The sequence below is a fragment of the Malus domestica genome, chromosome 17, assembly GCF_042453785.1.
Source record: "Malus domestica chromosome 17, GDT2T_hap1".
In the NCBI taxonomy this organism is placed as follows: Eukaryota; Viridiplantae; Streptophyta; class Magnoliopsida; order Rosales; family Rosaceae; genus Malus; species Malus domestica.
Genome location: NC_091677.1, coordinates 31,247,454 through 31,319,542, shown reverse-complemented (window position 1 = coordinate 31,319,542; position 72,089 = coordinate 31,247,454). Strand labels below are relative to the sequence as shown.

The 72,089-nt window shown below is 37.5% G+C and overlaps 2 protein-coding genes, 1 long non-coding RNA gene and 1 pseudogene across 3 annotated transcripts; 1 reads left to right on the top strand and 3 right to left on the bottom strand.

Moving 5' to 3' along the window:
* The first annotated feature begins 6,488 nt into the window (after positions 1 to 6,488).
* Positions 6,489 to 7,460, top strand: LOC139193479 (uncharacterized mitochondrial protein AtMg00810-like). Its single transcript, XM_070816505.1, has one exon. The coding sequence runs from the start codon at positions 6,489 to 6,491 to the stop codon at positions 7,458 to 7,460; it is 972 nt and encodes a 323-aa protein (XP_070672606.1).
* A 36,451-nt stretch (positions 7,461 to 43,911) lies between these two features.
* LOC103417411 (F-box/kelch-repeat protein At3g06240) lies at positions 43,912 to 45,435 on the bottom strand. The gene has a single exon (XM_008355598.4). It carries the CDS (start codon positions 45,307 to 45,309, stop codon positions 44,107 to 44,109), a length of 1,203 nt encoding a protein of 400 aa, XP_008353820.1. The 5' UTR covers positions 45,310 to 45,435; the 3' UTR covers positions 43,912 to 44,106.
* Positions 45,436 to 46,163: 728 nt separating this feature from the next.
* Positions 46,164 to 48,485, bottom strand: LOC139193715 (uncharacterized). The gene is made up of 5 exons (XR_011578161.1): positions 48,322 to 48,485; positions 48,079 to 48,238; positions 47,905 to 47,973; positions 47,127 to 47,185; positions 46,164 to 46,229 (listed from the first exon to the last, which is right to left on the bottom strand). It is a non-coding gene; the product is annotated as an uncharacterized lncRNA (long non-coding RNA).
* Positions 48,486 to 54,716: 6,231 nt separating this feature from the next.
* On the bottom strand, positions 54,717 to 56,149 carry LOC114822493 (F-box/kelch-repeat protein At3g06240-like; annotated as a pseudogene).
* Positions 56,150 to 72,089: the final 15,940 nt, after the last annotated feature.

Here is a 72,089-nt window from a genome sequence, read left to right as displayed (position 1 = left end):
GTTCCTTTTAGCGAGGCAGTGGGCGATTAAAACCATTTTACATCGATTGTGAATTGAAACTTACTTTCAATTCTCCCTTTAGTGATTACACACGTTTAGGGCTTCCACAAACCATGAGTGACACCTAGCAGCATATCATGGTTACCCAAGCTAATCAGAAGAGGTGGAGAACCTATTCAGTTTAGGATTACAAATGCAATACGGTCTTTCTCTAATACAATACTCTTGACCACATTGTTTGGTTTGATAGTTTATTTATTCATGTCTACTATCCAATGTGATTCGTGTGCTTATATGATTACCTTGAATGTGATTTGGAACGCTTTCCTAAATCTCATTCATACTCTGGCCAAAGGTTCTAAATCATATCATAGAGTATTCTCCCTCAAACGGTTTGAAGGTTAGAGATCCCTTGTTGCGCATTCACTTGTCTCCATGACTAAGTGGCTTAACCCCAATGATGCCGTGGACACCCCGATGGGGTGACTTTGACATAATCAAAGATCAAGGACTTAACCACAAGACAATTGTGATGCCTCAGGTCAAAGGACTACTTTGCATTATCCCAACCATGAGTTCTCATGTGACATGAATATGAGAACTCTTCGTTCATCGTGTTCAGTGAACTCATTCTCTATTGAGCACCTACGCACTTGACTTGATGTCACACACACCAATGACTCGAGACTAGTCACTCTCCCTGAGAGAAGACACAGTACGTATTGATCTTAACGGACTGTCAATGCCCAATTGGCAATCCTATGATCAGTAACATTTAGGATGTGTCTACGAAAGAATGGTCTTATGAATCTAACTTCTTTAGATCGTATTCTCCCAATCACATATTCCTTGGACTTTATCGTTTAAGCATATAACATTTATATGAGACGGCTCAAACAATAATCTTTGCCCTTTATAGTTAAACTAGATTAGTTTAACATGTGAAATGTCCGTAAAGTATCATCATATGATTGGTTTTAGGGCACATTTCCAACATAGCATGGGTGTATGCATGGGGGTGTTGTCTAACACCTTGAGTATGGTTATCATTCTCACTAAAGTAGGTTGTCATTCTCATTAAAGTATGGTTGTCATTCCACTAATTCAAGGGACTGCTGATCTTGCTTAAGTTGTTAGGTGATTAGGCGTAAATCAAGGAAGAAAGATTGTTTTGTGTTCCTTGTTTTTCTCTTCTCCCCACGCTCATTTATATGAGCTATCTTTGTATTTTATTTCTTCATAATAAAAAGTACACCTTCAAATTCTAATATGGTATTAAAGCAGTGATCTTAATCGATTTGCTTCTGAGTAGTTTCTTGAGAGATCTGTGAGCTTTTTCCTGATTCTCTATCATGGCTGAAGAGAATTCAGTGCATGGCGAAGAAGTTAGCTCGCATGCTGCGCCATCTTCATTTGATTTAGATATTGATGTCAACCCAAATCAACGACTTAGTTTCGTCTTACTAAATGAATTCAATTATCTTCCCTGGGAGAGAGAAATCACTCTTACCTTGGGAGGACAATCGAAACTTGGTTATGTTAATGGTGTTATTTCAGCGCATGATGTGTCCTCATCAGATTACAATGATTGGTTATGCAAGGACCAGTTGGTCATGTCATGGCTACTCAATTCTATAGATCGAAACATTGCAGAAATTTTTAGCTATCCTGAATCCTCCTGCATTCTTTAGAAAAATCTCAAAGAAATGTATGGGAATCAGAATAATGCAGCTCGAGTGTTCCAGTTAAAAAAAGATATTGCTGGTCTACAATAGGAACGAAACTTATTTGTGCAACACCTTCGGAAGTTAACCACCATGTGGAATGAGTTGAATGTTTTTCGGCCACACACTATTAACGCTGCCTTGCTGACCAAGAGAGCTGATGAAGACAAAATATTTCAACTTCTTGCGAGTTTAAATTCTGAATACGAAGATATTAGGAGTCATGTTCTCATTAATCCTAAACTTCCCTCCTTCTCAAGTGTGTGCCACGATTCAAAGGGAAGAAACTCGCAGAAAGATCATGACTGTGGAATTAAAGGCAAATATACCAGAAGCTAGGGTATATCTCTCTAACCACAAAACTAGTGAAAAAAGGGGCTACAAATGAAAGAAACCTACTGTGAAATGTAGCTACTGTGATACTGGTGGACATACACGAGATCATTGTTGGATTCTCCATCCTGAACTAAGGCCCAAGTTTTCTAGGGACAACCACAAGGGTTTTAAAGGAAATTTTGTAAAAACATGTTCATTTGAGCAACATCTATAGCATGCAATTAACAAATTAAAGGCGGAATCATGCTTGCATCCACTCAAAACAGAACATTACCCATGAAATTCAAAGCCTAGTAGTTAGGTGAACCAAGACTCAACTCACAACAAAGTGAATTGAGAAATTTATACCTTTGTTGATTCCTCTTTGCATAAGCAAAGGATAATCACCCAAGAGATAGGGCATTCATTCCTTCCTTCTTAGCTCCATGGATTTGGATGGAACAATTGGTTTCTCCAAGTTCTCAAAGTTGAGAACCTCTAAGTTTCCACACCACGGAAGGATTGATGAAGAAATGAGTGACCTAGAGGAAGTAAGATTGCTAGCTATGTTCCTCTAGGGTGGCCGGCCTCTTAGAGAGCAAAGAGAGATTTTGTTCTCATCTTTTCTCCCAACAGAAACCCTAATGAAGAAAATGCTATAAAGTCATATTTATACCTACCTTCATTGGAGTGGCAAACTTGTAATAAGTCCATAACCCACTCCATTATCAATATGGCCGGCCATAGGGTGTTATTGGGTTGTTTGGGCCTTTGTGAATATTTAGTCATTAAGTTGTCATACAACTTAAGTCAATGGGCTTGACGTTCGAAGCCCATTGGGCCTTAAGGCCCAAAACTAACCCTAGGTCTTTTAACAAACTTTATTCGTTTGATTAATTAACATATTAATTAATCCTTGCCATAAATAATTAAACCATTTAATTATTCTTACTCATCTCCATTGTTTCTTCAATCTTTACCTTACACGGTGTACGATCCATTAGGTTCCTTTTAGCGAGGCAAGTGGGCGATTAGAACTCTTTCAAATCAATTGTGAATTGAAACTTACTTTCAATTTTTACCTTACACGGTGTACGATCCATTAGGTTCCTTTTAGCGAGGCAAGTGGGCGATTAGAACTCTTTCAAATCAATTGTGAATTGAAACTTACTTTCAATTCTCCCTTTAGTGATTATACACGTTTAGGGCTTCCACAAACCATGAGTGACACCTAGTAGTATGTCATGGTTACCCAAGCTAATCAGAAGAGGTGGAGAACCTATTCAGTTTAGGATTACAATACAATACGGTCTTTCTCTAATACAATACTCTTGACCACATTGTTTGGATTGGTAGTTTATTCATGTCTACTATCCAATGTCATTCATTTACTTATATGATTACCTTGAATGTGATTTGGAATGACTTCCTAAATCTCATTCATACTCTGGCCAGAGATTCTTAATCATATCATAGAGTATTCTCCCTCAACGGTTTGAAGGTTAGAGATCCCTTGTTGCGCATTCACTTGCCTCCATGGCTAAATGGCTTAACCCTAACCATGCCGTGGACACCCTCTGATGGAGTGACTTTGACATAGTCAAAGATCAAGGACTTAACCACAAGACAACTATGATGCCTCAGGTCAAATGACTACTCTGCATTATCCCAACCATGAGTTCTCATATGACATGAGTATGAGAACTCCTCGTTGATCGTGTTCAGTGGACTCATTCGCTATTGAGCACCTACATGCTTGTCTTGGTGTCAATCACACCAATGACTCGAGACCAATCACTCTCCATGAGAGAAGACACAGCACGTACTGATCTTAACGGACTGTCAATGCCCAATTGGCAATCCTATGCTCAGGAACGTTTAGGATATGTATACGAAAGAGAATGGTCTCATAAATCTAACTTGTTTAAATTACATTCTCTTAATTACATATTCTTTGGACTTATCGTTTAAGCATATAACATTTATATGAGACGGCTTAAAACAATAATCTTTGCCCTTGATATTAAACTAGATTAGTTTAACATGTGAAATGTCCGTAAAGTATCATCATATGATTGGTTTTAGGGCACATTTCCAACAGTTTTCCCTAAGGGTTCACACAATTCATCCTACAAAGCAAATCATACCGTCATCACTCATTCCAAGGGAACACAGAAGTTCATTTCCAATCCAGCCACCCTGATCAATGAATTTGCTGCCTTCCTCCTCAAGAAACAAGGTCATGGAGAAAATAAAGGATCAACTAGTCAAGGTGACAACAAATAAGCTGCTCTACTCAGGTAATTTGCTGGTTTTTTGGCTGAAAATAAAGATGTGACACAACAAGATATTCCAGGTATATGAAAATCCTTCTCAACTGCTCTCAAAATAGGTAATGTGCATGATTATTGGATTATAGATTCAGGAGCTACTGATCATATGACTAACAAGTCTACAAAGCTGCATAATTTTGAAAAACTCTCATGTCCATCTCAAGTGTCAATTGCTAATGGTAAGGGTGCTATGGTTGTTGGGAGAGGAAAAACACATTTGATTTCTAGTGATGTCGAGTCTAAGGCTCTTTATGTTCCCTCATTCCCTTTCAGCAATTATCTGTTGGAAAAATCACAAACTCATTGAACTGTCTTGCTATTTTCTCCCAAAAAACTGTGGTTTTTCAGGATATCATCACCAAGAAGACGATTGGTGAAGGTTTTTTCTTAAATGGCCTCTACTACCTTTCCAAGCATGTCAAAATTTCCAAGGTTTTCCAAGTCACTTCAAGCTTGGTTCAAGAACAACAACTATGGCACCAACGACTTGCACATCCTTCTAATAAAGTTTTGTCTTTTTTGTTTCCAAACCTGTGCAAAGTTACAAGTTCCTGTGATGTTTGTCACTTTTCTAAGTCCACTATATTACCTTTCACTTCCTCCTTATCTAGGGCTAGTAATCCTTTTGTCCATTCCGACGTTTAAGGACAAGTCCTAGAGTTTTTTTACGGATACAAATATTTTGTAACTTTTGTGGATGATTTCACAAGGATCACTTGGTTGTATCTTTTGAAATTAAAAAGTGAAGTGCTAGAAGTTTTTCAAGATTTTCATAGACTTGTAAACACACAATTTTCTTCAAACATTCATGTCTTACTATCAGATAATGGCTCCAAATATATGTCCCATAACATGTCTCACTATCTAAGCACACATGGTATATTACGTCAAACTAGTTGTGTTGGGACACCTCAACAAAACGGGGTAGCAGAAAGGAAGAATAGAGATCTACTTGAAAAAACTAGAGCTTTTATGTTTCACTCAAATGTGCCTAAAATATTTTGGTCACAAGGTGTTCTTACTGCTGCATATCTTATCAATAGATTGCCTAGTAAGATATTGAAATTTAAATCACCTTATGAGGTCTTGAAAGATAGACAGATCAATCTATCCCATTTGGGAGTTTTTGGATGTACATACTTCGTTCACATACAAGCCCCAAATCATGACAAACTAGATCCAAGGGTTGCCAAATGTGTTTACCTAGGCTATTCATCCACTCAAAAGGGTTACAAATGCTATAATCCAACAACTAGGAAAATAGTTGTTTCAAGAGATATGAAATTTGAAGAAACCATGCCTTACTTCACTCAACCTTTGAACTATTCTAGAGAGGGGGAGAATTTGTTTAATTTATTCCCAATACCATATCCAAGTGAAGAGGATACAACAGATATTTCAAGGGACCAGGTATTGAATGAGGTTGATTCTTGCAACCTGCTGAATTCTCCACTGGTGGTCCCTGAAGAACCTATCTCATCAAAACCCTTAAGCAGTCCGTCCAGCCAAGAAACTGCTCAATTCCCAGCAACTTGATCTCCCACAGTTCATCGAAATCCTCCCCGTGAGAGGAAACTTCCATCCAAGTTACATGATTATGTAACTTACAATGCCAAGTATCCTTTGACTTCTGCTATTAATTACAGCAAAGTTTCATCATCCTTTGCTGTATTCCTCAGTGCAATTACTAAAACATATGAACCACAAAGCTTTCAAGAAGTTAATCTACACAGTGAGTGGAAAGCTGCTATGGCAGAAGAGCTTCAAGCTCTTCATGAAAACAATACCTAGACTATAGTAAAACTTCCCAAAGGAAAGAAGGCTGCGGGAAGTCGTTGGGTATACAAGACCAAATTCCATTCAGATGGCACGATTGAAAGGAACAGGGCTCGTTTGGTTGCTCGAGGATTTACTCAAACCTATGGAGTGGATTACAAGTAGTCATTTGCCCCCGTGGCAAAGATGAACATTGTGCGGGTTCTGTTATCTGTTGCCATTAACAATGCATAGCCGTTTTTTTGAAATGGATGTTAAAAATGCTTTCCTGCATGGTGAGCTTGAAGAAGAAGTTTTTATGAAACTGCCTTCAGGTCATCCTTAAACAAACAATCCAGAAATGGTATGCAAGCTTCATAAATCCATTTATAGTCTCAAGCAAAGTCCACGTGCATGGTATGCCAAGCTCAGTCATGTTCTAGAAAGAGTTGGTTTCTGTCGGAGCAATGCTGATTCTTCCTTATTTATGCGTTCAAGCACATCGGGTGAACTTGTGGTGCTTATTTACGTTGATGATCTCATTGTAACATGTGATAATATGCCAGAGATTAGTGCTCTTAAACTATATCTCAATCACAAGTTTGCTATCAAAGATCTCGGCATTCTTAAATATTTTCTAGAGATCGAGATGGCACACTCTCACGAGGGTTGTTTTTTAAATCAATGCAAGTATGTTATTGATCTTCTTCATGAAGCCAACATGACAGATTGTAAACCTGCTCGCACACCTTTGAATAGTAACTTGAAGCTGCAATCTCACGGTGATCTTATTCCCAATATAAAGTACTATCAGAGATTGGTCGACAAACTCATTTATCTAACTATCACTCGTCCTAATATAGCATATGCCGTGAGTCTTGTTAGCCAGTTTATGCATGCTCCAAGCATGGATCACATGAAGATTGTTCATCGTGTACTTCGCTATCTGAAGGGCTCCATTGGTAGAGGGATTATCATGCGCAACAATAATCACACTCGTATCTTAGGATATACAGATGCAGATTGGGCGGGGAACGCTCTCGATCGTAAGTCTATCACTGGTTTCTGCACCTTCGTAAGAGGTAACCTAGTCATCTGGAAGAGCAAGAAACAAAGCGTGGTTGCGCGCTCTAGTGCAGAAGCAGAATACCGTGCTATGGTTTCAACTGCTTGTGAACTTATTTGGCTTAAAAATCTGTTATTGGACTTAGGGTTTCCTCATCAGCAACCTATGTCTCTCTACTGTGATAATCAAGCTACGATGCACATAGCATCAAACCCTATCTTCCATGAGCGAACTAAACACATTGAAGTTGACTGCCACTATGTTTGAAATCAAGTACAGTCCAAGGTGATTGATACACACTTCCTTCGTAGTCATGATCAACTTGCAGATATCTTCACAAAAGGATTACCGTTTGCTACTTTTCATCATCTCTTGTCCAAGCTTGGCTCAATCGACCCGTTTGATCCAGCTTGAGGGGGAGTATTGGAAGAAGATCTAGTCTAGTTATTTGTCACTTACCCTAGCTGGTAGGTAGCATGGGTGTATGCATGGAGGTGTTGTTTAATACCTTGAGTATGGCTGTCATTCTCACTAAAGTATGGTTGTCATTCCTCTAATTCAAGGGACTGCTGATCATGCTTTAGTTGTTAGGTGATTAGGCGTAAATCAAGGAAGAAAGATTGTTTTGTGTTCCTTGTTTTTCTCTTCTCCCCATGCTCATTTATATGAGCTATCTTTGTACTTTATTTCTTCATAATAAAAAGTACACCTTTAAATTCCAATACCTTGAAACCTTTCTGCCTTTGGTTTGACCGTTCTTTTCTTATATGGCTTTAGTTCGATGGTTCTTTTCTTATCCTGTGAAAGGAGTTAAAAGGCTATTTCTTTTAAGTATTTTGTTTGAGAATGATGATTCCTTTCTCCCATCTGCGCTCTGAATTGCACAAGAATTCTTATTTGTTTGTTTAGAAAAGTAAAATTAATTATAGTAAATCCCAACGTAATTGGGACTAACTCCTAGAATCTAGTTTTGGACTTCTAATCTATGGTGTTTAAAATTTTAAGCAACTATCATTCGTAGGTTTTGTGAAATAATAAATTAATGAGTGCTTTGCCCATGTGGGAAAATACATATAAGAAAGTTTGGGTTTCATGCTCATTAACTTTTTCTACAGATATTGAGCTCTAAAAGATTGTGAGAGTTGTTCTTGTATTGTCACAATCAAGTTGAAAGAGTGAACTAAAGCTAAATTTTCCTTCTTTGATGAAATGTTTAATATTTTGAAACCGGTTGCTGAAGATTTGGAGTTAAAACACGATCTTTTAAGATACAACATGATTAAATTGCTTGAATATATATAATGTATATATGATGTATATGTGCATTGTCTATCTTCCTTGTCTCATGCATACGGTTTCATTGGATGGTTACAAGTTGGTCTTTATAAAGAGTTTGAGGGCATTAAGAACTAATGTTAAATATCGGTTTGACTATGGTCTAATTGATTTGTACCGTTTGATTTTCTTTGTTCTGGTTTTGTGTATCCATCATGCATGTTTAAATGAACGTTAGAGGAATATTATGCATGAAAGATTAATTGTGATACTGTTGTGATTTTTTTTCATTCATATTTATTCATGACTTTTTGATTCTTGAAACAATTTTGTGTGACTAAAGCTTTTATTTAGTTGCATTTTGAGAGTGCTCATGTATGTATATTTATTAGCAGTACTTGCAGCTAGGGCCAGCTTCATTTGAAGCATTGAAGAATTTCATTGGAAACTGATTAAGAGGATCATAAAATGAAGATGTTTGCAGACACATAAAGTACATGTTTATTTTCTACTTCATGACATGTGATTCATTGAATAATTAGTTTATCTGCAAGATGAAATTGATGCTTCATTGGAAGCATTTAAGCAAATTCCAATGAGTTTGATAAAGGACCAAAGATGATTGTTTCATTAGACACATATTACAAAATACATTAATCATCTTGTTTATCATGTTTTGATGGTGTTTTCATGTGGGCAAAGAAGTATCGATAGATGACATTGACGCGAGACTGATGCTAGCTGACCCATTGACAAACCCACTGGCCATGGGAGTTTTTAAATACCTGTTTTGTTGTATCTTCTATTACAAGACTTTGGTTAATTATCCTTCATGCTTAAGAATTGACAATCTCATATTGGTTTAATTTTGTTACATGCAATTAAATAACTAATCATTGGTCCAAAGTGCATATTGATTTAGTTTGTTACTTGTAAATTGGCACGCGCGATGCTGCATGACTTGAATGCACCAGCCTTAACTAAATGAATAAGACACATTTAACCTGGAAAAAGTTCAACATAATCATGATGAACAAAGGGATAGATGAGTGAACGGTGTTGGTAAGATAAGCAGCTTGGCTTTTATATACATTCAACCGAGTTGATTACAAAAGATGTGGTTGAAAAAAATACTCTGTTTCCCTAAGGAATAGAGGTGTCACAGCCCATCCCGAAATATATTTTTTCGATGCTGTGAATTCACTAGAATACCCTTGGACGTTGAGTGTATGGTGTAGTGTTGTGGTTTGAGTTTTGGTGTTAAACTAATCTAATTAGTTCCTAAGTTTTTAGAACTTAAAAATTATGGTTTTGTGGTTGTTAGTAGCCCAAAACTGGACCACACACTCACACTCACACACACCACTCCCGTTGACTTCTCTCTCTCCTCCCTTCCTCGGATTTCTTGCCATTTCCGTACAACCTGTACGGACAAACCTCAAAACCCTTTCAAACTTCACAAATCGAGGTGGTGATCAATGTTTTTAGACTCCTTGCAAGCTTAGGAGTCGAATGGTAGTGATGGTTGGACATGAAAATCCCGAAAACCCAAGAAGTCAGAATCTCAGATTTTGAGTACTGTTCATGCACTCGTGATTTCGAAGTTTTTAAGGGATGTTAAGATGCTCATGAGCTTTAGGACATATTCACGAAGCTCAGAGAAGAAAACCGAAATGAATTGGACGTCGGGAAGTCGAGTTTGGCATGTTTCAAGTTTGGCCGAATTATCGAGGTTCCTCCGGCGAAATCCAGTGGATTTCAAGGCTTGAAAGTGGTAAGGTTTTGTTCCGCTCATCCTAAGCTTCAAATTGATATAAATTTTGAGAATTTTGGTTGAGAATCGAAGAAGATATGACAATTTGAAGTTTTCCAGTTTTCTGGCGAAGGCGTCAGTCACTAGAGTTCGAAGGTTGAAGACGACGGAATATTCCATCAAGTTCGACAGAATATTCTGATGGCATCAGGTTAGTTTTAACAGAATTTGCTGCTTTTTGACGAAATATTCCCTAACGCCGTTAAAGATTTTGTTAGGCGTGCCAGGAACGTGGCCCCGTGTGGGGCCACGTCTGGCTGTGCTATTGCCGGCACATGGCGGCGCGTGGGGCATCAAAAAAATTTTCTAAAAATATGAGGAAGTTCCTAAGGTTGAGTAGATCATGGTGGTATATTTAACTACCCCATTTAAGCATTGTATGAGAAGTTATGTCCTAGTTTTGTGTATGTGATTTAAATAATGTTTATTCAATTATTTCGCATATAGGTGAGACCTATCCTGAGGACGAGCACCATCAATCGAGGCTCGGGGACTACGACCCTTCGACATACCAATGAGTGGGCTTTTGGTTTTCCATATATACCTATATACTTGAGATTTTTCCTAGAAAATATGTTTAAATGAATAAATGTTTTGGAAATGCCATGCAAGTTTCTATCTATTTTATTTATGCATTAGTAGTTGCATACATTCATGATTGGTGTTGCGGACGCACAGGTAAGTGCCAGGTAAGTTCAAAAATCAAAGGTATGAGATTGTTTCGGTTATGTGATGTATGATGTGATGTATTGAGAGCTCATAAACCTGCACCCCAGTGTTCATGCTCCCGCCTAGAGTTAGGGCGCAGTCCTTCACGTGATGTTCATCTCCCGTACCATATCTTACCTTGGATCCAAGTTAGGTGCACAGGCTTGTCGTACAGATCACTTTAGGTCGTTCCGACTCATAGGTAACCCGTAATTATTTGCACAGCCTTCACGTGATCGTAGCACTAGAGTATATTTATTTTACACCTAGTCTTGTCGTACATACCACTTTAGGTGGTTCCGACTCATGCACAGGATTTGATTTGATTGGATATGATTAAGATTGATTATGAGCTATAGACTCAGCCGTGCAGTTGAGTTAGGGAGATCTGGTTGTTGTGATACCTGTCATTGTTATATTTTACCTGGGTTTTTTATGGCACTTCATTGATATACTTTGGCATGGCATACTTATGAATATCGTTTTTTAAGCATGGTTTTGAGATATGTATATATTCTATTTTTCTAGGAAAATTATACAGGTTTTACGGCGAGGAGTTAGAACTTTGAGAAATGAAATGATTTTGAAAAGCTTTGTTTTTGCCCACTCACACTTTCTGTTTTGCGCCCCTCTAGGTTTTAGGTAGGAGTGCTTTGGTGGATCACGAGGATCTCAACGATGGTTCTGACAGAGCATCATAAATGTAGGATCACCCATAAGTGTTGTATAATTAGTACTTATCCTGGTTGACTGCACTTAGACTATTTATGCTCTGGTTGTGTATTTCACACTTAATCTCGTTCTAGCAATTTATCTTAGCTAGTACTCTAGTTGATTTGTTTTTTTTATTATCCGTAATTCCTTATATCTCTTTTTGCTTTCGTATTGTGCACTTGGCTATGTCACCCTCACGTGACGGCCCGCACGCCCTGATTTAGGTCGGGGTGTGTCAGTTTGGTATCAAAGAATTATGTTTGCAGTCCTGCATATCTTGAGAATTTCTAATTATTTTGATGTCTTCTGTCAGAACTATGTTGCCTCGTAGAGATCCACGTCCTTCTGTTGAGCCTAGTTCCCCCAATATTGCTCAGTTAAGGGAAGCTATAGCTAATGCCATTCAATCTTCGCTTCGTTCTCCCCAAAGGACACCTCTTAAGACTGTGTATAATTTGAAGCTGAATCATTTTATGGGGAATAAAGGACATAAAGGAGCGGAGAAATGGATCAATCATATTGAGAAGACTTTTCGTGTAATGCAGAGTCAAGGGAATCTTCCTCCTGATTGGTGGGTCGAGACGAGTACCTGGTTTTTAGGTCCGGAGCCTACATCTTGGTGGAGACAAAAATCCTATCAGTTGACTTAGAGGAAATTGTAGACTGGGAAGTGTTTAAACAGTTGTTTCAGAAAAGGTTTATTCCCCCTAAGTACATTGATTGCAAAAAGCAAGAGTTTACTCAGTTGAAGTAGGGGAAGATGATAGCAAATGAGTATTATAGGAGATTGACTGACTTATCTCGTTATCATCCAGAGGTTGCTGCTAATCTGGTTGAGATGCTCCGTCGCTTCAGACTGGGTACTAAGAAGAAATGGCATTCTATAGCGACCTTGATTCCTTGTGCCACTTACCAGGAGTTTAATGAGATTTTGTTAAGGATTGAGGACTCAGAAAATATGCCCAGTGAGAGTGAAGAAGAGGAAGAAAAGGATGGGAATCAGAGGCGAGATGATAAAGGTAAAGGTTAGTCTTCTCAATGACCTCGCAAGACTAAGAGCTTTAAGAGGAGTGGAACTAGTTCTAACTTTTCTAGTGGAGGTTTTAGTGCCACTGGTCAAATAAAAGGTGGTAGATTTTCAAAAGGCCATAGGCAAGGAGATGTTGGAAGAGGAAGTGCCCCCTTGTGCCGTAGATGTAATAATCGGCATTTTGGAGAGTGTAGGAGAGGCAGCAGTGGACGTTTTACTTATGGGCAAATGGGACATAAAACCATAATTTGTCCTTAGAGTTAGCAGAGGCCTCAGCAGCCTTCTATGCCACCACCAAAGCCGATCCAGCAAGTTCCAAGGTCTGCTAGTAATGGTCAGATGGGTCGAGGTGGTGCTTACCATTATTAGGGCGATGCCACTCCTTATGCTTCAAGGTAGTATCAGTATTCGCAGGATCCCTATTACCAGAATGGGTATTCTCAGTATCCTGGAGGGTATATGCAATATCCTTCCGTACCACCTGGTGGATCTCAATGGTATCAGGAAAGAAAGCCTCAGCAAGTAAAGATTACTTCCAGTAGTGCGGGATCTTCAAGGCAATCTGGTAAGCCAAGTCAGGGGCGAGGTGTGCAGAGGTGAGGTAATCAAACTAGTAGACGTCGTGGAGGACGACATCAAGCCCAGGGACGTATTAATAATATCTCTTTGCAGGGTGTTCAGAATCATCCGGACTTGATCATAGGTACGTTAAACATTATTGGTCACTTTGCTAGAGTTTTAATTGATTGTGGAGCTACGCATTCTGTCATTTCTCATACATTTGCTCAAGTGACACAACCTCATCCTACACCTCTAGGGTATGATTTAGACTTTGATATGCCTAGAGGGGAGAGATGTCATGTTGATTGTGTATATTTAGGGTGTCTAGTGATGGTGGAGGAGGTAGTTATGCTAGCTAATCCTATCCCGTTAGATATTGTTGATTTTGATGTGATTTTAGGCACAGATTGGTTGCATTATAATCATGCCAAAATAGATTGCTACGGGAAAACAGTCGCTTTTTGTGATCGTCGCTAGATTGCTCCGGTCATTAGTGTGGATAAGTATATAAATGGATAGAGATAGGAAAGCAAACACCAGATGTACATGGTTCACCCATATTGGCTACGTCCATGAAATAGAGGAGTTCTCATTAATTGTGAAGGGTTTACACAAGTACATAGGTTCAAGCTCTCTTTTAGTGAGTACAAGTGAATGATTTAGTACAAATGACATTAGGAAATATTGTGGGAGAATGATCTCGTAATCACGAAACTTCTAAGTTTCGGAGTGTGGTATCGTCTTGACTTGCCTTATCTGTCTCGTAGGTAGATGTGGCATCTTCTCTGGAAGTACTCTTCCTCCATCCAGGGGTGGTATCTTTAACTGGTGGAGATACACAAGGTAATGTATCAATTTCACTTGAAGCTTACTTGTAGTTTCAGGCTTGGTCAAGTGCGATACAAACCATGTAGTAGGAGTCCTCCAAGTCGCCGACCTAGGGGATCTGCTGAAAGAGGTGACAGACAAGGTAAGCAATCAAAGCTCCAAGCAATCAGTCCCAGATCAGAACTTTGATTTCGAGTTCCGGCTGATTGTTCACATTCTCCCTATCTTGCAGGCAGCATGAAGGATAAAGAGAAGAAAAATGAGAAGAGATGATATGAGATACTTTTGCTTTTGAAGAAGTAACTTTCCACAGGCTTATTCTTGAACTGGGCTGGAAGGTTTTCTGGTTTCCTCCAGAGTATAAGGCCGACTGAAGAATTTGAGGGTCAAAACAAGTCCATCAAATCTATAGTACGTTTGACCCTGCTGATATGGGATACTTTTGCTTTTGACAGAGTAGTGGATGTATCGGCACGTGTGCTGTTACGCTTGTCTCCACATGCTTCCTTGTATCCTTCTCACTTGCCCTATATGTTCCTCAGGCAGATGCGGTATCTTCCCTGGAAGCATAAGATGTTGAAGATGAGTACTCAAGAGCAATGCCAGGTAAGTAATCAAGTAAGGGGTTCCAGACAGTCAGTTTCTGACTGGAAGCTTGATTCCAAGTGCTGACTGATTGCTCTCTTTCTCTTTGTCTTGTAGGTAAGAACAAGGCCAAAGGAAAAGACAGGGAAAAAACATGATATGGGATACTCTTGCTTTTAACCCTGATGATATGAGATATTCTTGCTCTAGTATAGCTTGTTTGCAGAGGTATTATCGGGGGGAAAGAAAGCTGAATCTTTCGAAAGGCTTCTTTGGGAGTGCCCTCTCAGATATGAGGAAGGGTTGAGCATTTTTGCAGGTCTGCCGTCTGTTGGGGATGGAGGTCAACATATATAGGAGTCTCCCTAACAAGTAGTAATGCTATTCCCTTACCCTGCTTGTCATAACACGGTAGTGGGAGCTGCCAGCTTCACATGTTTTAACTTTGTCAGAGCACTTTGAAAAAGTGGTCTGTGGTATCTGGAAAGCTGATGTTGCGTGTAAAGATTACAAACAAGCTTTATCCAAGGAGATCCGGCTCTTGAAGTTGGGAAAGTGGTGCCTCTTCGGTTTTCGAACAATCAATCCTGTCGGAGATCTGGCTCTCGAGATTCGGAGAACGATGCCTTTTCGATTTTTGAGAAAGCCATCCTGCTAGGGGTCTGGCTCTCGAGATTCGGAGAGCGGTATCTCTTCGATTTTTGAGAAAGTAATCATGTTGGGAGTCTGGCTCTCGAGATTCGGAGGGCGGTGCCTCTTCGATTTTGGAGCAAGCAGTCTTGTTGGGAGTGTTTTCTCGAATGTGAGAAAAGGTTGGGCATATTGGCTAGTCTATCTTGCCACGAAGCACAGAGGTTGACACACAGGGATTTTCCAGTTATCCAGCAGTGGTACTGTTCCTTTACCCTTGTGGGTAATAATATGGTAGCTAGACCTTCAAAATTTATGTGTCTAAACTTTGTTAGTGCTGTTTCTTTGCTATTCTTTTACCCTTCTTGGTCAGAGCGGTGTAGTGGGAGCTGCAAGCTTCACGTGTCTCAACTTTGTCAGAGAACTTTAGCAAAGTTATCTGTGGTACCCATGAGCTAATGTTGCGTGTGGAAAGTGGGTGATTGAACAGTAAGATTCATGTGCTTTCTACTTCACCAGAAATCTTCGACATAATGCCCATAATTTCCGCAAAGCTAACAGGTGCTGACAAGGCTGGAAAAATAGGTGCCTCTTCGATTTCTGAGATCGGCCCTCGTGGTCTCTGAGCAGCCCAGCTTTTGAGAAAGCAAGCGCCTCTTCGATTTCTGAGATCGGCCTTCGTGGTCTTTGAGCAGCCCAACTTTTGAGAAAGCAAACGTCTCGTGGTCTCTGAGCAGCCCAGCTTTTGAGAAAGCAAACGCCTCTTCGCTTTCTGAAGCTCCGTCGAGTGCAGATTTTTATAGAGGTTGGCATTAAGTTCCAAAGCACACTTGAATCTCCACCAATAGAAGCTCCATTCTTGCACTTCTAAGATCTTGATTTGTCCGACCTCTTCTCTCTTCAGCACCTTTGAAAATGTCTGGCCCCTCCGACCGTCGTTTTGACTTGAACCTTGTTGAAGAGGCAGCCACGCCTTCTCCAGACAACATATGGCGCCCATCCTTCGTCTCCCCTACTGGTCCTCTTACTGTTGGGGATTCCGTGATGAAGAATGATATGACCGCTGCGGTAGTGGCCAAGAACCTTCTCACTCTTAAAGATAACTGACTACTTTCCAAACGGTCTGATGAGTTGGCTGTTAAGGATTCTCTGGCTCTCAGTGTTCAGTGTGCAGGTTCTGTGTCAAACATGGCCCAACGCCTATTTGCTCGAACCCGCCAAGTTGAATCATTGGCGGCTGAAGTGATGAGTCTCAAACAGGAGATTAGAGGGCTCAAGCATGAGAATAAACAGTTGCACCGGCTCGCACATGACTATGCTACAAACATGAAGAGGAAGCTTGACCAAATGAAGGAATCTGATGGTCATGTTTTACTTGATCATCAGAGATTTGTGGGTTTGTTCCAAAGGCATTTATTGCCTTCGTCTTCTGGGGCTGTACCGCGTAATGAAGCTCCAAATGATCAACCTCTGCTGCCTCCTCCTTCTAGGGTTCTGTCCAGTACTGAGGCTCCAAATGATCCCCCTCCAGTGCCTGCTCTTTCTGGGGCTCTACCGACTACTGAGACTTCTCCTAAGCAACCTTTGTGAAGGCTCCCTCTTGTTTGTTTATTTTGACTCATGTATATGTACATATTTGTGACTTATCAGGGATATCAATAAATAGCTCTCCTTCATTTCAACGTATTGTGTTGAATGCACCAAAGCCTTCTTCGCTAAGTTCTCTGAATTTTATTTTGTTGAAGCTTGTATGTTGAAGCTTTGTGAGTGGAGCATGTAGGTTGAGGTAGTATTCCCTTAATTTCCCGAGTGAGGAAAACTTCTCGGTTGGAGACTTGGAAAATCCAAGTCACTGAGTGGGATCGGCTATATGAATCTTTGAACGCCATTGTGCTCGGTCCTGTGTCATGTCCTCCATTAGATCCAAGTACTCTAAGTCTTTCCTTAGAGTCTCTTCCAAAGTTTTCCTAGGTCTTCCTCTACATGATACAATAAATAGTGATTAACAATAAGCTTTGCCCTCCATTAAACATATAAAAGTTTAATACATTAAGTATTCCAAAAGCTATTACATCAAATGAGTGGCTTTGTGGGCATACTTCCAACAATCTCCCACTTGCACTCAAAGCCATCCTCCCATGTATCTAATACCCATCTTATCCATATGACGGTCAAGCTGGATTTGAGACATTGGCTTTGTCAGTGGATCTGCTACGTTATCGGCTGAAGCAACTTTGAGAATGTTGACTTTCCCCTCGGCAGCATATCTTCTAATGATATTAAAGCATCTGTCAAAATGCTTGTTCTTTTGATGTGCCCTGGGTTCCTTGGCTTGAGCTATCGCCCCACTATTATCACAGTACAAAGTTACTGGTGATGTAATGGTTGGAACCACCCCAAGTTCAGTGATGAACTTCTTCATCCAGAACGCTTCTTTGCCGGCTTCAGCTACAGCGACATATTCGGCCTCTGTTGTGGAATCAGCAATTACACTTTGTTTCTTGCTCTTCCAACTTACAGCCCCACCATTCAGAATGAATACATATCCGGAGTTGGAACTTCTATCATCGACGTCAGATTGGAAATCTGCGTCTGTATAGGCTTCCACTCGCAACTCTGCCGCTCCTCCATATACGAGGAACATGTCCTTAGTTCTTCTTAAGTACTTAAGGACCGTCTTGACAGCTGCCCAGTGTTCTGGTCCTGGGTTAGATTGATATCGACTAGTAATGCTCACAGCATATGCGATATCAGGCCTTGTGCATATCATGGCATACATGAGACTCCCTATGGCAGAAGCATAAGGAATGGCATTCATTTGTCGTATCTCTTCAGGAGTCTTAGGTTCCATGGACTTAGAAAGGTGAATTCCATGTCTAACAGGAAGAAAACCTTTCTTAGATTGTTCCATCTGGAACCTACTTAGCACCTTATCAATGTACATAGATTGGGATAATCCAATTAATCTTCTGGATCTATCACGATAGAGCTTTATCCCAAGTACATAAGATGCATCTCCTAAATCTTTCATGTGGAAGGTTTTGGACAACCACACTTTTACAGAAGAAAGTATTGCAGTGTCATTCCCGAATAGTAATATGTCATCTACATATAACACTAGGAATACTACTACTTCCCCAACGACCTTTTGATAAACACAATTGTCGTCTTCGTTTTGAGTAAAACCAAACGTTTTGAGTAAAACCAAACGTTTTGATTTCAGTGTCGAAACGAATGTTCCAGCTCCTGAAGGCTTGCTTAAGTCCATAAATGGACCTTTGAAGCTTGCATACCTTAGTCTTTTCAGACTTGGACACGAAACCTTCGGGTTGAGTCATATAGAGCTCTTCCTCTAGGTAGCCGTTCAGAAAGGCCGTCTTCACGTCCATTTGCCAGATTTCATAATCATGGTACGCAGCTATAGCAAGCAAAATCCGAATGGACTTAATCATGGCTACAGGAGAGAAGTTTCTTCATAATCAATCCCTTCTCGTTGCCTGTAACCCTTGGCTACGAGTCTAGCCTTATAAGTCTCCACGTTCCCATCAACGCCTATCTTCCTCTTGAAGACCCATTTGTTTCCAACAGGTACAATACCTTCTGGAGGGTCTACAAGAGTCCAGACCTGATTTTGATACATGGAATCCATCTCGGATTTCATGGCCTCTTGCCATCTCTTTGAATCAATGTCGGACATTGCTTCAGTGTAGTCCCTAGGGTCCTCCTTTGTGTCATTGTCACCTAGAAGGTGCAATTCCGCAAAGTCATTGTCTAAGCCATACCTCTTAGGTGGCTTACTAACCCGTTCAGATCTACGTGGAGCTAGGGGTTCAGGAACAGGGTTGTCAACTTGTTGAGTGCTGGTTTGTGGTTCATCATTAATCTCATTAATTTCTTTCAATTCTATCTTGCTAGTTCCTTTAAGAACGAATTCATCCTCCATGAATATAGCAGTTCTGGCGACAAAGACTTTCTGGTCGTCAGGGTGATAGAATTCGTATCCATAAGTCTGTTTAGGATACCCCACAAAATAGCATTTAACGGATCTCGCTTCAAGCTTTCCAGCATCTTGTTTCTTAACATATGCTGGACAACCCCAAATCTTAAGATGTTTAAGACTTGGCTTCTTCCCATACCATATCTCATATGGTGTTTGTGGAACAGATTTAGAGGGCACTGCATTTAGCAAATAAGCTGTTGTGTGTAGTGCATATCCCCAGAATGATATTGGTAGATCAGCGGAACTCATCATAGAACGAACCATGTTCATCAAGGTTCGGTTTCTCCTCTCAGAAACTCTGTTATGTTGAGGAGTTCCTGGTGGAGTCCACTGTGATACAATTCCACACTCTTTGAGATAATCTAGGAACTCGTTACTCAGATATTCACCCCCTCGATCCGATCTTAGGGTCTTTATCTGTTTCCCAGTTTGCTTCTTAACTTCATTCTTGAATTCTTTGAACCTTTCAAAGGATTCTGACTTGTACTTCATAAGATACACATAGCCAAACCAAGAGTGATCGTCGGTGAATGTGATATAGTAGGAGAAGCCTCCTCTCGATGTAGTAGACATAGGTCCACATAGGTCAGTGTGGATTAACCCTATAATTTCAGTGGCACGCTCTCCTTTTCCAGTAAATGGAGATTTGGTCATCTTCCCTTTCAAGCAACATTCACAAGTACCCATCCGGTCATTACCTAATGGGCGGATATATCCGTCTTTCGACATCTTGCGAATCTTATCAAGGTTCACATGTCCAAGTTTAAGATGCCACATCTTTTCTTGGTTAACTTCTTCTCTAGCCCTTTTGGGTTTTGAGGTATTCCCGCTTTCAATACAGTGCGTCCCACTATTCGTCTCTAGGTGAAAAAGTCCCTCTATCATATTACCATGAGAGATAATACGACCGTTCAAGTATAAAGTGCAACTCATTTTGTCAAACAATACTGAGTGCCCATCTCGTAAAAGGTTAGAGATAGAAATCAAATTCTTTATACATGAAGGAAAATATAAACAATTTTTAAGTTCCAGGACTTCCCCAGAGGGTAGGTTAAGCATATAGGTGCCTATTGCTTTTGCAGAGATTTTAGTGCAGTTCCCAACTCGCACAACCATCTCCCCATTGCGCAGTGACCTGCTCCCTGCTAGTCTCTGCAACGTATTGCAAATATGTTGACTAGCGCCTGAATCAAGTATCCAGGAATTGGAGCTCACTGTAAAAGCACTTTCTATGACAGAAATAGTCTTTTCAAAAGTTCGTGTCATAAGGCTCGCAATGTGCACCCTGTATTTCTTCTTCCAACGTTCATCCTTTCCACAATGAAAGCATGTTCCTTTGGATTTCTTTGCCTTCTTCTTATGCAACCTTTTCCTTGTGTTTGCATTCTCACTCCCACTGTCCCTTTTGAAACCTTTTTCAAATTTACAGCACATGTCAATCATCTCTTTCAAAGAATGATCGAATCTATTCACTTTATAGTTTACAATAAACTTAGTGAAATCATCCGAGAGAGATGCAAGGAAAAATTCTTGGGCCATTTTCCCATCGATGGAAGTTCCTAAACTTTTAAGATCTTTAAATATCTTTTCCATCTTTTGTCCATGTTTATGGACCGATGCCCCCTTTGCCATCTTGGCATTCATTAGACTACAAACATTTGAGAATCGTACATTACTAGTCTCAATGTCATGCATCTTATGCAAACTTTCAACCATGGCACAAGAAGTGTTCATGTGCTTATGTAGCTTCATAAGCTCCTCACTAAGTGAAGTGAGGATTAAGCATTTGGCTTGTAAGTCATCCTCATAGTGTCTAACATAATTTTGACACTCCTCCTTTGAAGCTAGTTTCGTAGGAGGTACATGAGGAGGGGATTGCTTAAGCACATACAATATGTCTTTCACCTTTGAGACATTCTCAATATGGCGATACCAAGCAAGGAAACGTTGGCCCTTAAGGCCCCTTTTGTCAAGTATAATGGTGGGTATAATTTTAGGCATGTCGTTCACTACATAACATAACAGAAATCGTATTAGATTGTTTGATTAAAACTATTTGATTGGGTCTTCGAATCAAATAGTACCACCCACTATTTTTGGCAAATTCCACATCCCTCAATAGAATTCGAGAGTTATATTGAACTCTTAGCGGGGTATGGGAGACTCACCATTACCAAGCCCACCTCAGAATTATATCATGTTGGTTAGCAAAAATAATGATGAGAGAATAACGCATTATTCATTTACAACTCTTGTAAATACCCATCTTGTTTGGCCTCTAGAGAATGATTACCTCAGAATTATATCATGTTGGCACCATTGCACTTAGTTAAGTCATTCCCACCATGCTTAGTTTATGTAGAGGTTCAAGCACAACCTCAGAATTATATCATGTTGGTCATACTCGTTGTCTACACTCACCTCATCATATGTTTATGGGTTCCTCCTGGATGTAAGCACATACTTTGAACTTCCCCATTATAGGATGAAGCCGGTGCATGAGTCACAAACGATTGGATCCCACCATGGTGGAAGGCCTACGAAGAGATATTCAAAACATCTCTCGCTTATCAACTTAATATTCGTTTTGAGGGAGTAGTTTTGGGCTACATCAAAACATTTTAATCACATTAAAAGAACTTGGGCCTATCACAACCATTGGTCCAAGTTAATATGAATTAGTAGTTTATAATACTCCCACTATTTCGAAGAAACAAGCGAGACTATATAGAACTACTAACGAATGCATTGCATCCTCATATGGACTATATAGTCATATTAGGTTTTAGGATGATTATGAACCGTTCGATTTGATCCAACACGAGCCTTGTGTTGGACCTTGGGTTTAAGGTAGATAGTTGTTGATTTTAGTTACGCGTTTAATCCAATTAAACCGTTATTTCCTATTGGGCGTTGGACCCAACTATTCCATTTTGCATACATATGAACAAAAGGAATACATGAAATAATAAGAAGGGCTTATGCCCTTTACAACACAAATGATGGACTTATGTCCATTTACAACAAATTGAATTAATCAAATTACATTCAAATCTACACTACCAAACCCAAACATTCATAATGTAAAGCGACCAATCACATAGCTCAATTATCGAGGCCTTTGGTTCATAATCACCCTTTTCTCAATTAATCACATTAACTAAGAAAGTAATTTAAACAATTGGTTTTTGGATCCATAGAATTGATTTAAATGGAACTAAATGAAATGAAAATCCAATTCTCATTAAAGAGACAAAACAATTTTGTTCTCATTTTATTTGGGCCAAAAGGAAACTATGACCACAACAATTGGGCCATGATGCAAATACAAAAACTTTTGGGGTCACTTTGTAAAAACACAATAGTCCACAATTTCATGTAATTACAACTAGATCCCAAAATTTTATTAATGTAAAAACATCATTAAAGGATCAAAACAATTCGTCCTTTAGTGTTTTAGGGCCTTAACGTAAAAACGTAAACTTTTGGGCCAAAGTGCAAATACACAAAAGTATCAAAACTTTATGTAATTGCATAAAAGACCCCAAAAGTACCCCCACTAGGGGGTGGCTGGTTTTGGAGTGGTAAAGGAGTGTGAAAGGATTTTATGCAAGTTGATTTTGGTGGGTGAGGTAAAGGTGAAATTGATGGTTTGTAAGAAAATGTTTTGTAAAACATTTATGAGTTTTGACAAACATTAAAGCCATTTAATCACTTCTCACCAATAACAATCACCCATCAAATAATAAACCAAAACTTTATGAAAAACATAAAACTTTTGAATCAAAACTTCAAACTTTTTTGTTCTTGGCAAGAACTTCAAGAACATTTGAAGAACACCATGAAAACTCATAATAGCTCCATGAATGTTTTCATTCACCAAAACTCAATTTTTCACCACTCAATAGAGGGCTAATATCCTAGGGTACTTAGGGTTTCCAAAAGTCACCTTATTTTAACAAGACAAACATGAACCCAAAAAATCACCCTAAGGATTTGGCCGAATTTCCCAAAATACATGGCACCAAATTTTAGTTCCAATATTCATGCTTGAATGAAATACATCTACAACATTTGAGATGCTAAATTTTCTAGCAAAATTTATATATTCAAAAGCAAGAACAAAGCTTGTAACATTTACAACATTTAAATCACATATTATGAAAATCACAAAACCCAAAAGGATTCACCATAAACTAGGCCTAGGCTCTGATACCACTTGAAGGAAAAATTTTGTCCTAGCTAAGAACAAGTATGAACATTTGAATACATATGCAAGCTATTAACACTTTAAAGTAGGCATGCATTAAAAAACAATTCATAAAACCCATGACTTTCAAAGCCTAGTATATGGTGAACCAATAAACTCTTTAACAACATTAAAGAGAAGTAAAGATTTAGAGTTTCTTTACCCTTGTAGCTCATCCTTGTTTACACAAGGGATTCACCCAAGTGGAGGGCCTTCAAGTCACCTGCAAGCTCCTTGAATATTCCTTGTGATTTTCCTCCTTCTAGTGCTCCTTTGATTCTTTGAGGATTTGTTCTCCAAAACACCAAAAGTTTGATGTCTCTAAGTCTCCACACCAAGGATGTATTTTGTGAAGATAATATGGATGACTTAGGGAAGAAGAGATTGCTAGATATCCCTCCCCTAAGTGGCTGGCCTCTTTAGAGAAAAATGAGAGAAAGTGTTTCACCCAATTTCTTTAAGAAAACCCTAATGAGAAATAAAGCTATAAAGTTGATTTTATACTTCATTTCAAGTGAGTGGCAAACTTGTAATTAATCCAAGTTTGCTACCCTCACCCTTATGGCCGGCCTTACCTTTGTTATTGGACTAATTGCCCATTTTGTTTTAGTTGTCATACAACTTAAACATAATGGGCCTTGTGGACCAAAACGCTTTTGAGCCCCGAAGCCCAAAACCAACTTAAAAGCCCAATACGAACCTTTCGTAAAATTAATTAACTAATTAATTAATCTTGACCATTCTTCAATTAAACCATTTAATTGCTTATCCATTTCATTTAATTTCCTCACATACATCCTTACTCGGTGTACGATCCATTAGGTTCCAATTAGCGAGGTAGTGGGCGATTGTTACTCTTAACGATCGATTGTGAAATTGAAACCACATTTCAATTCTCCCTTAATGATTAGTGTTTGCTAATCATTTAGGGCTTCCACAAACCATGAGTGACACCTAGCAATATGTCATGGTTACCCAAGCTATGTAGAATTGGTTGGAGAACCTATCCAGTTGCAACTACAATGCAATATGGTCCTTCTCTAATACAATACTCTTAATCACATTGTTTGAGTGATAGTTTGTTTCATGTCTACTATCCAATGTGATACATCTCTATATGATTCCCTTGAATATGATTTGGAACAAACTTCCTAAGTCATATTCATATGCTTTGGCCAAAGACTTTAGAATCATATCTTAGAGTATTCTCCTTCCACCATGGAAGGTTAGAGATCCCTTGTTGTGCATTCATATGCCTACATGACTAGATATCTTGACCCCAACAATGCCGTGGACACTCCGATGGAATGTCGTTTGACATGATCAAAGATCAAGGACCTAACCATTAGACATCTATGATGCCTCAGGTCAAAGGACTACTTTGCATATTGCAACTTTAGAGTTCATACATGACATGTATGTTCGAACTCTCTTTTGATCGTAGTTCAGTGTACTCGATTACTCTTTCGAGCACCTATGTGTTTGTCTTAGTGTCCAACACCAAATGACTTGAGACTAGTCATACTCACGCTTGAGTCAACATAACACATACTAACCTTAGCGGATTGTCAATGCCCAATTGGCAATCCTATGGCTATGAACGTTTTAGGAATGAACATAAGAGAATGGTCTCGATAATCTAACTTACTTAGATCACTTGTCTCTTAGATCAAATACATCCCTTGGATTCCCTTATTGCTTAAACACATGATACAATAAATAGTGATTAACAATAAGCTTTGCCCTCCATTAAACATATAAAAGTTTAATACATTAAGTATTCCAAAAAGCTATTACATCAAATGAGTGGCTTTGTGGGCATACTTCCAACACAAACCTGCATCAACATGCAGGAAAAGCAAAAAATTATAATAAATCAACAATTGTCAAATAGATAAGAGAGCAGGCTTAACATTTTGTCCTAATAGTTATATTCCTACTCTTCCATGTATAGCAATTATATTCTAACTCTTCCAAATAAGGCTTCTTTTTTTTTTTTTTTTTTTTTTTTTTTTTTTTTTACTCAACACTCACTCAACATCCACTGGAACATCCAAAACACCATTATAACTCCTAGAGCTCTAAATGATTTTCTGCTATTTTATTTAACTCCACATTCTTTAAACATAATATGATATGAAATGAGAAATTAATATAGAACCTAGATCTATACTACATCTTGAAAGTGCAAACACATGTTAAAGCTATGCAATGCACTGTACTATCCATTATGCACACCTTTGGTGTTAAAGCTATGCAATGCACTATACTATCCATTATGCACACCTTTGGTGTCCATCTATCACATTCATATGCCTTTCCATTAAATACCCAAATCAATGCAAACAAAATTAGATTAGATACTTAGTCAACAATGTTACTAGTAAATACTTGTTATCAAGAAGGAAACTAAAAAGCAAAGTTGTATTCTCACCAAAACTAATAAGCCTTATTCAACAATGTTACTAATAAATACTTGTTATCAAAAAGGAAACTAAAAAGCATAGTTGTATTCTCACCAAAACTAATAAGCCACAACAAAACCCCTTTGCAAAATAGCTCATGAACACGATCAAGCACCAACATCTTAAGGTCGTTAAGGTCCAGAAATTTCCTCTTCATCAACACCACTCAAGTCCATATGCTTGGCACCACGTTGCCAAACTCAGATGCTTGTTCTTCCTCCATATGCTCTATTACCTATGATTTCCAATCAGAGTCAGCAACATTATAAACCAATTATAGTACAAAGGGGGCACTTGATTTCTGTGCAAATATGTATATTTACCGGTTTTATGTGGCAGAACTTTCTAAAGACGGGTTTTGAAAGAAAAATATGTTAGAAATTAGTAATTACCTCTAAGCAAGTGCCAATATCAAATCCACTCAACCGGGAATCCCAATATCAAATCCACTCAACGAGGAATCAAAATTTGTAATTGAACCATCTGAAACAAATCCACTCAACCAGGAATTAAAATTTGTAATTGAACCATCACAAAGAAATACAGATTTCAGGGTTGGCATGGCAAAACGAACAAAGAACAATATCTTAAATCAGCACACTTATATATTAGGAAGAAACAGTTCTATTTCGTTTCTTGTACCCACCATGACCTAGCACCACACGGATAAGGTTCATCCAAACAAAGGATCCTTTAAAATTAGATAAAACCACTACTGATGCTCCCAACCATAAATAAGAACATACTCCTAGTCTTAAAAAACCGTATCACATGTCCATTGGCAATCCAAGATGTCACCCACTTAGTTTTCTGGTGACAAAATCACTAGCAACTAACTACATATATAGGACCTGGAATATCTATCACATTATTCCCTAGTGCTTATCAAGAGTGTTTTCTGTTAGCATGTTTACGAATTCTCTAGTATGTTCATCAAAAAGTAAATAAATTCTCTATTATATATGTTTTTAGTAATCGTACTTGGTGGTGAATCAAACAATGTTTACTGATGCATTCAGACTAAGGACAGATAATAATCCACCAATGGAGAAGGTTGTGCCTTATCTCCCTCACAAAATTAATCGCACAAAATCCTAGCTTTTGATGGAATTTCAAAGCCAAACAAATCTCTAAGATGAATTTGTCATGTAAATATGTTTAACACAGATTTCTCAATTATCAACACTACTTTTTCTAAATTATTAAAAACATAAAGAACAAAGTCAATTGGGTGTTTAATCATACACCTCTTAATGTCAAGCAAGCAACCAACTTCTGCCTCAAACAACCCAAAATTCTGAAAATTCCAAAAATAGTAAATCAATCAACAATTCAGAGCCTTTCAAATTGTACCATTTTCTTGCTGCAATCGATGGAAATTTATGGACATTTTTTTAGATGAATTTGCTAAAAAACAATTTGATGGCTTTTTCAAATTATTAACGATGGAATTCCAATGCCTTAACCATGTATATACCAATATGACATAAAAACCCTTAATCATTGATTGCAGGATGCTGAACAGAAAGTCTTCTAATTTTTGTTTTCCCACTAATTGATCAAAACATTGGTCAAATTTGACAATTCCACTACATATCCAAGCAAGCAAAAATAAACTTGAACACTATAAAGTCACAATAAACCAAACTAGCAGTTGAATGGATTGAAATAAAGCAGTAGATAATTTGATGCACAACCAGAGATTAAAAATTGATGCACTATAAACTCACTCATGGAAACCTTTACATGTGCATTTCTTTTACATGCTCCTTCTGCATGAACCGCTAAAGTGCTTATTTTTCCTTTCCAATTTAGAAATATGCAAGTCTGCTACAGAAAAAATAAAGACTTGAATTACACATATTCCAAAAGTGGATATGCATCTTCTGAACAACTACTACTTCCTAATGGCCCAACTACGAAACTACCAAAATTCAGAGCATAAAGCACTGCGGAGTATCTCATATGCATTTATATACATTTGAAGTCCATATTGAATTGAGTATCTCATATGCATTCAGAAGTAGCAACTCGAAGCACTAAAATGTTTAAATCTTATATTTTTTTTTCCCAAAATTTCCATTCAAGGCAAACCCCACTGATAGAAGCATATTTATGCGCTTTAGTTAGCTTGTTCTGTGCATTTATGTTGTTAGTTCTTAGTTAATTATGTATTTTAAGCTATTTTTGTGTGTTTGTAGGTTCAAAGGGTCAAAGTAGCAAGAAAGTGCATTTTAGAGCAGTTTTGGGCTTGGAATGGATATCACATGCTTAGAGCAAGGGAGATGGACGAAATTGAAGGCCTAAAGATGCAAGGATTCCTAATTGAAGATGGATTCCTAGAAGAATGAGGATTCCTACTTACACAAGGATTCCCACCAGAAGAAGGAATGTTAAGCCAAGGTTTCCTACTTTGGTTTTAACCTTTCCTAATACTAAAAGTCCCTAAGTTCCAGCAACAAAGAAGACTCCTAATCATATTAAGACACTAAATAAGAACTTCTAGAAGACCTAAATTCCAGCCCTAGTGGGATGCCGCACCTCTCCTTTCCCTTTCTATTCCTTGTCGTGCAAGCGATAGCTTTTCTTTCCTATTTCCTGCACCAAATCACATTCCATTTTCAATTAAATGCCTTTCCATTTCCTTGCCACATATCCCTTTCCTTTTCTCTTTAATTTCTGACTTTTAATCATTTTCTCTTTAAGTTCTAAACCTTTCCTATTATTTTCTGAGTACCCTAGCCCTATAAATAAAACACTCAGCCACACCATTATAGATCATACCATCTACCATTCAATCCATCACGCCATACACCAACCATTCACCCATACATCCATCTCTACACATCCATAGATCAACCTAAGTCTCTGCCGCACCTCCTACACAACCTTAAGCCATTCTTCCATACAATAATCATCCAAACCATCACCCATCCCTTGTGCCGCAGCAAAGGAGAAGGAAGGAGACTCTTGGACGTGCTTACTATTCAAGTTGGATCGCTGGAACGTTTCTTAGGTGTTTTCAACCTTTTGTTTTCAATGTTTATGTTTAATAATCTTTGTTCCATGAATATGAGTGGCTAAACCCATTTTTGCTAGAGGGAATTCAAAGCCATGAACATATTTACAATATGAATTGATTACTTTTAGTTGTGATTTCATAAACCTTGAATGCAATTTACTTAACGGTTTGATTGATAACTTATTCTTGTATGTTGATTGACAGTCGACACTTAGTTTGCATGCATGAATTTGATGCTAGAATATAAGGAAGTTTCACCTAATCGTTCTGAACTTATATTCACAAATAGTGGAGGTTGCTAGTCACGATCGTGTTAAGTAAATTCCTGGCATAAGTTTCATGCAATTCATAGTTACAAGTGCCTTGTCAATGCTTATGATTTTCATAGAACTTAATGATCTTTGCTCGTATCTCTATTATGCAATTCATGTAGGGAACTTGTGAGGAATGATTTGGGTTGTCGCATGCATTCATCCAATTCAATGAAACTAGGAAAATCTGAAGGTTAATTAGTGCAATTCACGGTTAATCTGGGGCATTGAGGTTTATGGTTTATCAAAAGAACAATTGAACTTCAATTTGTATGCAAGTGTGTCATGTTGGAGAATGAACTCTAGCTAACCAATCATCCATATTTTTCCCCAATTTCGTGCAGATTTCTCTAAGTCTTTAATTTACTTGTTTTACTTTCAAATTCGTCAAAACCAATTCCCCCTTTACTTTGTTCAGTCATATTAGTTAGAAAATGTTTTAGTTTGTGTTTTTAAGTGTTTTAAGTCAAGTTAAAACCAATTTTCATCCAAACTCACTCTTAGTGTCTATTTTGAGTCAATTAGCTTGTTTTGTGCTGTTTTGAGTTATTTGAGTTGTTTTAGTGTATTAGAGTCTAGTTTTGCATTCTTTGAGTCTAATTTAGTGTTTCAAACTTAGTTTTATGTTTTCCAGTCAATTTCAAGTGTTTTAGCAATCCCTCCTAATCCCCGGTCTGGAACAATCCCTACTTATACATATACTATAATTGTCAAAAGAGGGTTTAATTTGAGTGTGCTTATATATTTCGCATCAAATTTTCTCAAAATTTCCATTCAAGGCAATCCCCACCTAAATTTATGGTAAAAGATTTGACAAACTCAAAAAAAGTAAAATTACAAAATTATCTGACCCTTTTTCTTAAAATCACATAATAAACATTTTTTATCATCATCACAATCATTTTGAGGAGCCAAATCTTAAGAAATATAAAAATCACCCTATTTAGTTCACTTCTTCATAAGCGATAATCTTATATAAAAGAACTTGAAACGTATTCAAAGTAGAGCAAGCTAAGGATTTAGAAGATAAAAACCCTTTTTAGCAACATCTAATTTAAGCATTAGTCTATACTGCATGAAAACAATATATAACACTACTGAACAAAGAAGTTGAAGTGGAGAATGAAACACATACAGACCAATTAACATATTAAGAATCATTTACCCTTCCCTAGCACACCCTTGTATTTAGTCACTTTTAGATTTAAATTTATTAACATTTTTCCACATCACTACACTTCTTAGTTTCGTTACCTTCTGGGTGTCAGCCAGCACAGCTTGATTCGGAGTCCAAGTAGACATTTTGGGTCGGGATGTGTCACAGGCCACGAGCCTTATCAAGAATATGTAGTTTCTTTTCAATTTACTTATGATATTATGTATGCATGCAAGTTTTGAATTATTAATCACCATGTCTGAAAAAACTATTTATATGTCTTAATGCATGATCACTATTAGGATATTTAGAAAAGTAATTTGATGTAATTTTGGTTGGAGGGTTGTCCCTGAAATTGATGAAGGCTTCTTATGGTTAATAACTGTTTTCACTTAGGATGAATATTACATCTTAAGGGCTACATAGTTTTTCAAAGAGTTTTTAAAGCTTAATAAGTCGTGCATATTTACATTTGATCTAAATGCCACATACAAATTGCAAGTTTGATATACGTTCTATATTGGGGGTCCAAGTTTTGTCCAAAAAATATATATTGGGGATGCAAGTAGCGCATACTTTAGAAAAACCTAACCTTCAAAATATGCATGTACAAGTCATAGTTGAGAGAACTACATAAGATTGTTAAGGTGACGGCTGAACCCTAGTATCATTTTAAAGTAATTTTCAAACACATTTTCTTTTAGCATTGTCCTTTCACCGAATCTTTTAAATTGTTTTTATTAAATTCATTTTCAAATAAATCCAAAATCAACATTTTCTAAACTTTCTTTTAAATAATTAAATAAGATTTAGTTTTAATATAAATTATGTTGAATAACCCCTGTGGAGAACAACCTTGCTTGAGCAGTTATAATACAATTACCTCGTTCTATTACAAGTATTTTTAAGTGTCTTTATTCTTACTTTTGCACGTGATAAAAATCCTATAACGTACCAACCCTCTTTTTAGCTCAACAGAACTGTTGAACTCTTGTGGCTTATAAAAGCCTAGACACTCCACTCAGACTTAGCAAGATTTAAGAAAGGATTAGCCCAACATGACCAGATAAGAATTTAGCCCTAACTGCTTATCATTCTCAATTTTCTTGTGAATGTAGCTTGATGGAATACGCTCCAAAGTTTAGAAAATATTGCTAAACTTTTTGTTAATTTAATAAAAAAAATGAATGCTTTAATTTAAGTACCTAAAACCCTTCAACTTTTCAGTGTCATTCTAAATTATTCTCCACTTTTTTAAACATTTCAAACAAGTATCCAACCAAAGCAATGAGAGGGGTTCTTTGGCTTCACAGAATTCAAGGGAGCATTCTTTGTCACCAATTTCCGATGCAGACTCAAGCACGGGATCATACCACGGATCTCCGAACAACGACTGTCGCCAGGGGACTTCGCTGGCACCCTCGATGTCAATTGGAGAGTCTTATCCCTTGGCTATGCAGTTTATGACTATAGACTACACCTCTATTGAAGAGCAAGATGCCCCGTGAATGTAGGCAAGAACCAAATTACTTTCACCACAAAGTGTGACTTGGCTGGCATCGTTTCACGAGGCAAGACGAAGGCATTTCTTTTTAACTGACACACCACTCTGACAACGTTTCCACCAAAATCGCATTAAGGTTGTCACAAGAATCAACCAGCCATTAACTTTGTCACTCAAAGCGAGTCAAAGGCTTCTGCTCAACATACAGCTGCCATGATGCATCCATCTAAATCACCCGGAGTTCGTAAAACGAACACGTCGGTCATCTTCCTTACTTCACTAGGTTCTTTGCTCGCACAAGGTGAAAAGGAAACATCAAATACTCATCATAATGACAACAAGTGCTCCTCCTCTGCACGGGTCAAAACTGCAACTAGCATCAAATCCACATCAAATGCTCCATACAAGCATAAAAGGAAAACACCAAGTAATCTTTGTCTGCATGAGCCAAAATTGCAATTGACAAGAAATCCACACCAAATGCTCCCGTCTGCACAAACCAAAATTGCAAATAACAACAAATCCACACCAAATGCTTATCAGCTGCACGAGCATAAAAGGAGACACCAATTGCTCCTTGTCTGCATGAGCCGAAACTGCAAATGACATCAAATCCACATCGAATGCTCCCCATTTGCATGAGCATAAAAGGCAACTAGAAAATGCTCCTTGCCAACACTAGCCAAAACTGCGAATGACATTAAGTCCTCCAAGGCTCTTGGCCGCCATGAGCCTAAACTGCGTATGAAACAAAAAAAAAGATTGGAATTACGTTTTGACTTAATCTCTTCTTAAGAAGGGTGCATAGGTAGCTCAGGAACCAAATTCAAGTTCAGACGCATCAAAAGCAAACATGTTGTTACTCATGGAGTTTGATGTGCACCACCTCTAGTTGACTGCCATTGTGTTGTACGCAAGATGACACCACTAGGTTGAAAGCATCATGAAGGCCAAGTTTAAGTCCTTCGCTTTAGCTTTCTTTCGCCAACATCATCTGCAACAAGTATAAGAGTAACTTCAAGTCGCACCTCCTACACGTGTAAACATTAAAATTTTGGTGAATATTTGCTCACCAACAAATTTTATTCTGACTTGACAAGCTTACGTGGCGGGCATTGTGGGTCTCACAAGTTGCATTCATGTCATCAAAATCGGATGAATCAGCAAGAGTGACCCGCATCGACAATTGGTGAAAAATAATTAAAGATAACCTTGATTTAAATCAAACAAATTAATTTATTTAAATTAAAGGAATAATCAATGGAAATGAAATCAGGGAGATTTCCCAAATTAAAGATGGCCAGATTAAGGATGAAGTTGATTGATTTATTGATTAAATCAAAACTATTTAATTAAATAAAAGATTATTTGATGAAATCAAATGGGGGATGAATCGAGTCCAAATCAAGGTTTGGTTCTTTCTTTAATTAATCAAGTCCAAATCAAGTTTTTTGGTTGTTTCATCTATTAATGAAATCCAAAATTAATATCAAATCAAGTCTTGTTTCTTTTTTTTTCAATTAATCAAGTCCAAAATCAACACCAAATTAAGCTTCAATCAAAATATGGAGAGGCCTATAAATACAAGGCTCTAAGACAAAGAAGGCCTCCTCACACGTCCTCACATCCTCAAACGTTCAAATACCCAAACACTTGTGGTCTTGATCAAGTGTGGAGAATCAACGAGCACAACAAATACACGTACCGAATCATCCACACCAAACCCAACGACCACCCACCATGAAACTGATGAAAACATGTGCAGATTAGGATTTAGGTTCTTGAGGCAACGGGGAAATGACAGTGATGCGATTTATACTATGTACAGTGACGTGATTTATACTATGTAGTACAAATCTTGAGCCTTGTTTCTTATACAATAAGTTATGACTTAGTTGACCGTCCTATCGAGTTGTCACATTTTTAAACCTAACTTACTACAGAGCTGTATATTACATTGTTTAGATGCTTGATACGTTTTTCGTTTTATTTGTTTTGTTCAACAAACATTACTCTATTAGTGTTGGTCTCATCTTCTCTCCGATTCTTAATTGATCGTAACCTTCCTGCTTGAGTATTCAGGTCATCTTCTCTCCAACAACAAAATGGTTATGTGCAGGATGTCAAATTATCAGCATGTACCGGACTTGTAAGGTTCACATCGGACCTCCTCTCGCAATGAAGTGGGACAGACATCTAATTGTACTTTTGTCATCAAGGGTAATGCTAGAGAGATTAAATTTGGAAACTAAATTTACAAACTAAATGATATGTCACCAATAGGAATAAACACGTTTATCAACGTTTAAGTAATAAACCAATCCTCAACTTCCATGTCTTCTAGTTTTCAAACTTTGTCTACAAATTTAGTCTCCCTAGCATTACTCATGTCATCAATGTTAGAGGAAGTGCTACATGATGTGACTTAACAATTACAGTTGGTCCAGCAAGTATTTTTCTAATTCCGAATTGTTATACCTTATGTCCTTCTTTCCTCCATATATAAACCAATAATGTTAATTTATACACATATATAATAGAGCTAGAATTAGAGGCCAATAAGAAAAGTGTTGCTAATAGTAGACAGAGAAGGAGGGTGGTACAAATTGGATTAGTTAAGAGTAGCACCTTGTCCCAAAACAAAACAAAAGAGGAATCTTTTTGCTTTGTTTTTCACCTTCTTGTGTTATATTGGAAGGGATAGAAGAACCAAAAGTCCGCGCAAGGACCTAGTACCTCAAATGTTTAAAAGTATTAAACTATTCACCCGACATTCAGTGTTCGAGTTTGACCAAGTTACTTCCCGAGCTCCATTCAAGCTCGAATCTCAACCATTTTCAATGAAATAAAAGTCAAAATGAAGCTCATGAAGTAAGGGTTTGAAAAATACCAATGGGGGATGGAGCCATAGCCGAAGTTGCCTAGACATGGCCTGCAAACCTCGGAATCTCGCAGGAAAAATGGGTAAGTTTCCCCCTTCGTTGTTTCTGTGTTATTTCGTCACCAAAGTCCCCAGATAAGTCCGGAAAACAACGTAAACGATGGTATTAACACGATGTTGAGTTCATCGAAGAAGACAATGAATAGTTGCCATGGCAGCCACTGTGCAGCGTGGGAGAAAGAGTTTGGGTTAGTCATGGCGTTGTGGTTTGAGAACTCGCCAGTGTGGTGGTGCCTCGGTGATTGGCAAACTATAAGACAAAGCAATGCCCAAAATGCCAACATAAGCATGGTAGGGGCAGCCAGAAGCCAGCCCATCAAGGTCAACAGAGCCAAGGTCCATCTAAGGGAGGAAACTGAGCCCAAAAGCGCCCTAACCTCGCTTCCAAGGCCCTGAACTTCAAGAATAAGGGCAAAGCACCTGACACCATGGATGCAAACATGTGTTACCGCTATGGTTCAAAGAACCATTGGCCTCATGTTTGCCATGCTCCCCAAAAGATTGTAGTTGAATATCATTCTCGTAGTAAGAAGTTTGAATCAAACTTTTTGCAAATGGATGAACCAGAGAATACCAAGACGAAGATTTTTGATTTTCAGGAGGCTATTACCCCTATGGAAGATTAGAATCGTAGACATGAACTACTTTTAGTTGATTTTAGACCCTTAGGGGCCGAATTCCACCTAGTGGTCGAACCCCTCCTTTTTTTCTTGGCTTAAGTTTAAACAATTTTTCTTTATGTTTGGATTATTTGTTTTTTGGATATTAATTTTTTTTAATTACCATCATAGAATAATTAATTATTTTGAATGGATATTTGTTCTTCGAACTTTTATGCATGTGATCGATTCAAATTAATTTTTATTTCTAGGTATGATTAGTGGGAAAGTTAGTTGTCTGGCAGATAGTGCAACCATGCACATCGTTTTACTTGAACGCATCTATTTCACTAACTTCATACCTAAGAATGCACCTCTGACAACCCTCTCAGGTCCATATAACCTGATCAAAGGATATAGTAAGGCACGTATAATGTTGTCCAATGGTACAATCTTGACCATTGATAAGGCACTTTATTCTCCACATTCTGAAAGAACATTGCTGAGTTTCAAGGACATTGGAGACAATAATTACCACGCTGAAACCTATGTAGAAAATGAAGTTGAATTTCTATGCATCACTTCCTATGAATATGGCCAAAAGAGTATTCTAGAGAACATGAAGTGCATCCGAAGTGGTCTGTATACTACAACCATACGCCTTATATAGAGCCACAATGTGGCCAGCCTTACCTCAGCGACCACACACGAAATCACACTTTCCCATAATCATTTAGGACGCCCTGGATGAACAAAGATACGTTGTATCCTCAAATCTTCACACGGGCATTCACTAACCCGAAGTTTAGGTTCGATTCAATGAATCATATGTCAAACCTACTCTATGGGAAAGCTTATTATTAAGTCTTCTTACGATAAAATTCATTCGAATCCTCCTACTTTTCTACAAAGGATTCAGAGGGACATTTGCGGATCAATTCACCCATTATGCGGACCATGTAAATATTTTATGGTATTGGTTGACGTTTCCACACGTTGGTCACATGTGTGCTTGTTGTCCACAAGGAATGCTGCATTCTCCAAACTGTTGGCTCAGGTTATCAAGCTCAAGGCTCACCACCCTGATTATCTAATCAAATTTATTCGATTGGATAATGCTAAAGAATTCACATCTAAAACTTTTGATGACTATTGCATGTCATTTGGGGTAGAAGTTGAACATTCAGTACCCCATATTCACACCCAAAACGGCTTGACAAAGACAAACATTAAGCACTTACAAATGATTGCTCAAACGTTGGTCATACGTACCAAGCTCCCTATCCCTTCTTGGGGCCATGTAATATTGCACGCAACCATATTGGTCCGCCTGAGGCCTATGGTGACCTAACCATATAACGATATTCAATTGGTTACCGGATACAAACCCAGCATATCGCATCTCTGCGTTTTTGGTTGTGTAGTTTATCTGTCGATTTTGCTGCCCCTATGTACAAAAATGGGGCCTCATCAAAGGATGGGAATCTATGTCGGATATGATTCTCCTTCATTTATTCATTACTTAGAACCTTTGACAGGCGATCTTTTTACAACTTGTTTCATGGATTATCACTTCTGTTAGGCAGTCTTTCCGTCGTTAAAGGGAGATAAGAACGTCACCGTTCTTGAAGAATGATGAGAATTTTCATGGACGACTCCCACTTTGTCTCATTTAAATCCCTACACCGCTCAGTCTGAAACTGAAGTGTAAGGTATATTAGATCTTCAGAGCATGCCAGATGCTTTCACCGATCTAGCGTGAGTGACAAGATCACATATTCTAGCTGCAAATGTGTCTAGAATGATGGATGTACAAATGTATGACGGACTTCCCTCTTGGAAGCCCATGACACCACCTTGGCCAATCCACATACATTAGTGGCTAGCCAACCTCTCCCCCTACACAAAAGCGTGGCAGGCCACTTGGTTCAAAGGATTCATACCCCGAGAAGAGGAAACCCATGACATAGGATGTTAAGCCTACCATGAATCCAAATATCACTTACTTATTCTATCCAACTCATAAGGAAATTCTAGATTATGTAATCGTTTTTTAAAAGACGAATCCACCTCCCAAGAATTAAGAAATTTTGGTCCATTATGCTAGCTTGGATGATGTTTGGTGTAGAAATGAGATGATCATCGATGATGCATTAGCATATGCAGTAGCTACTGAGATCATGTTGAGCGACGACATTGAACCCCATTCTATTGATGAATGTCAACATAGAACTAATTGGTCAAATTAGAAATAAGCAATCCAAGTCAAACTTGATTTGCTTGCGAAACGTAAGGTATTTGGACTTCTAGCTCCTACTCCTCCACATGTGAAACCTGTTGGCTACAAGTCAGTTTTTGTTTCGAAGCGTAATGAGAAAAAAAAAATTGTGCGTTACAAAGCTCGTCTTGTTGCGCAAGGCTTCTGACAACACTCAGGGATCAACTATGACGAAACTTATTCACCCGTTATGGATGTGATTACTTTTTGCTACCTTATTAGTTTGATAGTTTCTGAAAAACTGAGTATGCAGCTGATGGACATAGTAATTGCATATCTCCATAGGGATCTTCATATAGAAATTTAATGACAGTTCCTAAAGAACTTACATTGACTGGATCAAATATTTCCAAACCCCAAAACACGCTCTCAATTCGGCTGAGGAGTTTACTCTACTATTTGAGGCAATCCAAAAGAATGTGGTATAACAGTCTGAGTGAGTATTTGACTCGTTAGGGATATGTGAAAAATGAACTATGCCCTAGCATGTTCATTAAGAAGTCACATTTCGATTTTGCGATTGTTGCAGTTTATGGTGATGATAAGCTCATATTTATATATACTTTACATCAAATTCACTTGTCTTTTCTTAGTTAGTTCCTTTTTTTTGAGCTATTCACTTTGTTTTTGTGTTTTCTAGGATTTGTCAAGCAAAGAAAAGAAAAATAGCACAAGTTGGATATTAAGTAACAAATTCGTCAAAACTGCCTGTGCAGGTCAGCTGACTTTGGAAGCAAGTTGCAAACAGCTCAAACTGAATTAGAGAATGAGCCTTATATGGTTGGAAAGCTACGGATGTCTATTTTCTGGAACATTTCGCATATTGTTAATAGCATTTTTGTAGAAGACGTTATGGCTGTTTTAACACTAAAAGGTTCACAAGAGACTGGGCAGTTTGTAACTGCAATGAAAGCAATAAACCCAATAAATCTAGCAACCAAAACTGATGCAGCCAAGAACAAGCCAGCTGATACCTATTCAAATATCAGAGGAAATGAAAATAAAGATGAGGATTAAGTGGGAGTAATTGGCATAAAGGCTACCAAAAGAGTTACAATTGTTTTACCATTTCCTCTCACTTATTGTCATCACTAATTGGCTGTAAGTGGGGTGAGTTACGGAGTAGAAATGAGGCAGCAAGCATGGGCATAAAGGCTGAGGTTGCAGCGGCAAAAGAGTAGTTTTTTTTTTAGGAAAAAAAGATAGAAAAAAAAAGAAGGAAAGGAAGGAAAAAAAGGCAAGGCTGCTGTGTTGAGGAAGGAAAGAAAGGAAGGAGGAAATCTTGGCATTCTCTTCTTTCGGTTTTATCTTCTCAAACTCATGTCTTTCTTTTGGTTTAATTTGAGAACTAGGTGTAACTAAATTTTTAGAAGTTAGGGGCTGTTTTGAAGCCCCGAATATGATTGCAAGTTTGTTATGACATTTTTTTTAATTACTTTTATGAATGGATGAAAATTGGTTCACTACTTGTCTCATTGATGAATTCTTTATTTGTTTTCTATGGATGCATACTTAGTAAGCATATCTAGGATTCTAATGCTATGAATATGTGTGTACCTGCCCTTGTCGAATGAGGACCTACATATGTTCTAGAGTAGTACTTGTTAATTGCGATTAACATGTGAACCAATTTCTAGGATAAGTAAGACAACGCCAGTACTTACGATGCCTTGTGATGAGTCAAATTCTTTTCGTTCTTAATGATTTCTACTTGATAAATATATGAACACGCCATTCTAGATTGCATGCTAAGGACTAAGTTAAGTTGAAAACGCCATTCTCTTAACATACTACGTAAGAAAGAGTAATAGGTTGAGTTCTAACATTGAGCCAACTTGAGCATCTTCATCCGAAAATAAAAGAAATTTGAATGATACATAACATGTTTGCATGATTATTTGGTGGTGGATAGCAATACCCCTAACTCGTTTTTCTTAATTTGTGAACTACTTAATATATGTTTCTGTCCTGTTTTTGTTCGATTTAATTTAAATAGCAAATCAACTCCAACAATCCCAAACATTTGTGTGAGTATAGCTCTGTGTGTCTAGTATCTACATATAAACTTTCGTAGACTTTAGATAAGTATAAGTCGGTCTAATAATTATTTTTTGGTGGCTGGTCAGTAGGGACAGCAACCCAGTTTTTGTGACATTTTAGGTAGTTAGATAAAACAATCTTTTGCGGGAAAGACCCTTATTTTCATATGCTACAATTGACAAATCTTAGTGTTAATAAGGAAAATCAATAGGACATTTGTGTGCTACTTTGTAGTGTGCTTTTAATCCTATCAGGTGACAACATGAACCTCATCGGAACTCCTGAAAAGCTCAAGAGAAATGCCACACACCTTAAATCAGAATTTGAGATGAAAGATCTCGGAAAGACTCGATACTGCCTTATCTTAAAATAGAGCACCGTTCGGATGGAATCTTAGTACATCAATCGAACTACACCCAAAAGGTATTGTGTTGCTTTAAAGAGGATAAAGTAAAGCCTTCGAGTACTCTATGGTCATTTGACCACTAGATGCAAAACGAGATCACTTTCGTCCAAATGAGGATGATTAAGAGACTTTGGAGCCTGAAGTTCCTTATCTAAGTGTGATAGACGCTTTATTGTACTTAGCTCAATGCACTGGACTGATGTTAAAGACATCTTTCTTTACTTTACAAGTACAAAGAATCTGGGCTTATTATATCCTTATGGATCCTCAAGTGATGCCCCTTATCTCGAGTAGATTCTCCTCTTATTGGTTATGCTGATGCAGGTTACTTATCTGACATGCACAAGGTGCGCTCTCAAACGAGTTATGTCTTTATTGTTGGAGGCACTGTAATATATTAGAGGTCAACTAAACAGACATCAGTTGACACTTCGTTTAACCATGCTGAAATTAATGCTTAGGGCTGAGAACATTTGTGGGCCATATTCGAAGATCCTGCGATCTTTACCCCGTCATTGATGTCCCGATGATGATTTATGAAGATAACGCAGCATCGAACATCTCAATAAGGGTTACATCAAATGAGACAACACCAAGCACATTATGCCGAAGTTCTTGTTCTCACATCAACAGCAGAGCATCAAAAGATTGAAGTCACACAAATTTGTTCACAAGATAATCTGGCTGACCTCTTCACCAAATCACTATCGAAGGCGATGTTTCAAAAGCTTGTTCAAGGAATAGGTATGCGTAAACTTTCTGAGTTGTAACATTGTTAGTTCTCTTTGGAATTATGTTAAACTTAGGGGGAGTATCCTGAAGTATACTTGCTTGATCTTAATGTATTATTTTTCCCTACGATTAGGAGCATTTTTTGCACCTGGTTTTTTTCTACCTAACTAGGTTTTGACGAGGCACCCACCTTGGGTTAATCATATCCTTAATGACATCCCGTAGACATTTCATTTGACTTTGCATTCTTTCACGCATTTTTCCTAGGACTATGGGGTTTTGCCCCTACTTGGGTTTTACAATAGCCATTGGATTTTTTGTGAGACTTAGTTCCAGATGCAAGTTCCTACATTACTTTGAGACTAGCTTGTTCCCCGAATCAGTGCCGACAAGTCGACTTCTTCAACTCTACATGATGCCAAATCTACTTAAGTATTTACACACTCAAGGGGGAGTGTTGTGTTATAAACATTATAATTAAGTGTGATTGTGTAAATCCTAGATTAGATTTGATACTAGTTATTTTTCCGTATTAGGACTTGTATTCCTGGGAGAAGAAGGATTCTTCCTTCCTTTATTACTATAAATAAAGGTACTATGTAGGGGGAATAATACATCCTCTACACAACCCTACAAATACATCTCTCTCCACTCTATCTTTCTCTACCGTGCACCCTCATCTCTCCCCTGTCAGATAAAATAAGCCACAACACTAACAATAAAAAAATAGAATTTTGTGACTAATCTCAGTTGGGATATTTTAATTATTCAAATTGAACCAAAGGAAAAAGGGAAAACGATAATCTTCTTTGCTTCTCTCACATCCAAACTAGAGCACAGTAAGAAAGAGAGGGAATACCAAATCATGATATTGACAAGGACCTTCGAGATTGTCATCCTCAGAAAACATGGTGTTGCAGCCAATTCGCTGGCATTGATACAGAGCTGCTCGCTGACCCTCTATCCTCTCTCCTTGGTCTTTGTGTCTGTCTGAGAAAAATACGAGCATGTAGCAATGGAGACGTACTGGAGAATTAAGAGTTGGGATGAGTTTGGTGACGGTTAGGAAGGTGGCAGTGGTGGTAGCGATAATGGTGCGGTGACAGAGGATGGACGTGGAGGAAATTGGCATGGAGATTGTGGGGTGTTTGGTTATAGTGATTAATTTGGTTAGGGTGGTGGATTTATAGGGGTGGGTCCCACATTTTTAAAATAAAAATATTTAAATAAAATCATTTAAATATTCAATTAATTTTTTAATCCAATTGGGCTAGTGAGTGGGTCCTACCTTGAGCCATGTCAACATTTAACAAAAAAAATTGACAAAAAAACTAACGGAGGTCCGACGTTGCAACAAATTCGTAAGATGAGGTATGACATTATAATTTTTAAAATATGAGATATGAGATTGTGATTCGACCAATAGTTGAGGTAGTTTTGTGTAATTTACCAAGAAAAAAAAACAAATCATAATAGCTAGTAATTAATATTCTCTTTCTTTTTTTTATTTATTTTTAGGCTTTTTAGCCAAAATGGTCCCTAAGATTTGCATAACACATCACTTTAGTCCTTAAGATTGAAAATCAATAGCAATGGTCCCTGAGATTGTCCACCATTCATTATTTTGGTCAATCCGTTAAAAACTCCGTTAAGTGTACAAGAGCACTTGGTTTGAAGTTTGGGCAATTTTTAAAACTTCGTAACTCAATCGTTTCTTAACCAAATTTGACCCATAATACATCAAAATGAAGATAGGAAAGTATAGAACAAGATTATACCTATTTGGAAGCCCAATGATTGCCGGAGATAGCCGGAAAATAGCGTGAAAGGTGACTGGTCCGTAGGAAAACTGGAAAACTCACCGTAATTTGAGTAAACTTTAAACGTTCATACCTTCTTCAATACTCAAGACAATCAAGTGATTCAAAAACAAAAATCATACATCTCGATGAGAAAGGGAGAATGGTACCTTTCTTGAAGGCTAAATCACAGTGGTTTGGCTGGAAAATGGCTTGAAAGTGGCTGTCTTGGTCTCAAGTTAGCCACTTTCGAGCCGTTTTCCAGCCAAACCATTCACTTTGTCTCATTGAGAAGTATGATTTTTGTTTTTGAATCACTCGATTTCGTTGAGTATTGAAGAAGTTATGAATGTTTAAAGTTTACCCAGTATTGAGAAGTATGATTTTTGTTTTTGAATCACTCGATTTCGCTGACCAATCACCTTTTAGTCTATTTTCCGACCATGTCCAGCAACCATTGGGCTTCCAAATAGGTATAATCTTGTTCTACACTTTCCTATCTTCATTTTCATATATTATGGGTCAAATTTGGTTAAACAACAATTGAGTTACAAAGCTTTGAAATTTGCCCAAACTTCTGGCCAACAACTTTGGAACACTTCTATGGAATGACCAAAATAATGGATGGTGGACAACCTCAAGGACAATTTCTATTGATTTTCAATCTCAGAGACCAAAGTGATGTGTTATACAAATCTCATGGACCATTTTGGCTAAAAAGCCTTTATTTTTATTTTATAACAAACGATATTATCTACCAATGAACTATATGATTAAAATATGTGAAAACATGACCACATGACGTTGCACTCTTCTCCTCCTCAACCTAGACTTGGATGGTCCTCAAAGGTCCTCATCACAACCACTTATCTGAGGTTTTGGGTGGTTTTAGGACACCCATGTCTCTTAATAGATCTGTCCTCCTTGGTGTCATGCAGGAATACATGACTACTGTTAATTAAGCTATTGATTCTTGAAACCAAAAGTATGAGTTGTGCCAATTTAATAAAAATAATGTATTATGTAACCGATTTGAGTTTAGAGGACCAAGCAAAGACATTCAATTGATCAATAAAAAAAAATTAAACCATACGGGGAAGGGGACAATAAAAATTCATATATGAAAGTTAAATGTAACACAAGATGAGATTCTAGGCTATGAGTACTACTTTTGTGGATATGATCTCAACAAAACATGTTCCATCGACGTATCTAATATCATGCATACAAATATATAGAAGAAAATGGAACTTAATTTGCCCTCAACTCACTTGACTGGAACAATACTTTCCATATAAATAAGAGCTTCAAAATCTCTAACTTCATTGAGAATAGGAGGAATATGAAGATAGTTGAGATTTCCGGTACTAGAATTATAAGTGGTGGCTCTTCCACCGGCGGCAACCATAAGAAGCTCATCAGTTTTCCAAAATGTAAATGGATTCTCAATGTCTTTTAAGGGTCCAAAGGTTAAGAGTTTTGTCCATGATCTCTTAACTGCGTCATAATCATCCATTACCCATATTTCACATAATGTAGAATCCTCATCACTTGGGTCGCAACAAGAGCAAAAAGAAGCAATCGATTTATTACACAGAAAAATATTAGAAAACTCAAAATCCGATTCTCTCCTAGAAGGCAATTGTATTCTATGAAATATCTCATCACCTAAATCAAATGAAAGTATGTATTTCTCGCCATCAATTGCAAACCAATAAAAAAATCCATTCAAGTACACTGAAGAAGAATAATGATACGTTTCACTTGATATATCAATCTTGATCACTCTCCAAGAGTTAGCAGCCATGGTATATACCTCAGCCGTGTGAGGAAGAGCAATACGATGATAATAGTATTGCTGATCATCTGAATACTCACAATTTTCTATAATTTGCACAACCTTGTAGTCTTTAGCTTTGCAATCATAACCGAATCCCAATCCTCCAAAGATCGACTCCAATTGGAATTTTCCCTGAGGACGGGAAGGTAAAAGAAGGTATGAAGGGGGAAGTTGCCTGAATTTCCCCGTTGCAGGATTGCATAAAAGAACATTTATCAAATAAAGACTTGTCCCTGCTATTACACAGACAATCCCATTGCAATAGCCCTCAATCTGTACAAAATCATGACCTTCCAATGGAAACGGTATATTTAGGTCCTCAACATCATAATGAAGGTTGTGCTCATCACTATCAATGGAAAGATTAATCATGGACCAGAAAACTTCTGGTTTCCAACTGTTATCCGGGAAAACATGAGCCTGAGAACGGCTGAGAAGGATGCAAGTGGATGATGATAGTTTGTTGTCCATGGAATTGTTGAGGTGTTTGGCCACAAAACTTAGACTATTGATGAGAGTGCACCAAGACTTGCATATGCATTTGAATCGCATCAGAGACTTGGGCGGCAACCTGGATAGTGTTTCGACCACCCTATCTTCAGGAGTTTCACTTTCACACACCTGAGACATTTTAGCAATTTTGTTCCACAAGAATTCTTCACGTATATATACACAGGAAAGAAAACCACCAATTTGAGAGCCAGACTAAATCAAATTACAAGCCCCTAAGGCCTGGTAGATCGAGGTTCAATTTCAACAGTACTAAATAAACTTGGATTTCCAGGACCACAACATGTATAGCCATAACATGTATAGCTGTCAAAAATAGGGACGATTGAGTCAGTTTCGAGTTTTATGGAGGATCATATGTTCAAATTTTACTATTTTTTAATCTTTTTATTTGATACAAAACTAACCATTCAAATTTTACTTTTTAATTCTACATTAAATTGATAATAGACACATTTTCAATGTTTTCCTTCTCAGTAATCATTTTGAAATTAAATAACCAAAAGCATTCTTAAATACTAAAATAAAATAAAAAATCCTATTTGCCGTTTTTGTTTTACACGATAATTTTTTAAAAATTATTTTGTAAAACATTAAAAAACGGACCCTTACTTTTTGCAGAAGAATACTCATAGGCTTTTCGATTAAAAAACGTAGAATAATGTAAAGACACCTTAAAGAAAATGCAAAGTTAATTTATGATCTCGAAACAAGAATATAATTGTGTTATTGTGATGCATCATTTTGGTTTCAGAAATTTTTTTAATCAAATGATTGTAGTAGTAGGTTAAATTGTTAAATGTTAAGGGAAGGGGATAGGTGAAGGTTGAACTTGCACCACGGCACACTATTTGACACACCCCGTCCCGAAGGAGGGCATGCTGGCCGTCACGTGAGAGTGACGTAACCATTTGCACAGTACGGAAGTTTTAAGATACAATTTATAAGTTGATACACCCGAAGGTGAGTCCTAATTTTGTCCAATCTGTCAGAACACCGTCGAATTCCTCGTAGTCACCACACCTTTGTGATTCCTGAACCTGGAGGGGCGCAAAACCAAAATTGAGTGGGTCAGTAAAACAATTCTTTTCAAATCCAATTTTTTCTCAAAGCATTGTAACCCCTCTCCGTAAAACCTGTATACTTTCCCAGAAATGTAAAATATAAATATACATATATATTCTCAAAACTTCATTTTTACTATCTCAACATTTTTCTTTATCAATCATGTCATGCCATGTCTAATTCAACAGTTAAGTATGGATGCATCAACAATAATCATATCAGGTGCAAGAAAGTAATCAACCGGAGGCCCTCTAATAGCCCTGTACGGTTGAACCTAGAGCTCAAAATCTATCAATCTCACACTCTGCCGGAGTCACTCCACGTGACCTGTACGGCCTTCTGCACATAAGTTACGCTCTAGTGCTTCTCATAAATCATCTGTGCACATAATCTAAGGTCACCCACCAGTCGGAATCTCACTAACACTCTCGCGACTGGCCTGTCGTACCCACTCCACGTGGACTGTACGACTAGCATCTACTTGGATCCAAGACGAGCGTGCGATGCGGTGAATACTATAAGCACTAAACTATGGTGCAGGATTTGAGCTCAATATACATCAACATCATCATAACAGAAATAAATACTCACATGTGCGTCCACCGCACCATTTCATACATATGCATCATAAATCAATTCTTACCTGTGCGTCCACCGCACCAATTCATACATATGCATCATATATTAATTCATGCATGGCATTTCAACTCACATTTCTATATACTTTTCATATCAATTCTATGCATGGTATTTCACTTCCCGTTTTTCCACATAACTCATATGCATTTCATTTTAAACATATTTTCATTTCAATTCAATTTCTGGGAAACGTCAAGTATATATATATACGGAAAACAAAACTGCCCACTCACCTGGAGTTCGTCCAACAACTCCCTAGCACCACACATCAAGGCGTCACGACGATCGCCGCCTAGAATAGTAATCAAATCCAACCTCAGAATTCATATCGATAGAATATATAACTTATATAAAATACGTCACTACGTAGTTCGATCCGGAAGATCTGCCACTCAGATTTTAAATCCATAACTTCCAGAGGTCCACAATATATCTCTAGGATAACCTCCTAAAATTTCATTACCATCCAACGGTCGGATCTCCGTCAATTTCCAAAACTAAGTGACGGTTAATATTTTATATTATGGACTTACAATTCCAATTCCGGAAGATCCGTAACTCGGATTCCCAATCCGTAAGTTCCAATAATCCTCAAATATTACGTATTACAACGTATCAAAGTTTGGTAACGATCCAACGGTCGGATCGTCAATTCACATTTTTACCTAAATGTGAAAACTATAAAACGTTATTCGAACACCTAACCAACAATCCTTAATAACTTTCTCATACGGTGCTCAATTTGGGTATATGAATATACCACGGTGATCTAATCGACGTCACGGACGTCGACATATTTTTAAAATAATTTTTTACTGTAGCACGCGCCCCCACGCGCCAAGGAAGGCACGGACCTACGCGCCCCCACGCACACCTTCTTCTTCCTTGGGTCGCCGGACTGGTTTTTCCGGCGGCCGTTTTTCAAATTGCCATAACTTTGTCATTTCTCAACGAAATCAAGTTATTCAAAAACGAAAGTTGTAGCCCTTGAAGAGACAAAGAGAATGGTACCTTGCACAACACCTAGTTCGCCGTGGTTTGGCCGGAAACTGCCTCGAAAGCCTCGGAGGTCGCCGGAAACTGGGTATTTTTCAAATGAGTATAACTTCTTCAATACTCAACGAAATTGAGTGAAACAAAAAGGAAAGTTGTAGTACTTGACGAGACGAAGAGATTGATACCTACCTCGACTCCTAAAGCGCCGGGGATTCGCCGGAAAGAGCCTCGAAAGCTCCGGCCAAACTTTGAACTTGTCGATCTCCGTGTTCTTACGTCCAAAAACTTCCAACGAAGCACTCCGAGCTTCCTTGGGACCTCACTAAGCTCACTATGAGCTTGGATTGTCCTAAAAATCAACCAATTCAAAGCTCATGAACAGTACACTTTCATGGGGAGTTTAGAATCTAGGTTTTCCGAAGTAAAACTTACCTGAAATGGATACCAACGTGATCGTGAAGTCCTCAGGATTCCAATGGTGGTCTCAAACTTGACGTTGGTATAGATTTAGGGTGGTTTTGTGGTGGTCCGTGTGAGTTCGAAAGAGAGGGAGAGAGAAAGTGAGGTCTGAGGAAGAGAGAGAGAGTACATACGGGAAATGGGGAGGGAATCAGGGTAGGAGGCCCTACTTAAATCCCAAACACAACTTTAAACATACTAATGTAAATCCAATTGTTAAATTTTCGCCCCTTAGTCCCGCTTAAGGGCATTTTGGTCTTTTCACGTCCTCGGAATTAAAATTCCGGGACGGGCTGTGACACTATTGCTTTATGTCAATGTGGTAAAACGTCATCTGCTTTGTTTTAGAATTAATAAACAGACACATTTTTGTATCTATCAGGTAACCAAAAAATAGAAAAATTATATAAGATGTGTGTGAGATTAAAAATGATGTGTGAAAACCAGTTCCAATTTTGTTCTTCTTGATATACAATTTTCATTATAATTTTGAAAGTATTGGTGTGTTGACCTTGTAGCAGAGATGTAGTGAACATTTTCTTGAATTCATTCTTCATATATAAGATGGACTATGGGGTAGCAAAATCTACCGTCTTCAATTTTGACGAATTTGTTCCTACAAAATAATTAACACCTCTTATAGGATTTTTAGTACTTGCACAAAGAGGGTTAAAATCACACCAAATATTTGCAAGAGAAAAATGTTATTGTCGTAACAATACTCATGCAAGGTCGTTCCCAGAAAGATTTTTTTAAAACAATTTATGTAAAACTAAATCTTAACTAAATCTTAATTAATTACTTGAAACAAAGTTTGGAAAAAGTTGATTTTTAATTTTTAAAATTTTCAAAAAAAATAAATTTCAAATAACCTAATTAAAGAAATCAGCAGGAGACCAATTTTAAAGAAAACAATTTGAAAGGAAATGGTTTTAAAAGATCAAATTATGAAGCACTAGAGTTCTGCTGTCATCTAGACAATCCTATGTAGTTTTACCAATTACTTATGAATTATACATGCAGTTTGAAAGATTAGGTTTTCCTAATGCATATTCTACTTGTGGCATTCAAGATAGAACGTATATCAAACATACAAGTCGTCTGCAGAATTCAGATTAAACGTAAACATGCATGACTCATTACGTTTTGTGAAAACCCTTTGAAAAACCATGCATTTCTTAAGACGTGGTATTCGCCCTAAGTGAATTTCTTATCAATCACAAGATGTATTCCTCGATTTCAGGATGACATTCCAACATAAATTGCATCCAATTACTTATCTAAACATCATAATGGTAGCTAATCATTAAGACAAATAGATAGTTTAAGCATAGTGACTAATAAGAAATTAAATAAAAGCTACATATTCATGCTAAGGCTCATGGCCTTGCCCTTGCGAAAGAAATTAGTTACGCATATTCATAATATGAATCAAAAGGAATTTTATTGAAATAGAAAAAGATTGAAAACACCTTGTAGAATAAAGTCTGAAATCCGCCAGAGCCTTCGGCAATCCTTGCAAAAGTTCGTAGAGAAAACCTATGGCTGGCCACCATTATTTATAGTATTACAATTAAATCCTTCCTAAAAAATATCTTAGAATAAAACTAGGAAACAAACTATAATAAAATAAAGGCTTTTTAGCCAAAATGGTCCATGAGATTTGCATAACTCCTCAATTTGGTCCTCGAGATTTGAAATCAATACAAGTGGTCCTTGAGATTGCCCACCACCAATAATTTTGATCATTCCATGAATAGTTATTTTAAATATGGATTAAAATGACAAAACTACCCTCAATGTAATAAACAATAGGCCAAAGTGATTTGACAAAAATTTAGGGTATTTTTGTTACTTTATTCTTATTTAATGGAGATTTTTCACAGAATAACCAAAATGATTGACGGTGAACAAACTCAAGGACCAATTCTATCAATTTCAAATCTCAGGGACCAAAGTGAGGAGTTAAGCAAATCTCAGGGACCATTTTGACTAAAAAACCTAAAATAAACTAGGAAACAAATTGTTAAACAATAAAGGAGAATCTACTTTATAACTAATTAGCCACGTTTTAGGCCTTGGCCACCTCCAATACAGGCTCAAGATAGCTTGTTTTAAGGTTTAAAATGTCTTGAACCCTTTTCTAGAAGGACCCGAGCCCAAAATAGGCCATTTTGAAACATGACACTCACCCTTTTTCATATGAGAAAAGGAAAAGAAACGGGGGAGGAGAGAAGGGGAGTGAACTATCAAGATGGAGATGGAGAGAGGAAAGAGATTTGGGGCAGAGAGATGGTAGGGGAAGAAGACGGAATGTTTTGCGTGAGAATTTTTTGTTTAATTTAATCACTTTTTAGAATTACTCTTTCAGTATAACATGGATTATTTAAGTTAATAACTTAACCTACCATAAGATTAATTTAAAGTTTCATATGAAAAATGACCTCACAAATCCTCAAAATGAAGGCCTTAGGAGAGTGGTTATGCCTACTTTAGAAGGTTTAACTTGATTATGTTAAATGAGTAAAAACTTAATAGGTTGTTAAGAAAGGAATTTCAAATAAAATAAAAGGAAAGCATAAGGGAATTGTTATTACTAACACTACTACAAAAAAAACACTTTGCGCAACGAAATTTTGCGCGACAAAACACACATCGTAGCGCAAAGTGGCTTTGCGCAACGAAACACATATCGTCGTGCAAAGTGACTTTGCATGGTGAAACTTTAAACTTCGTCGCTCAAAGTATTTACAAAAATAAATAAAATAAAATAAATATTTTTTTTAAATCTTTGCATGACGTAATCCAAATATTTGGTCTCCTAAACCAATTTATTTTCGTTTTTTATTTAATTTTATATTATAAATTTTAAAATATAGTTATTTTCATAAGTTTTTACTATGAAATTTCGGTTTCGTGCAAGAAAATTGCGCAACGAACCAACCGTGTCGCACAAATGTTGGGGGAAAAAAAGATAAAAGCCTTGATTTGGCGCTAGAAAATTGCGCGACAGACCAACCATGTTGCACAAATGGCCTTTGCGTGAAGTTTAGGTTCACCATTGCACAAAGACTATTTGAATGGTATATATATTTATTAAGTAGTGAGGATACCGATAGTTATTATTGTAGTTCGAATAAGGATTAATATAAACTTGCAAAATTGAATGGTATATATATTTATTAAGTTGCTTTAAATTTATTTATTTTGCACGTATAACACTTAAGAAATTGAACGGTATATATATTGATTAAGTAGCTTTAAATTTATTATTGTAGTTCGGATCGGGTTTTTGTTAGAAAAAATATATTATTGTAGTTCGAATTGGGTTTTTGTTAGAAAAATATATTTTAAATTAACGATCGAATTAGCTCATTGTATTCATACATGGTCAAGGAGTGTACATGTAAAAAATCATCAAAATCAAAGTTAAATTAACCGTTAAATTGTGATTTTTCATTTATAACCATCGAAAAGTTGTGTCCTGTTACTTGATCTCTAAATGTTTATTTTTTGAGATTTTTGGCTCGAAGCATATACAAACAAGTTTGACAGTTGGATCATTGAAACTAGTTTTGTAGAATGTGTATCCCATCAAAACATTTTAAATTGAATTGAAGATCGAATTTATTCATTGTATTCATATAGGGTCAAGGAGTGTAGCTGTAAAAAATCATCAAAATCGGAGTTAAAATAACCATAAAATCGTGATTTTTCATTTATAACTGTCGAAAAGTTTTGTCCCGTTAGTTGATCTCTGAATGTTTTTTCTTTCGATTTTTGGCGTATGCGATCTCGAAGTATATACACACAATTTTGATGGTTGGATCGTTGAAACTAGTTTCGTAATGTATCCCATCAAAACAATAGATTCACTAACACTTAGAGTTTATTTCTACTTTCATTAAGTATAACATAAGATTTTGTGGTATATACTAGTATAAATATTTTAAATTGAAGATCAAATTAATTCATTGTATTCATATAGGGTCAAGGAGTGTAGCTGTAAAAAATCATCAAAATCGGAGTTAAAATAATTGTTAAATCGTGATTTTTTTTTTATAACCATCGAAAAGTTTTGTCCTGTTACTTAATCTTTGAATTTGTTTTTTGCAAATTTTGGCGTATACGATCTCGAAGTATATACAAACAAGTTTGACTATTGGATCGTTGAATGGTGTGTGTATATATATATATATATTTATTAAGTAGCATTAAATTTATTATTGTAGCTCGGTTCGGGTTTTTGTTAGAAAAATATATTATTGTGGGTTTTATGTAAAAAAAATTGAATTTTAAGGAAGCAAAGTCACATTTTTCAGTAGACTTTATAATAATTGTTTTTTTTTTAAAGAAATATAACTTGTGTGACGCCACAATGGGGTTGTTGCGCAAAAACTAATAGCGCGACATCATAATGTATACATGCATTGCGCAAGCCAATTTACTTTTTTTTTTATTTAATTTTATATTATAAATTTTAAAATATAGTTGTATTCATAAGTTTTATTATTTTTTTAAACTTTGCCCAACGAATATCAATATTTAGTCACCTAAACCTTATTTACTTATTTTTTATTTATTTTTATATTTTATATTGTTAAACTAAATTATTTTTTTATTTTTTATTATTTTCTTTTCGCGACAAATACACATTTGGTCGCCTAAACCTTATTTATTTTAATTTATTTATATTTTAAATTGTAAAATAAATTTTGTTATTATTTATAAAAATTATTTTTATAAATTTTGGCGACGAACCAATATTTTGTCACGCAAAATCCTTAAATTTGGATGGGAGCCAAAAATGGAATGCGGGAATTTAAAAAAAAATTATTTTAAGACATTGTGTGACCAACACTTATTTGCGCAAAACTCTAAAAATGGGATGCGGAAAAAAAATTTAAAATTTTTTTTAAGACTTTGCGTGACCAATATTTCATCGCATAAAATCCTTAAATTTGGACGGAGCCAAAAATATTACGTGGGAATTTTTTTTAAAGACTTTGCGCAACCATTTTTTCATTGCGCAAAACTTTAAAATTTTGGGCAGGCACCAAAAATGAGATGCGGGAATTTAAAAAAAAAATTATTTAAGACTTTGCGCAATCAATATTTCGTCATGCAAACTCGTATCCTTCATCGTGCAAAGTGATAGGGTTTTTAAAACCAAAATAACTCCTCCACCATTCTCTCAATGTGTTTCTCTACTCTTACCTCTCCTTTCTCTTTCCCTCTCCCCAAATCCGACCTTCTCTCTCACACTCACTCCTCTCACTTAATCTCTCTTCTCTCTCTTCACTATCTCTCGCTGTCACTCACTCTCTCATCTCTCTCTCACTATCTCCTCTAATTCTCTCACACTCACTTCTCTCCTCCCTCTCATTCTCACTAACTCTCAATCTTGCCAAAAGGTAGATTCTCCTCAAATTTTAATTTTTTTTCATTAATATGTGTTTTTGGAGTTAGTTTTGAGTTTGGTGCGGGGTTTGGGGTATACCAATTTTAGGGGAGATTATGCCAATTTTTTGGTATTATTTTATGTTTTTTTTATTTGACCATATATTTTTTTTTTGTAGGGAATTTTCGAGACTTTGACGGCTAAAGTTAAGGATTAGGACGCTGTCGAAGCATATCCCCCACAACTACCACCACAATAGACTTGTATTAGGATTTTATTATTGTATTTTGTTATTTTATGTTTACTTTTTTAATATATTATATATATTGGATAATTTTTTATCACTAATTTTCATATGTAATTTTATTTTGAATATGTCAATTTAAATTAAAGTAATTAAAGAAATAAAATCATACAATTAAATTAAATTAAAAAATAAAAATTTGAAAAATCTTGCGCTACCAAATATTTCATTGCGTAAACAACTAATAGAATTAAATTAATATAAGAGAAATAATAAAACAAAACGTCGAAAACCTTGCACGACAAAATATTTCATTGCTCAAAATACTAAAATTAATTTATTTTAATTTAAAAAATTAAAAAACAAATATCTTTGCTCGACGAAGATTAATTTTCGTCGAGCAAACCCTATCTTCACAAGCTTTGCGCGATGAACCATTCGCGACCAAAAATTTTCTTGCGCGACGAAATTGTAGTTTGTGCTACAAACTTATTTCGTCGCACAAAGTGTTTTTTGTAGTAGTATAATTAACTCTAAAATAATAGTTATCAAACACTTCCAAATAAAATAACATCACGAAAAAGTGGAAATCATAAAAACTAAAGGCAGCCCATGATAAGCAAACATAGTACAAAGACCACAAAGCAAATTAAATTAAAAGATGCAAACTCAAGCCTTCATGCATACAAATTACAAAGGAGAAAATGGAACTCCGCCCTCAACTCACTTTACTGGAACAATACTTTCCACATAAATAAGAGCTTTGAAATCTATAACCTCATTGATAATAGGAGGAATATGAAGTTACATGAGATTTCTGGTGCTAGAATTATAAGACGTGGCTCTTCCACCAGAGGCAAGCATAAGAAGCTCATCACATTTTCAAAGTGTCGATGGATACTCAATGCCTTTAAAGGGTCCAACGGTTTAAGAGTTTTGTCCAGGAACTCTTAACTCCATTAAAGTCACCCATTACCGATATGTTAGATAATTTAAAACCGGATTCCCTCCTAGAAGGCAAATGTATTCTTTGAAAGATTTCATCACCTACATCAAATGAAAGTATGTATTCATTGTGATGGCTTGCAAACCAAAAAAAAAAAATATCTTCAAGTACACTGGACAAGAACAGGAGGTTTTACTTGATATATCAATCTTGATCTCTTTCCAAGAGTTAGCAGTCGTGGTGTATACCTCAGCTGTGTGAGGAAGAGCAATACGATGATAATATGTTTGCTCATCATCTGAATACTCACAATTTTTTATAATTTGCACAATCTTGTATTCTTTAGCTTTGCAATCACACCCAAATCCCAATCCTCCAAAGCTCGTTTCCAATTGGAATTTTCCCTCAGGGGAAGGTAGAAAAAGGCATGAATCGGGAATTTTCCTGAATTCCCCAATTAATATTGCAGGATTGAATAGAACAATATTATTCCCTATTTTTCCACAGACAATCCCATTGCAATAACCGTAAATCTGTATAGGAAGTTTGTCATCCATTGGAAACAGTATATTTAGGTCCTCAACATCATAAAAAAGAAACAGTAGGTACAGCTAGTCAGTGAACAGCTAACCATCGCCCTGTAAAAATTGGATAGGTTCTACCTATAGTCATTTGGGCCACCTAAAAAGATCTAGATGACTGATTAGATTACTAGTTTGTTTAACTGAGGTTCCCCACCTAAGTCCAAGGCTATAACTCAACAGCAAGCTGCCTTTACTTGGCTTCAAGTTTGGAAGAATAGCTGGAAGCTAGAGAGTAGCTGCCTGGCGAATCAATTTGCAAATTCTTCCACGGTTAGTTAAAAGAATGAAATTGGCTGATATTATGACGATACTAGGTAGTATAGATAAAGGTTGTGCTCATCACTATCAATGGAAAATTTAATCATGGACCATAAAATTTCATGTTTATAACTATTGTCCGAGAAAACGAGCAAATGAGAACGATTGAGAAGGATACAAGTGGAGGATGAGAGTTTGTTGTCAACGAAATTGCTGAGGTGTTTGGCAACAAAACTTGGACTATTGATAAGAGTGCATCAAGACTTGCCTATGCATTTAAATCGCAGAAAAAACTTGGGCGGCAACCTGGACAGGATTTGGACCACCTTATCTTTAGGAGTTTCACTTTCACGCACCACCTAGGACATTTTTGCAATTTGTTTCATAAGAATTCTTCACATGTATATATACACACGAAAGAACACCACTAGTTTTAGAGACAAATTAAATCAAACTCCAAGTTCCTGAGGCCAAGTAGATCGAGGTTTAATTACTAAACATATTACCTCATAAGATGCCAAAATCCAATAGTATTAAATAAACTTGGACTTCCACTGCCACACCATATATAGCTATCAAAGAACACATGGGTGATCCAGTCAATTTCAAGTTTATGGAGGATCATACGTTCAAATTGTACTATTTTTAAGTTTTTTATTGATACAAAAATGACCATTCAAATTTTACTATTTAATTCTACATTAAATTTATTAAGAAAGGAAAATTCAAATGATATCCATATATGGGCCATCATGTGACATCACATGATTTTAATTAACTAAGAAAAATTCACATTGTCATATGCGTGGACCATGTTCAAAAAGATAAAACAAAACCAATCGGTTGCTTGGTAAGGGATCCTAAGGGGATAAGATGGATTGTTGGAAACGGGGATAGTATCTTATTTTCGTCTCATAATTGGGTTTTTCCTTTCTTAGTAATTTTATTCCTGAACACAAAAGAGATCGATCAACTAGAAAAGAATTTAAAAATTAGCGATTTGATTGCTATTGTTAAGAAAATTTGTAGCATCCCGATGATGAGTTGACTTGGGGTCCTTCCACCAACGGTGTTTTGCGGTTAAATCTAACCCGTGGATTCAAAATGATAACAAGAAGAGTCACCAGAACCAAAGTCTCATTGATAAAATTTGGAAACTAAACATGCCTCATAAGGTTAAACTTTTTGGTAAGCTATTGGCTCGAAGAAGACTACAAACAAGAGTAAGAGTAAGTCGATTTATTCCTAATGCTCCTTATTTGTGTTTTTTGTCAAGTAGAGGATGAAGATCAAGACCATCTATTTATTTCTTATTGTTTTGCAAAGAGTGTCTGGGAAATAATAAGTGATCTTAACCCTGAAGAAAATGCAAGTGCCAATAGTACTATTGTTAGTTGGCTAAACCAACCTGCTAAAGACAGTGATGATATGGCATCCTTAAGAAAAACCCTATTAATATGTTGTAAATATGGAATGAAAGAAATAACCTAATTTTCAGAAATGTTAAAATTCATCCTGATCAAGTACCTATGAGAGCTTACATTATTGGGAATGAATATTTTCAAGCTAAAATAAAAGTTAAAAAGGAAAGTGGAGACTAGAAATCATGAGATTATTAAGTGGAAGCCGCCTAAGCCTAGTTACCTTAAAATAAACTTTGATAGTTCAGTAATAAATCAGAATGTTGTTGCGGGATTCATTATTCGTGATGATCGTGGATGTCCTATTGTTGCGGAAACAAAGTACTTAGGAGAACACTAGTACAAAAACATGTTTGCGCAACGCAGCAAATTTTGTCGCGTGAACATACTTTGCGCGACGCTAAACATAAAACGTCGCGCAAAGGAGGCTTGCGTCGCATAAAACTGTTTTGCGCGACGTTTTGTGCGTCGATCAAGATTTTGGCACCAAACCAAGAATGTTTACCGTTTTTTTTCCAACTTTGCGCGACGCATGTGCACCTATGTCGTGCAAAACAGCTTTGCACGACGTAGGTGGCGTCGGATAAAGTCGACGATTTTTTTTTCTAAAATAACCACACACAGGGGCCTTTTTCTTCACACTCAACCTCTCTCTTTCACCCTCTTTTAGGCTCTCCATTTCTCTCAACCCTCACCATCTTCACCTTCAAGTATTGTATTTATTTGATTAATTAATTTGTTGTAAACATTCCTAGAATAAGTATGATTGTGTAAATCCTAGATTAGATTTGATTCTAGTTATCCTTTCCTATTACAACTTGTATTACTTGGAGGAGAAGGAATATCTTCTCTCCCTTTACTACTATAAATAAAGGCACAATGTAGGAGGGATAACAACACATACATTCCCCTACAATTCTACAAACTACATCTCTCTCCTCTCTCTCTCTGCCGCCGGCCCTAGTCTCTCTGTCAGATAAAAATAGATCACAACACGTTATCAGCACGCTCCTACCGCTACGCTTAGGAATCTGACGTTGGAGATTTTTTCTGCATCAAACCAGTTCATCCATATCATCACGCAATCAGGTTCTTTCCAAACAACGGTTTTTAACTCGATATTTTGCAAGCCCTGATAGCATGAACATTCACCATGATGCATGACCCAACTTTACGTTTAACGTATTTTAGATTCTACATAAATTGTGTATGCTTCATAACCAAAATTGCTACAATTATGTGAATTTGATATTTGTCATGAATTGAATCTTACATATGTACATGCATTGAAACTATTATTTGCATATGCATCAACGTAAATATGTGATTCATTAAAATTATAAATGCATATAATATAATTGAATTGAAAAAAAAACATTTTTTTTGCGATTGGGACCTAGGTTCTTTAGAACCCGTGACCACCATCCTGCAGATGGGGTCTCCACACAAGCAGAGAGCATGCAGCTCTCCTTGTTCCTAGAAAAAACCCACGAAGCCAAGCCCCAAACCCAAAATCCCGACACCCTTCCTGGTGTCCCTTGACCATGGCATGGCCTGCAGCCACAGCCTTGAACCTTTGGTTCATATTCTCGATGACCTGAAGTCGTCCCATGTCGACAATTGAACCGAGATTCAACGGAATCTTGTCGGAATTTTTTGAAAATTCGATTTCAATTTTTAGGGTTTTGATACTTGGTTCTCCGACAAACCATGGCTTGCACACACCAAGGACAACCACCTGCAGTGGCGCCGTCCTAGTTTTTTCGGCCTTCTTCCTCGGCCAAGCACACCCAGCGTCGCTAGGGTGTCTGATACCTGCAACCCGAGCCCTAGTGGGCTCCAGCCTATCGGCTCGTGCGAAAAAAAAAAAAACAAATTTTGTTTGTTTCTGGGCTCGCTTGCAGCGGCCCAGTCCGACAAAAAAGATTTTTTAGTTTTCTTTTGGGCCTGCTTGATGCAGCCCTTTTGTGAAAAAAAAAAATTTGGGGGGTCTGCCCGCAGCAGCCCAACCCCCTGCTCTCCCCGTGGGCCTGTAGCCCCACCCAAAGGTTCTCGGCCTATATTTTTAGGCCCTGAGATTTTATTATTTAATTTTTTTTAATAATTTGGGTTTTCATATTTTCCCCACATCTTAATTTGGCCCGAAGTCCAAATAAATTCATTCAATTATAATTATACACCTAAAAGTTATATTTCTTGCATATACTTGTTGCATATATATTTGTGTTTGACTGCAGGAATATATGAACCTGAAGTTCATAATTACTTTGAAACTCGAAGTTTCTTATAAACATGCCTTGTTTGAAAACCTGAAGTTTTCACTTAAATGTATCACCCATGAAACCCGAAGTTTTTCATGCAAAATTAAACCAATACATGTCTATTAGAACCTGTATGTTCTACTCCTATGTGAATGGATTGATTTTTCTCACTGTATGTTCTACTCCTATGTGAATGGATTGATTTTTATCCATTACGCTAACCACATCTTGTCCATCCATTTTGTGATAGGAACATGTCGAATTTGAACAAACTCGACTTCACCGCTTTGGAGGTCTCTAGAAGGAACTACCTCAAGTGGGTTCAAGATGTGAAGCTCCACCTCACTGCAAAGAACTTGCGTCCTGCTATTGAAGAAGCAACAGATAAACCTGTTGGCGTAGCTAAAAAGCCACTGCTATGATCTTCATCCGAAGACATATTCATGACGCTCTGGAAACTGAGTACCTTGCTGAGGAGGATCCACGTGCATTATGGGTCGCTTTGGCTGATCGTTTCGATCACCAAAAGGACATATTTTTGCCTGAAGCAAGACACGACTGGCAGCACTTGCGCTTCCAAGACTTTAAGTTTGTGAATGAATATAATTCTGAAGTTTGTCGAATCCGATCACTTCTCAAGTTTTGCAAGGAAACTTTGACTGAAGAGGATCTCCTGGAGAAGACCTACTCGACCTTCTCTGCTTCTAATATTGTCCTGCAGCAACAATATAGAGCTCAGAAGTTCACTAAGTTCTCGGATTTGATCTCTGTTTTACTTCTTGCTGAAAAGCAGAACTAGCTGTTGATGAAGAATCATCAAGCTCGACCTACTGGGGCTACTGCTGTGCCTAAAGCACATTATAGCACTAATCAGCACCCAAAACGCCAAAAGAGGCGTGGTAAGGGCGGCCAGAAGCCATCCCACCAAGGTCAACAGAGTCAAGGCTCATCCAAGGGAGGAAACAAAGCCCAGAAGCGCCCAAACCTCGCTCCCAAGGCCCCGAACTTCAAGAATAAGGGCAAAGCACTTGCCATAATGAATGACGATATGTGCTATCGTTGTGGTTCAAAGGACCATTGGTCCCGTATTTGTCGTGCTCCCAAGAAGGTTGCAGATGAATATCATTCTCGTCGTAAGAAGTTTGAATCAAACTTCATGCAAATGGACGAACCGGAGACTACAAAGATGGAGGTTTCTAACTTTCAGGAGGATACCACTCCTATGGAAGATTAGAATCTTAGACATACACTTATTTTTCAGTTAAAATAAGACAATTGGGGCCGAATTCCACCTAGTGGCCAAACCCCACCTTGTTTTTGGTTGATTTTGAACAATTTTCCTTTATGTTTTGGATTATTAGTTGGCGATTTATTTTGGATATTAAGTTTTTTTATCCTTGAATAAATGAAATTATTTTGAATTGATACTTGTTTTTATAAACTTTTATGCATGTGACCGATTCAAATTAATTTTTCATTCTAGGTATGACTAGTGGGAAAGTTAGTTGTCTGGCAGATAGTGCAACCACGCATACTGTTTTGCGTGAACGCATCTATTTCACTAACTTCGTACCTAAGAATGCACCTCTGACAACCCTCTCAGGCTCATCCAACCTGATCGAAGGATACGGTAAGGCACGTATAATGTTGTCTAATGGTACAATCTTGACCATTGCTGAGGCACTCTATTCTCCACGTTCCGGAAGAACGTTACTAAGTTTCAAGGACATTAGAGATAACAATTACCACGCTGAAACCCACGTAGAAAACGGAGTTGAATTTCTGTGCGTAACTTCCTATGAATATGGCTAGAAGCGTATTCTAGAGAAGATGGAGCGTAACCCGAGTGGTCTGTATACTACGACCATACGCCCCATCGAATGCCACTATGTGGCCGGCCCTACCACAGGGACCGCGCACGAAATTACACTTTGGCATGATCGTTTAGGACATCCTGGACGAATAGCGATGAGCAGTATCTTCAAAACTTCACACGGGCATCCACTAACCCGAAGCTTAGGTTCGATCCATGAAATCGCATGTCAAACATTTTCTATGGGAAAGCTTATTACTAAGCCTTCTTATGACAAGATTCGTTCGAATCCTCCCATTTTTCTACAACGGATTCAGGGGGACATTTGTGGACCGATTCAACCTCCTTGCGGACCATTTAGATATTTTATGGTTTTGGTTGACGCTTCTACACGTTGGTCACACGTGTGCTTGTTGTTCACAAGGAACGCTGCATTCTCCAAACTGTTGGCTCAGGTTATCAAGCTCAGGGCTCACCACCCTGATTATCCGATCAAATCTATTCAATTGGATAATGCTGGAGAATTCACATCTAAAACTTTTGATGACTATTGCATGTCGGTTGGGGTTGAAGTTGAACATCCTGTACCCCTCGATCATTGGTCATACGTACCAAGCTCCCGATCGCTGCTTGGGGCCATGCAATATTGCACGCAGCAAAGTTGGTCCGCCTGAGGCCTGTTGCGACACAACCATTTAGTGCCTTTCAGTTGGTCACCGGATGCGAACCCGACATATAGCATCTGCGAGTTTTTGGTTGTGCGGTCTATGTGCCGATCTCACCGCCCTTACGTACAAAAATGGGGCCTCAGCGAAGGATGGGAATCTATGTCGGATATGATTCTCCTTCGATTATTCGTTACTTAGAACCTTTGACAGGCGATCTGTTTACTGCTCGTTTCGCAGATTGTCACTTCTATGAGACAGTCTTCCCGCCGTTAGGGGGAGATAAGAACGTCAACGTTCCTAATGAACGACGCGAATTATCCTGGACGACTCCCACTTTGTCTCATTTAGATCCCCGCACCGCTCAGTCTGAAGCTGAAGTGTAGCGCATATTAGATCTCCAGAGTATAGCTGATAGACGCATATTTATGCGACTTAGTTAACTAGTTTTCTTGCATTTACGTTATTAGTTCTTAGTTATTTTAGTACTTTAAGCCATTTTCGTGTGTTTGTAGGTCCAAAGGGCTAAGGTAGCAAGAAAGTGCATTTTGGTGCATTTTGGAGCAGTTTTGAGCTTGTAATGGATTACATATGATATGAGCAAGATGGATGGACGAATTTGAAGACAAAAGAGGCTAAGAACATGCTAAAAATCTGGTGAAACAAATACAAGTTGCAAGAAGGGATAAATTTCTAAAAGGATTGGCCAAAACTTCACTCAAAACCATGCATACCCCATAAAATTCATCAATGCCGTGGCCTTCCCTTTGTTTTACTTCCACCAGATTTTTTTAGTGATGATGCAATGCCTATCTCACTATGACATTTGAGTGGATGATGTAATGCTTAACTCACCATGACATTTGAGTGGATGATGCAATGCTTAACTCACCATGACATGTGAGTGGATGACTCAAAACCTACCCTCACCAACAACTCTCCACCTTGCCATGCCTTACCTACTTCATTCCACCAGATTTTTGCATTAAACATGTCCATCCTCTTCCTATAAATACCATGGCAGCAACCTCATTCAAATCATCCAGAAATTAACCATTCTCCAAGCCTTTCCTTGCCTCTCCTACATATCTAAACCCCTTCCCATCCATTCCTCCAAATAACCAACCCTTCAACATCATTCCAACCTTGTTGTTGCGGCAAAGAGAAGGAGAAAAGTCCTTAGACGCACTTGCTATCCAACATGGATTGTTGGAACGTTTAGGTGCTTTCTTTCCTTTGTTTTTCAATGTTTACATTTGTTTATCTTTGTTTTGTAATAATGAGGAACTAAACCCCCCTTGGCTAGGGGGGGGATTCGAAACCATGTTAATGCTTGCAATATGATTTGATTACTTTTAATTGCGTTTCATAAGTTATGAATTCGATTTACTTATCTATTTGATTGATAACATGTTTATGTATGTTGATTAGGGATGCATACTTAGTTTGCATGCATAAATATGATGCTAGAGTATAAGGGAATTTCACCTAATCGTTATGAACTTATATTCATGAGTAGTAAAAGTCGCTAGTCACGATTGTGTTAAGTAAATCCTTGGCATAAGTTTCATGCAAATCATAGTAACGAGTGCCTCGTCAATGCTTATGTTTTTCATAGAACTTAATGATTCTTGCTTGTATCTCTATTATGCAATTCATGTAGGGAACTTGTAGGGAATGTTTTGGGTTGTCGTATGCAATCATCCAACCCAATAACTTGTGGAAAAACTGAGGGTTAATTAGTGCAATTCACGGTTAATTTGGGGCGTTGAGAATTAATAAGTTATTGAAATGCAATTGGAAATCATTTTGTATGCAAGCAAGACATGTGTGGAGAAGAACCCCTTAGCTAGCCTTCCATTATCCATTCAACCCAAATTTGTTTAAAATCTATTTAAGTTTTTAGTTTATTCGTTTTTACTTTCAACTTCACCAAACTCAAATCCCCCTTTTACTTTCTTGTTTTAAAATCTTTTGTTTACATTTTTAACTTTGTTTTTATGTTTTTAAATTAGTTTTCAAGTGATTTAGCAATCCCTCCTAATCCCCTGTTTAGAACGATCCCTACTTACATCTATACTACAATTTTCAAAAAGAGGGTTAAATTTGTGTGCTTATTTATTTCGCATCAAAATTTTTGGCGCCGTTGCCGGGGATTAGCAACTTTGCTAATCCCTTGGTTCTTTTCTTTTTGTTTAGTTTGTTTTTGTTTTAGTTTCTGACTTAGTTTTGTTTTCCTTATTTTGTGTTACTTTTGATATTTGATTTAGTTTTCTTTCTTTGATTTTAGGTACTAGAGAAGTAAGACATGGATTTTGCTAGCATTCAAGCTGAATTGGCAAATCTTACTTCTCAAATGTCGCAGTATGCCGAACGGACCACAATGCCAAGTGTCCCTACACTTGATGTGCCCTATGGGCAAGGATATCAAAGTCCTCAATTTTCTGCCAATGAAGATGCTTGGGGTTATCAAGGCTATGATCAACCAAGCAACAACATGTTTTCCAACGCTTACAATTCGGCTTGGAGAGATCATTCAAATTATATGTGGGGGGAACCTCAACAATTCCAACAAGAGGGATATTGGCAGCAAGAGGAGGATTTATATTCAAAACCTATGCAATATGCTCAATCAAACTCAGGTTCGTCAATAAATTATAATCAAATTCTTAATGAATTAAATTCTTTGGTGCAGGGCTCACAAAATCAAGCCAAGGAGGCTCAACAAGATGGATATTGGCAGCAATCTGAGGAGTTTTATTTAACGCCTATGCAACCACCACCGCATACCCCACAACAATTCCAATCAAATTCAAGTATGTCCATGGATAGTGATCAAATTCTTCAAGTACTAACCTCTTTGACGCAGGACCAACAAAATCAAGACAAGAAGTTGGATAAATTGATGAGTCAAATGGGAGAGATTATGGAATTCATGGTACAAATTCAAGAGCAAAGTGAACTCTCCAGCTCAACTGTTGAAAATTCGAAGGAAGATTTTGAAATCCACGATGCTATCACTTTGGAAGGTGACATGAAGGATGAAGCTGTCCCAGAACTATCCAAACACAGCCCGAACATGGATGAATTGCTGCTGCAAGCAGAAGAGGAGGAGGACGACCTGGGCAGTTTAGAAGAATTCTTGCTGCAAGCTCCTCAAATCCCTATGTCATCCAACTCAGGTGAGGAAGTTTTAAATCCACTTCATTCTAACATTATTCCACCAAATGTCCTTTTTCCTTGTAGGTTTTTGATTCCAAATATCAAAGAGAGTGAAAAAGACATTGTGGAAGCTCTTCCAAAGGTGCAAAGTGATATCCCAATTCTTGGTGCACCAAAACAAGTTCCCGATGGTATTGAAACGTTCAAAGAACCTTGCACACCAAGAAAAGGGATTCAAGAGAATGAAGTGGTTGAAGCATATCAAGAATACATCCAAGAGGCTGTGCATGAGACAATCAAGCCCAAAGCAGTTGAGTTTGATGACACGGGACAAGCCACAACCATCATAGTAAACCTGGCCAAGTTCAAAATCCCAGAAATGTTCAAAGATGTGGTGTTTGTCATTGAGTTTGTGTCGGAAAAAGAAAGTAAGCCATCTTCTCCAATTTTAATTTTTATTTATACTAACATTTTTCTGATTTTGATGATTCAGGCACCCACTCTTGAATTTAAACCATTGCTGAATCATTTCAAGTATCACCTCCCATTAAAAGATAAATTCCATGCTTTGGAGCCGAGGGGAGTTTAAAGGAAAGATTCGTCCGGCTAAAGACGTTAAATCAAGCGCTTCTTGGGAGGCAACCCAAGCATTCAACGAAGGGAGACTTTGGAATCGCTAACCAAATCAGATTTGCATTCTTACACCCTTATCTTTACTGCTTTCATTTTGTTTTGTTTAGTTGGTTGTGTTATTTGGTTGATTTCTGTGAGATTGTAGTTTAAGTGTGGGGGAAGGTTAAACAAAGTCTTTTTACATTAATTTACATATTTAAAAAAAATAAAAAATAAAAAATAAAAAATAAAAAATAAAAAAAAATAAAAAAAAAACACTTAAAAAAAAAAATAAAAAAAACATAAAAGTAATAATATTTTACAATGATGTGTAAACTAATAGCATTCATTGGTCAGGTGGTGCTTCAGTAGTCGGCGGAGCTTCAGCAGTCGGCGGGGCCACAGAAGGAGGAGGCAACAGAGGTTGATCAGTTGGAGTTTCACTACGCGGTGCCGCCCCAGAAGACGTCGGAACAAACCCACAAACCTCCGGTGATCAAGTAAAATTTGACCATCAGTGTCTTGCAGCTGGTAAATTTTCCTCTTCATGTTTGTGGCATAATTGTGTGCAAGCTTGTGCAATTGTTTATTTTCATGCTTGAGTCCTCTAATCTCCTCTTTGAGACTCTGTATTTCAGCCACCAACGATTCAACGTGACGGGTTCGAGCATATAGGCGTTGGGCCATGTTGGACACCGAACCAGCACACTGCACGCTAAGAGCCAGAGACTCCTTAACCGCCAATTCATCAGACCGTCTAGCGAGCAGTCTGTTATCTCTGGGGGTGACAAGGTTCCGGGCCACCACCGCAGCTGTCATATCATTTTTCATCACCGAATCCCCCACGGTAAGGGGACCGGTATGGGATATGAAGGATGGGCGCCATATGTTGTCTGGTGAAGGCGGAGCTGCCTCTTCACCAAGGTTCAAGTCAAAACGACGATCGGAAGGGCCAAACATTTTCAGAGGTGGTGAAGAAAGAAGAGAGGAGGACTGATCAAGATTAAACAAGTGTAAGAAGGGAGTGTTTACAGGAGGGAGCTCAAGTGTGTTGAGGAACAAAATTAGCGCCTCTATAAAAAGAAGAAATCAAAGAGGCGCTCCTCAGAAATTGAAGAGGCGTCCTCTCGCAAATCGAAGAGTCAGGGCTCCGTTCTCAAACGCCTGATTCTTTTCTCAAAAGAGGAGTTTCCTTTCTCAAAAGCCGGATTCTTTTCTCAAAAGAGGCGTTTCATTTCTTAAAGGCTGGGCTTGCTCAGAAACCACGAGCCGAACCCCGGATTTCAAAAGATCAATTTGTCCAGACGTGTCGTCACTTGTCACACGCAAATTGCTTTGCGAAAATCTCGGGCAGTTTGTCGAAGCACCAATTCAGAAATCGAAGAGGGAAATTCAATAGTCAAAGACACGCTAGCTTTCTCAAAAGCTGGGCTTCAACCCACGGGCAAATCTTCTTTTCCAGATTTATCCGCACGTGTCACATGCTACCTCTACAATCGACGATGCTCAGAGCTCGAAGCGCCGATTCCAGATATCAATGAGGAATCTGCTTTGCGGAAATTACGGGCAGCTCTGTCAGAAAGCGCGTAATTTGTACTATTCATCCATCCACCGGCTGCCGACAATGAGTGAGGGAATAGTTCCGGTTGTGAAGAAAAGTCCCATAAGTATCTACCTTCGCCTTCCACAGCAAAGGCACACCCTCTCAGCACTTCTTCCTCTCTGAAATGGCTTTCCAACAAACCCTCTCAAGTCACTCTGTATTTTTCATCCCCTGGGATACCCCTGCAAACAATCCATCCAAAGCAAAAGTATTTCATATCATGAAGGTTGAAAGCAAGAGTATCTCATATCATGCTTTCTCCCTGTCCTTTCTCCAGCCAGCACTTGCTCTCGAGTACTCATCATCTTATGTTTCCTCTTCGTCTCTCACGTATAAGGGAAGTGAAGATGATACCTCGAAGCATGTGGAGACAACGTGCTGATTCATCCTCAGCTAGGGACAAGGAGAAAGAGAGCAAGAGGTGGGCACTTGGAAAGATTGAAGAAAGAAACAGACCAATACCTCTACCTCGTGCCTGCCCGCCATGCAGAGGAAACAAGCAGAGAAGAATGCAGCTCGTACAATCAACCCAGCACAAGGAGTCTGAGCTGAAGAACTAGAGAAGCTGCCACATCTGCTTGGAGAACAAATAAGGAACTGCAACATCACCAAAGAGCAAAGCTTCGCCGTACAATATCATCAAATCATCACTTGCAAGTAAAAAGCTAAGTGTCACCCTGTTCAAGAGGAAAGCTGTGGAAAGTCAACAAGCACGACCAATGATCACTTATTAGTTCTATTCATTGTCTTTTATCGTGATTTTCAATTTTTCGTTTGCAATTTTTTTCTATATTTTCTTGTGTTACTAAACTGAATTATTTCTTTTCTTTGCAGGAACTTTTGGTTATTTCCACCCTTGAAGTTGATTGCAGAATTTTAGCTTGGGGGGTCATCGCTTGGTTTTACTGCAAACTAGGGAAGTTTTCAGTCCAATTGCTTTATTTTGTTTCTTATTATTTATTTATTTTATTTTTATTTGCATTATAGTGTTTTCTGACATTGGGGTATAGATTTCATGGGTCCTTTCCCTCCATCTTTTGGTTTCACTTATATATTGCTAGCTGTTGATTATGTTTCCAAATGGGTGGAAGCCAAAGCCACCCGGACTAACAATTCAAAGGTTGTTGCAGATTTTGTGAAAACTAATATCTTTGCTAGGTTTGGCATGCCTAGAGTTCTCATTAGTGATGGAGGCAACCCATGGAAATAAAGAAGACCTAGGAATTTCCGACTCCAAAACCAGGTGTTTGCGTTCTTTAACCCTCCTCTCTGTTGCTTTTACTTTGCCATGTTTATCATGTTTCCTCGTTGTTTGTTTGTTTGCTTTTGTGTGAGTTTATGTTTGAAACATTGAGGACAATGTTAGATTTAAGTGTGGGGGGGTAAACAAGTTGCTGTTGCATGATTTTCGTGGGATTTTATTCACCTATCACTTACAATGTTGTTTCTTGCTGTTTTAAGTGTTTTTAGTGTGTTTTTAAGCATGTTAGTATGTTTTGACATAAAAATCCGAAAATTTGACAAAAATTTGAAAAAAATTGTTTTGAAAAAGCCAAAAAGAGTTGTTTTTGTGTGTTTGTTTGTGTCTTAGGGTACCTTCCAACACAAATAATGAGGATTTGGTTTTTAATTGCATGACTGTTAAAGAAAGTTATAAACATGGATGGAAGTTTGATATGCTCTTGATTTATGCTTGGTTATAGTTATAGTTTACGAATTCACATGTAATCACAAAGAAAAAAATCAATTTTTGTAACATGCTTGAAGGAAGGAACTCAAACTAACACTACAACCTTGAGAGACTTGAGCCTAATACGTTCTTTGGAGAGTTATTAATCTGTGCATTTTTGTTTTCTAAAGTCGTTGCATGATCTCATCATTCTTTCCTTGGTTGCTACTTAGAAGGCGTTTCATCATTTAGTTCCAAATACTAGAACTTATGCCCGTTCCATTCAAAGCATGACATTGATTTGCATAACACATATTCAAGATGAAGTTGTGTAGTGAACTAGAGCCAAAAAGCTTATCCCGTGCATATTTGTTTAAGTTTAACCCCGTTGAGCCTTGTTTAGCCTGTTTTCTTTGTTAAACCACATTTCCCTCACCTAGCCTAGATTAGGACTATCCATACCCTTGTTTTTAAAGCATAATGAAGCATGACTTAAAATGAATTCCTTTTGATTGTCCTTATGCAGAAAACAAGTGTGGGGGAATGAGATTTTTGTGTTTTGTGTGCCAAAAGAAAGTAATAAGGCACGGGTTAGAAAAGAAAAAGAAAAAAAAAAAAAAAAAAAAAAAGAGTTTGAAATAAGTGAGGAAAGGCTCACAAGTGTTGTTTGTAGTTGAAATCGGCCCTAAAAAGTTGAATGAATAACCCCATTGTGTTTAAAGTTAGTTGCTGCATTCAAAGGGAATTCTAAGCATCAATTTCATTACTTTGCTTATTATGCTTTAAAAACGTTTGTTTCCTTACCTTTCATTGTTAGCCAATCACCCCTAACCCCGTTACAACCCTTAACTTCAATCTTGAGTGTTATGTGTTTCAATATGTGGAGTTTGGGATTGGTACGAGCATATGGTGTCCCTGGTTCTCGCATCTAAGTAGTAGCATTCCAGTCATGAGATCATATCTATACATGCTTAATAACTCCAGAAATTGCTTTCTTTGCTATAAACATATGTGAGTGTTCGTTTTCATGTTTACATCAATCTTCTCACATACATCTAGTGTAGGGTAAGTAGTCAGAAAATCAGAGTGAAAATAAGAGTGTATCTTGTAAGGAATTGAGCAAATTCTCTAAGGCATGTTACTACATTCAAAACATCGTTTTAATTGGTTATATGTGAACTAGTATGTGGTGACTTTGATTAAGTATGTGCTCAAGGGTAGGGAAGGCAAAAATCTGTGGTTATGATGATCTTTTGCATGTCATGTTGCATTGAAAATCCCTAAGGTAATTATTGGAAGGTTTAGGTTTTGTTTTGTTCTTATGTTTTGTTTCTTTGTTTTGCTCGAGGACTAGCAAAAGCTAAGTGTGGGGGAATTTGATAGACGCATATTTATGCGACTTAGTTAACTAGTTTTCTTGCATTTACGTTATTAGTTCTTAGTTATTTTAGTACTTTAAGCCATTTTCGTGTGTTTGTAGGTCCAAAGGGCTAAGGTAGCAAGAAAGTGCATTTTGGTGCATTTTGGAGCAGTTTTGAGTTTGTAATGGATTACATATGATATGAGCAAGATGGATGGACGAATTTGAAGACAAAAAAGGCTAAGAACATGCTAAAAATCTGGTGAAACAAATACAAGTTGCAAGAAGGGATAAATTTCTAAAAGGATTGGCCAAAACTTCACTCAAAACCATGCATACCCCATAAAATTCATCAATGCCGTGGCCTTCCCTTTGTTTTACTTCCACCAGATTTTTTTAGTGATGATGCAATGCCTATCTCACTATGACATTTGAGTGGATGATGTAATGCTTAACTCACCATGACATTTGAGTGAATGATGCAATGCTTAACTCACCATGACATGTGAGTGGATGACTCAAAACCTACCCTCACCAACAACTCTCCACCTTGCCATGCCTTACCTACTTCATTCCACCAGATTTTTGCATTAAACATGTCCATCCTCTTCCTATAAATACCATGGCAGCAACCTCATTCAAATCATCCAGAAATTAACCATTCTCCAAGCCTTTCCTTGCCTCTCCTACATATCTAAACCCCTTCCCATCCATTCCTCCAAATAACCAACCCTTCAACATCATTCCAACCTTGTTGTTGCGGCAAAGAGAAGGAGAAAAGTCCTTAGACGCACTTGCTATCCAACATGGATCGTTGGAACGTTTAGGTGCTTTCTTTCCTTTGTTTTTCAATGTTTAAATTTGTTTATCTTTGTTTTGTAATAATGAGGAACTAAACCCCCCTTGGCTAGGGGGGGGATTCGAAACCATGTTAATGCTTGCAATATGATTTGATTACTTTTAATTGCGTTTCATAAGTTATGAATTCAATTTACTTATCTATTTGATTGATAACATGTTTATGTATGTTGATTAGGGATGCATACTTAGTTTGCATGCATAAATATGATGCTAGAGTATAAGGGAATTTCACCTAATCGTTATGAACTTATATTCATGAGTAGTAAAAGTCGCTAGTCACGATTGTGTTAAGTAAATCCTTGGCATAAGTTTCATGCAAATCATAGTAACGAGTGCCTCGTCAATGCTTATGTTTTTCATAGAACTTAATGATTCTTGCTTGTATCTCTATTATGCAATTCATGTAGGGAACTTGTAGGGAATGTTTTGGGTTGTCGTATGCAATCATCCAACCCAATAACTTGTGGAAAAACTGAGGGTTAATTAGTGCAATTCACGGTTAATTTGGGGCGTTGAGAATTAATAAGTTATTGAAATGCAATTGGAAATCATTTTGTATGCAAGCAAGACATGTGTGGAGAAGAACCCCTTAGCTAGCCTTCCATTATCCATTCAACCCAAATTTGTTTAAAATCTATTTAAGTTTTTAGTTTATTCGTTTTTACTTTCAACTTCACCAAACTCAAATCCCCCTTTTACTTTCTTGTTTTAAAATCTTTTGTTTACATTTTTAACTTTGTTTTTATGTTTTTAAATTAGTTTTCAAGTGGTTTAGCAATCCCTCCTAATCCCCGGTTTAGAACGATCCCTACTTACATCTATACTACAATTGTCAAAAAGAGGGTTAAATTTGTGTGCTTATTTATTTCGCATCAATAGCT

Excerpts from the sequence above, each read along its gene's own strand:
- LOC139193479 (XM_070816505.1), top strand. The coding sequence starts at position 6,489 with ATGGTATGCAAGCTTCATAAATCCATTTATAGTCTCAAGCAAAGTCCA.
- LOC103417411 (XM_008355598.4), bottom strand. The coding sequence starts at position 45,309 with ATGTCTCAGGTGTGTGAAAGTGAAACTCCTGAAGATAGGGTGGTCGAA.